The 54,917-nt window shown below is 33.6% G+C and overlaps 5 protein-coding genes, 1 non-coding gene and 2 pseudogenes across 17 annotated transcripts; 4 read left to right on the top strand and 4 right to left on the bottom strand.

Annotated features, from left to right (window-relative positions):
* Window positions 1-2,069: 2,069 nt before the first annotated feature.
* On the top strand, window positions 2,070-6,686 carry LOC146903577 (P-loop containing nucleoside triphosphate hydrolases superfamily protein). 6 transcript variants are annotated; one of them, XR_015023580.1, is made up of 3 exons: window positions 2,070-4,336; window positions 4,609-4,714; window positions 5,004-5,389. XR_015023580.1 is itself a non-coding variant. In XM_085737823.1 (2 exons), the coding sequence occupies exon 1, from the start codon at window positions 2,169-2,171 to the stop codon at window positions 4,293-4,295; it is 2,127 nt and encodes a 708-aa protein (XP_085593949.1). In that variant the 5' UTR covers window positions 2,070-2,168; the 3' UTR covers window positions 4,296-4,336; window positions 6,119-6,686. The 6 variants fall into 6 exon arrangements, 4 of the variants coding, with proteins under 4 accessions (XP_085593949.1, XP_085593948.1, XP_085593947.1 ...); XR_015023579.1 differs by having other exon boundaries at window positions 4,652-4,714; XM_085737823.1 differs by lacking the exons at window positions 4,609-4,714; window positions 5,004-5,389 and adding an exon at window positions 6,119-6,686.
* A 4,997-nt stretch (window positions 6,687-11,683) lies between these two features.
* On the top strand, window positions 11,684-17,010 carry LOC146903578 (C2 and GRAM domain-containing protein At1g03370-like). 3 transcript variants are annotated; one of them, XM_085737827.1, is made up of 9 exons: window positions 11,684-12,451; window positions 12,549-13,790; window positions 13,898-14,080; window positions 14,233-14,516; window positions 14,634-14,750; window positions 14,861-15,123; window positions 15,613-15,781; window positions 15,897-16,170; window positions 16,329-17,010. In XM_085737827.1, the coding sequence occupies exons 1-9, from the start codon at window positions 12,103-12,105 to the stop codon at window positions 16,349-16,351; spliced, it is 2,904 nt and encodes a 967-aa protein (XP_085593953.1). In that variant the 5' UTR covers window positions 11,684-12,102; the 3' UTR covers window positions 16,352-17,010. The 3 variants fall into 3 exon arrangements, with proteins under 3 accessions (XP_085593953.1, XP_085593951.1, XP_085593952.1); XM_085737825.1 differs by having other exon boundaries at window positions 15,897-16,166; XM_085737826.1 differs by having other exon boundaries at window positions 15,613-15,754; window positions 15,897-16,166.
* Window positions 17,011-24,454: 7,444 nt separating this feature from the next.
* LOC146903579 (BTB/POZ domain-containing protein At5g47800-like) lies at window positions 24,455-30,252 on the top strand. 3 transcript variants are annotated; one of them, XM_085737830.1, is made up of 8 exons: window positions 24,455-24,618; window positions 24,721-25,394; window positions 26,554-26,827; window positions 27,190-27,310; window positions 27,390-27,459; window positions 27,548-27,946; window positions 28,035-28,778; window positions 29,448-30,252. In XM_085737830.1, exons 4-8 carry the CDS (start codon window positions 27,252-27,254, stop codon window positions 29,991-29,993), a joined length of 1,818 nt encoding a protein of 605 aa, XP_085593956.1. In that variant the 5' UTR covers window positions 24,455-24,618; window positions 24,721-25,394; window positions 26,554-26,827; window positions 27,190-27,251; the 3' UTR covers window positions 29,994-30,252. The 3 variants fall into 3 exon arrangements, with proteins under 3 accessions (XP_085593956.1, XP_085593954.1, XP_085593955.1); XM_085737828.1 differs by having other exon boundaries at window positions 24,721-24,806; XM_085737829.1 differs by having other exon boundaries at window positions 24,721-24,806; window positions 26,560-26,827.
* Window positions 30,253-31,534: 1,282 nt separating this feature from the next.
* LOC146903580 (protein TUNICAMYCIN INDUCED 1 pseudogene) lies at window positions 31,535-37,943 on the bottom strand (annotated as a pseudogene). The gene is made up of 3 exons (XR_015023256.1): window positions 37,669-37,943; window positions 36,529-36,997; window positions 31,535-32,041 (listed from the first exon to the last, which is right to left on the bottom strand). The product of XR_015023256.1 is annotated as a protein TUNICAMYCIN INDUCED 1 pseudogene (transcript).
* Window positions 37,944-38,128: 185 nt separating this feature from the next.
* Window positions 38,129-38,202, bottom strand: TRNAV-AAC (transfer RNA valine (anticodon AAC)). The gene has a single exon. It is a non-coding gene; the product is annotated as a tRNA-Val (tRNA).
* A 1,643-nt stretch (window positions 38,203-39,845) lies between these two features.
* LOC146903582 (calcineurin B-like protein 3) lies at window positions 39,846-44,749 on the top strand. 2 transcript variants are annotated; one of them, XM_085737832.1, is made up of 8 exons: window positions 39,846-40,176; window positions 40,266-40,509; window positions 40,635-40,694; window positions 40,821-40,929; window positions 41,089-41,141; window positions 42,788-42,868; window positions 43,479-43,591; window positions 44,112-44,749. In XM_085737832.1, the coding sequence occupies exons 2-8, from the start codon at window positions 40,303-40,305 to the stop codon at window positions 44,167-44,169; spliced, it is 681 nt and encodes a 226-aa protein (XP_085593958.1). In that variant the 5' UTR covers window positions 39,846-40,176; window positions 40,266-40,302; the 3' UTR covers window positions 44,170-44,749. The 2 variants fall into 2 exon arrangements, with proteins under 2 accessions (XP_085593958.1, XP_085593957.1); XM_085737831.1 differs by having other exon boundaries at window positions 39,846-40,010.
* A 2,307-nt stretch (window positions 44,750-47,056) lies between these two features.
* On the bottom strand, window positions 47,057-49,503 carry LOC146903583 (serine protease SPPA, chloroplastic pseudogene; annotated as a pseudogene).
* Window positions 49,504-51,974: 2,471 nt separating this feature from the next.
* LOC146903584 (glucan endo-1,3-beta-glucosidase 5-like) lies at window positions 51,975-54,581 on the bottom strand. Its single transcript, XM_085737833.1, has 2 exons — window positions 54,070-54,581; window positions 51,975-53,214 (listed from the first exon to the last, which is right to left on the bottom strand). The coding sequence occupies exons 1-2, from the start codon at window positions 54,429-54,431 to the stop codon at window positions 52,086-52,088; spliced, it is 1,491 nt and encodes a 496-aa protein (XP_085593959.1). The 5' UTR covers window positions 54,432-54,581; the 3' UTR covers window positions 51,975-52,085.
* Between the last annotated feature and the right edge of the window lie 336 nt (window positions 54,582-54,917).

Raw genomic sequence — 54,917 nt, forward strand, 5'->3', positions numbered from 1 at the left:
TTCTCTGTAAGATATTACAGAGAACTTTGAGCAAAGGAAGATTTACTTGATAATTGTCATCTTTCACAAACAGGTTCTTTGTATAGATATTACTGTTCCGAAAGGTTTTTCATCTCAGCTAAGAACTTGCTTGTTTATGGGTTTTAGAGGAAGAAAGTGTGACCTTCAATGTGCAGAGTATGTTATGAAACATGCAAAAGTATCACGTAGCATGACAATTCGCAGTGCCTCTTCCATAAATTTAAATGCAAAGCACGAAATATTACGGAAACCTTATATTTGATTGATGAGGACTAGAATATATTTATAATTCCAAGTTTTATATGTCTAGTTTTTATGTTAGAATTTCAATTATATATATATATTGGCTTTTATGTAATTAAAATCCATTCTATCTCCTCTCAATTTTTATTTTCCTTTTCTTACTGGTTATTTTTATTTTAGTTATCTCAATCACTATCGTTTTTTGGCAATTGGTTATTTCAATCAAACACTGATATTCCTGTCTTTTTCTCAAGTTTACTCTCTTCCACATTAGGGTATATGATGCATGTACACGGCTTGCCTAAAGAATGAACAGATAGTTTTATACTAGAAAAGAAACTTCTTTTAAATCAAATCTTTTGGCTAGGGCAAAAATATGCCCTGTGGACCATGTTTGAATTTTCAATATTACATGGTCTGGTTTCATTCCTACAAGCATTAGGACCGTTTGGATTGGTGCGACTGCTGCAATTTCCAGTTGTTTTGTTCGTGCGGTTAAGGGATTGACAGAGCTTGCAGCAGAATTTTGGGTTCAATATAGTAAGGAAGGAGATCTAATTAAGAAGTGGAACTTTGGAGGTTAATAGCATATTGGTTACACCAAGTCTGTTGGTGTGTTTTGCCTTCCAAATCGAAATTCAGATTCAGATTCATGTTGTTAAAGAAACCTTTCTTCTTCTCAGCCCATCTTTTCCATCTGTGCTTGCATGACATTGCACTGACTTTGTAGTCTGTAAACATCTTCCTTCAGTTTTTTTTATCTCCATTTGTTGTGTGTTCATTTTGCGCTTAGAAAGACACCGTGCTGGTTGGTCAAACACACCATCGTATCCACTTGGACTCCTCAAGCTACTGAAAGAAGCCCTCCGGCTCCAATCAATGTGGCGGTTGAGTTTCGTTTGTTCAGAGTATAGAGAACTTGAATAACAGCTCTCACTGCAGGCAACCGTATGTTTTGAGCTACATGAAGTGAGGCTTCTGGTGTGACTTGTGAGTTTCCTGCTATCAATCAACCTACACAGACTTTTCCTTTCTTGCTTCGACACACTTGGATGTGCCTATAACAAAAATAAATAAGTAGACAGTCTCATTAGATGAGATACTGATTGAATAAATGGATTTAGATTGCATGCTGTTGGAATTCCATGCAGTCAAGACATCGGTAATTATTGGATCAAGATCACACGGTCTATATTTTAAGCTCGGTATTTTTAATATTAAAAAAAAAAATCTGCATGTTTTATGCACCGTCCAACCTTAATCAAATGACCGCCGATGTGCATGAATGCACAACATTCTGACTGGATACAACCCAAATGTTTTATGCATTGTAATCATGAAGTGTATATGATTGATTGCTTTATAATTGATTAACATGTGGGAAGACTAACTACTGAGATGGCCTAGTTATAAATGTATGTTACTTGAATTTAGAAAATTAATGTTCTTTTTGGAATCAAGTAATAAATATACGTATCTATAAGGAAGGAAGTTCTAACTTATAAGCTTTGACATGTATGTATACTATATAGAGTTTTCATATCCTCAAGAATCATTAATTATGATCCATTTCAGTGAGTAAAACAGAGACATCACATTTTGCATGCATCAGTATATATGCGAACTAACTAGAGATGGAATTATTAAAAAATGAGTATCTTTATCTTAGAATAAAAAAATGTTAGGCTCCTAGGGGGGTGTATTAGAAACAGTAGTCTCCTACAACTTGGGCCCTACGCAAATTGAAAGAGAAATAATCCAGATCCAGCCAGGGTTTATAAGAGGAAAAAATGAATTAATAACGTGTCAGTGTTGTTTATCGAATCCCCTCCCCTCCTGCAATTAACCAAGCGATACCGCTAATTCCCAAATTCTCTCAATCCATTCCATTCCATTCAACCACCATGAAACGACCCACTGCTGAATTGGCCCCCGTCCCCGCCACCGCTATTCCCAAACCAGTTTTCCTCACCAAAGCCCAACGTGAACAACAAGCACTCGAACGCCGCCACAATCAAGTCGCCGGTCACAAACGCGACCAAGAAGAACTTCTCCTTTCCACTAATAACAACCGCTCCTCCGATCCCAAACCTTCCGATTCCGACCGCCGCGATCGTGACCGTGACCGTGGTCACGATCGAGACAGTTACAGAGACAGAGAACGAGAAAGAGATAGGGAAAGGGAAAGAGATAGAGATAACAGAGATCGTGAACGAAGAAACCGCGATAAAGAACGTGAAGAAGAGAATAAAGCTCGTGAACGTGCTCGATTGGAGAAGCTTGCGGAACGAGAACGTGAAAAGGAGCTTGAATCGATTAAGGAACAATACCTAGGTTCAAAAAAACCTAAAAAAAGGGTTATTAAACCCAGTGAGAAATTTCGTTTTTCCTTTGATTGGGAAAATACTGAAGATACTTCCCGTGATATGAATGTTCTTTATCAAAACCCTCATGAAGCTCAGCTTCTTTTTGGCCGAGGGTTTAGAGCTGGAATGGATCGCCGTGAGCAGAAGAAGCTTGCTGCCAAGCATGAGAAAGAGATGAGGGATCAGATTAGGAAGAAGGATGGTGTCGAGGAGAAGCCTGAGGAAGCTGATGCTCAGCGGCGTAAGGAGGAGGCTGCTGATGCTTATGATACGTTTGATATGAGGGTTGATCGTCATTGGAGTGAGAAGAAGCTTGAGGAAATGACCGAGAGGGATTGGCGTATATTTAGGGAAGATTATAACATTTCTTATAAGGGTTCCAAGATTCCAAGGCCTATGAGGAGTTGGGTTGAGAGTAAGTTGAGTCAAGAGCTTTTGAAGGCTGTAGAGAAGGCTGGTTATAAAACCCCTTCTCCCATTCAGATGGCTGCTATTCCGCTTGGACTTCAGCAGCGTGATGTTATCGGAGTTGCCGAGACGGGTTCTGGGAAGACTGCTGCGTTTGTTTTGCCTATGTTGAGTTATATCACTAGGCTTCCTCCTATTAGTGAGGAGAATGAAGCTGAGGGTCCTTATGCTGTTGTTATGGCACCGACTCGCGAGCTTGCTCAGCAGATTGAGGATGAGACGGTTAAATTTGCTCAGTATATGGGGATTAAAGTTGTTTCCATTGTTGGTGGTCAGTCCATTGAGGAGCAAGGGTTTAAGATAAGACAGGGTTGTGAAATTGTGATTGCGACTCCTGGTCGTTTGATTGATTGCTTGGAGCGTCGCTATGCGGTTCTTAATCAGTGTAATTATGTTGTTCTTGATGAGGCTGATCGTATGATTGATATGGGGTTTGAGCCGCAGGTCATGGGTGTGTTGGATGCTATGCCTTCTAGTAATCTCAAACCAGAGAATGAAGATGAGGAACTTGATGAGAAGAGGATTTATAGGACTACTTATATGTTCAGTGCTACCATGCCTCCTGCTGTGGAGAGGCTTGCTAGAAAGTATTTGAGGAACCCTGTTGTCGTGACTATAGGTACTGCTGGAAAAGCAACTGACTTGATCAGCCAGCATGTGATCATGATGAAAGAATCTGAGAAAAATTATAAGCTTCAGAGATTGTTGGATGAGCTTAATGACAAGACTGCGATTGTGTTTGTCAACACCAAGAAGAGCGCTGATTTTCTTGCTAAGAATTTGGACAAGGAAGGTTATCGCGTGACCACTTTGCATGGAGGGAAATCACAGGATCAGAGGGAGATTAGTCTTGAAGGATTTAGGACCAAGAGATATAATGTGCTTGTTGCAACTGATGTTGCTGGACGTGGTATTGACATTCCTGATGTGGCTCATGTTATCAACTATGATATGCCTGGGAATATTGAAATGTACACCCATCGTATTGGGCGTACTGGTCGTGCAGGAAAGACGGGTGTGGCTACAACATTCCTGACTCTTCAGGACACTGATGTCTTTTATGAACTTAAGCAGATGCTCATTCAAAGTAACAGTCCTGTTCCACCTGAATTGGCAAGGCATGAAGCTTCCAAATTCAAGCCAGGATCTATTCCCGACAGACCACCTAGGCGAAATGACACTGTTTTTGCCCATTAGAGAATTTTCTTGAGGTTTAAAGGCATATATGTGTATTGCAGGTAATAATATCAATGAACATTTTGCTAGTGATGCTTAGGAGCCTAATATGTGCGGTTATATATAGGATCATGTATAAAGTTCAATTAAGGCATTCCTTTTGTCTTGATATCATTGCCATTGCTATTGTTATGTCTGACTACAGTTGCTACCTGTTTATTATATTTCTAACAAGAATTGATAATTTTAGATGACAGTCTTTTGATTGGTCTTGTTATTTGGCATTAATCTTTGTTTTATGCTTATTATGACATAATGCTTTTTGTCATTTCAGGTTAATGTTTGTCTTTTATGATTTTGTTTATTGATTTCTGTAGGCTGTGCTAAGCTACTTTATGAAAATTTGATGATGTCAAATCATTGAGATGTTCTAAGTGCTTGTATGTATGAATTACTCCTTTGTGTTATAGGCTGCTCTAAGTTGTAGTTACTATGATTCTATCTGTGGTGGCATTATCACATTTTATTTACTAAAAACTGTGGCCGGCACAGTTCTAAAACTTAAACCACCACGATTAGCAATCCTTATCCACTTTGAAGAATGTAAACAGTATTCAGAAGGTTGGAGCTACTGATCTATTCGGTGGCCGCCTAGTTAGTCAATCCTAGATAGTGTCATAGTTGGGCAGCCATCCTAAAAGGGATATGGTTGGGTTTGTGTGTTGCAAGGTGAATGTTACTAAAGGCCAAGAGGAGCTCTCCTTAGGAGGCTTGAAAGATCAGGACAGAATATCCCTTGTGAAGGAATTGAGGATTCTTAGACATCTGCATTGCATGGAACAACTAGTTTTATTGAACTAGCAAGCTTTGCTTTTGCTAAAGACTGTTGTAGATTGAGCACTGCAGGCATGACTAGGTTCTGAAATTGACCATTATAACTTTTAAGAAATGGCTCATTTCCAACTGCAACATACCTGTAATAAATAGAGCTATGGTTTAAAGACCTATAAAAATTCAACTTGTAGTATGTACTTACTACACTAACAAAAACTCTAGCTATAAGGCATGACATCAAAGAAATAAAATGCAAAAGGCATCTCAGTTATTCACTCCAATCAAATGCCCAAGAAGCAATTTATTTGGCCTTATTACTTTACATTGTGTGTATATTTGGAAGTTCAAATTAATATAAAATGCAAAAGAGAATAGTTGGTGCAGTACTTGGTATGACAGTATACATCAACATGATAACAAAGTGCTGCAGGCTAGAAGTTGGAAGTTCGGTAGCACTGACACGGCAGTGACACGAGTGGTTACATTTAATTATATAATATTCTCAAATTATTTTCAGCATCGATGTGTTAGTGTCGTGTCTAATGCCCATGTCGGAGCTGCATAGGTCAGAAGTGGACCAAAAAGACATGAAATTCAGAGCTTCTACTAAACATAACAACTCTAGGTTCTTGGCCATATATATTATCCAGTAATATGATCAACCAAAGCCAGTGTTCAGAGGAAAAAGTTCATTTGCATGAATGCATGATATTTTACTTAAACATGCAAGCCATACTCTTCAAGCTAACTCAATAAATATTCTTATTCTTGAGAGTATATCAGTCTTGTACACTGGCTTTGGTTGATCATATTATCTTAAGATAGTACTATTTACTGTAAAAGGCAAAAGCTATCTAGAAATTTGAAAGGTAAAATCATTTAGATACATACCAGCTTGACTTATAGTTGTTGATTTTGAAAGAGGAAGAAAGTGATAGAAGAATAATACAGTGATAAGGTAGAAACAAAGTTAGATGTTACTAACCTGATATCAGCACCACCTTTCCCAGTGTAAGCAGAGATGTTCTGGCGAAGCCACAAATCAGAAGAAGGGGAGGAACTCAAAAGAGATAACATCTCGTTGGGAATCCCAACCATCACCTGAATTCCACTTCCCATGGGTGCCTTAAGAACATCAGCCTCTGCCTCAAACAGTTTCACTTTTGTGATCTTGTTGTCTTTTAAGAGATCAACCACAGTTGAAGGCTTTAACTTGCGGAATTAAATTGTGCCCCAGTTTACTCCTATGGCTGGTTCTGTCAACGGAGGAATCCAGCATAAACCCAACATCATTATTAATGCCAAATTAGCCATACCAAACCTGTTGCAGGGCTCTGGAAATGTTTTACCTTGCTCTTTGGTTGGGAATTAACAAAGCAAACACTCACTCATCACATCACTCAGATTCTATGGCACATACAAACGTTGTCTTTTTTTTTTTTTTGCCTTCAATGGATGTTCAATTCAAGACAGTTCAGTATCCTTTTGATTTATTTATGGTTATACAGTTTTGAAATATATATTCTCAAATAACCAAGAAAGCATTCAATGAAACCATCACATTTGTATTTTTGTTGCAGCAATAGATTTGATATCGATTTGGACAAGTAATATTTTTATTCTCTTAGCTTGTTCATACAATTGTTATGTTATCAGAAATAGTCAATTGAGTCACGACAATTAATGAACGAAATATCATGCATGGTTTGACCGTAAAAGAAAAGATGATCAAATATAAATTAATAAACTTTACATTTTTATCTTTCAAAAAAAAAAAACTTTACATTTTTAAAATATGTCACTTTGAAATAATATCACTCAATTTTACGATACACAATATTGTGAAACTGAATACAGGCAATACAAACAAAAAAGAAGTAATGTTCTTAGGGAATCTCTCATATTAGAGATGCTTTATATGGAAATGGTAAAACAACATTGGTGCATGTTCTTAGGAAACAAAATATGTGTGCATATTTTATGGCTAAGGAAAGATCACATGCAAGGTGCTCTGCTCGTTGGAACTGTCATCCGGCTGGCATGGAATCTCTCATTCTGAGAGATAAGCTTGGAACTTAGTTTTGCCTCTCCCTCTTTTTTCTTTTTCTTTTTGCCTCGTTACTTTGTAACACCAAAAAAAAAAAAACAAAAAAGAAGTAAATGTTACAAAAATGAGATTCTTACATTGAATTTATAGTTTTTCTTTTAAATAGAATTTTAGCTCATGCAATGTGTTTTTTTTAGGGATGGCAAAGCGGGCCGGCCCGCCCCATTTAGGCATGTCCCGTCTAAGCCCGCTAAAAACGAGACGAGACGAGCCGAGTCAAATTTTGTGACCGAGTCCAAAATCTCACCCCGCCCCGTTTAATGGCGGGTTTGCGAGTTGGCGGGCCGGCCCGCCAAACAAAAACTTTTTTTTTTAATTTTTTTTACAACTTAATTGTTACAAAAAAATTATGTTGCTTTTATCGTAAAAAAAAATATAAAAGAATAGGTAGCAAGTAAATTTGTGAAAAACAAAATAATTATCATAAAAAAATATAAAAGAATAGGTAGCAAGTAAATTTGTGAAAAACAAAATAATTATCAAATTGTCGAATTCAACATCATAACTAATAGCAAAATAAGGCAAATGCGCAACATAAAACAAATCATAAAATAAATCCAACAATCAAATTATAAAATAAGTCTCAAAATAAATAAATTAAACAACCAAAATAAATCCAAAAGCATAAAATAAGTCTCAAAATATATCTAACAACCAAAATAAATCAAAAAACATAAAATAAGACTCAAAATAACAAATTGAAACACGAGTTAAGCGGGCCGTCCCGCCACGCCCCGTGCCCGTCCCATTTCCAACGAGTTAAGCGGGCCGGCCAGCCCCGCCTCGTGCCCGCCCCGTATTTTAACGAGACGAGACGAGCCGAGCCAACTATAGAAAGCGAGTTCAAAACTTTGACTCAGCCCGCCAAAAATAGCGGGTCAAACGGGCCGGGCCGGCGGGTCAGACCAGTTTTGCCACCCCTAGTTTTTTTGTTTTAGTCCATGTAAGTATTCTCGGCGTAGTACTTCGGTGTCTTTGGCTTCGGTGTCTTTGTCTCTGTCTCTCTCTTAAGTCCTAACCAATATTTCTCTCTCATCAAAAGAATTTATTTTAATCATTCAATCATCACTTTCTTTCATTTAAAATACACTAAAGTCACCAAAATCATCCAACACAAAGTCGCTGAAGTACCATCCGTATTCTCTCATCTGGGTTCAACCTAGTCTCTAGCGTCATATTTAGTATAATAAGGCGACAATAGAGACTAAAAACAACTTATTTTGACTTTGCAATGATTGAATCAAAACAATTTTTTTATATAAACTGAAACAAATTACACCCTCCGGTCACTAATATAAGCAAAAGTTTGATTTTTAGATTCATTCATTAAATGACGTATGTAGTCTTTATTATAGGCTACATACGTCATTTAATGAATGAATCTAAAAATCAAACTTTTGCTTATATTAGTGACCAGAGGGTGTATGTTGACTAAAGAACATTTTATTGCTTGACAAAAAAAGAGAGCATTATATTGAATAAATCACCCACATGCACTTATGGCAATATACCACCAATTCACACTAGAGAAAGGTAGTTTTACAACATAAAATTTAAAAGACTTTAAAGGGTTAATAGGTCTTTACCCCCTGTAATATAGGTCATTTTCAGTTTTCCCCCCTGTAATTTTTTTTTTCGATTTACCCCCTGTAAAAAAAATTGTTTTGATTTACCCCCATAATAGGTCAAACAAAAACGAAAATTTCTTGAACAAAAAATAAAATTGGTTTTTGTTTGGCCTATTAGGGGGTAAATCAAAACAAATTTTTTTTATAGGGGGGTAAATCGAAAAAAAAAATTTACAGGGGGAAAACCGGAAATGACCTATATTACAAGGAGTAAGGACCTATTAACCCGACTTTAAACATCAAAGAAGATACACCTTCCTCATCTCAAGGAAAGTGGAAAAAAAGTTATAGTATATCAACGAGACTAATTATATGGTGTATAAGTGACATATATATATATATATATATATATATATATATGTCTTATATAAAATGGTTTTTACAATTAGATCAATAAATCACATCATTAGATCAAATGAGATATAATGTGATTTATTGATTCAATGGTAAAAAAACAAACTTATATATAGTGCAAGCTAATTTATTTTTTTAAGGAAGTGCAAGACAATTTTACTTCAAATTAGACAAGCCTATCTAAAGCGAAGAATATCATCTTAGGTGGTTTATACAAAAAGAAGATTTGTAATCGACTAAAAAAGTATATGACATTAAGATAGTCCAATATTAAGGAATTTTTACATCAATTTAGAAGTCATTTGAGAAAGTAAAATGATATAAAGATAATTAATAAATGTTTATCTACAAATTTATTTTTAAGTGTATTTCCTCTGTTTCATTTTAATTGTTGTTTATTAGCTTTATTCAAAAAAATATATGTTGTTTATTATCTTTTTACACATAACAAGACAACCAATAAAATTTATTACGTTTTGTTATTGATCTTTTTGCTATTAGGGGTGGGCAAAAATAACCAAAAACCAATTCGAACCGGTTAAGCGAACCGAACCATATCAAAATTAACTGAACCATTTAACCAATTCTTGAACCGAACCATTATTTTGATAACAATTCACTAACCGAACTGAACCGTTAGTAACCACAATTATCCGAACCGAACCAAACCGAACCATTAACCATATCAATTTTTAAAACAGCTTATTTTAAAAAAAAATAGCTTATTCAAACCAACTTATTTTTTGCAAAACAACTTATTTTAAAAAACTGCTTATTCAAAACAGCTTATTTTATGAAAACAGCTTATTCGAAAGAAAAAAATTTTATTCAAAAATAGCTTATTTAAAACAGCTCATTTTAAGCAAAACAATTTATTTTAGAAAGCAACTTTTTTTTTGACACAAAAAAACAACTTATTTTAAAAATTGATTCATGCCTTTGAATGTATTGGATCTTAACATTTTCAACTCAGCTTTCAGAGTTAGGAGTTATCACTGTTTCTGTTAAATTTGATTTTTTTATTTTCATGCTTTCAATTTTAATTCATGGGAAAAGTATTCAGTATGCTTTGAAAGTCTTCAATTAAGCTATGGGAAAATTTGAAATCATGTTGTAGTATACAGTTCCATAAGCTTAGTTTACCTGTTGCATTGTAGTGGCTGCATACTTTTCCGACTGCAGGGATCCATATCCGATTTTAAATTGCAATTTTGTCGGGGTAACAGAAAATTTGAAATCATGTTGCAGGAATTATATTAATCTATGATATCATCTATGATGTGGGAGTGCTATAATGAAGTCTTTGTTATCATAAGTGTTTGAAATTATAAGTCAAATACTTGAATATCCTTTGCATTTTTACATTCTTGCTTCTTTAGATTTTTCAATTGATGAGTATAATGCGCACTGAATAACACAGGTTATTTCTACAACAATCCCTGTAACACACTCAAAAGGGAATAAGTTGTTTTTTAGAATAAGTTGTTTTTTAGAATAAGTTGTTTTTTAAAATAAGCTGTTTTGAATAAGCTATATTTTAAAATAAGTTTGTTTGCATAAAATAAGATGTTTTGAATAAATTGTTTTTAAAAAGAGATCGTAATAAGCTGTTTTTCATAAAATAAGCTTTTTTGAATAAGCTGTTTTTTAAAATAAGTTGTTTTGCAAAAATAAGCTGTTTTGAATAAGTTTTTTTTTTAATAAATTGTTTTGCATAAAATAAGTTGTTTTTTTAAAATAAGAAGTTTTGCATAAAATAAGCTGTTTTTTTAAATAAGAGATCGTAATAAGTTGTTTTGCATAAGATAAGTTGTTTTGAAGAAATAAACTATTATATCTTTTAATTTTAATTTGTTATTTTTTTTTTAAATAAAAGTGGTTTTATTCATTGGATAAAAAGTATTTGTTGTGGTTCGGTTCGATTTGGTTAATAAATAAGCAAATGGTTAACCGAACCATAACTTTGGTTCAATTTGGTTACTTCCAAACTTTAAACGGTTCGGTTCAGTTTTTCTGAACCATTTCAGCAATTTGGTTCAGTTCGGTTCGGTTATGATGGTTAACCGAACCATATGCCCACCCCTAATAATACTTACTCTTTAATAATTTAATATACTATTTTACCATGATCTGAGAAAAAACAAATGAATATATCATTTCATTTATTTAACGCCCTAGAATAAATAACTAAAATTATTATTATAACCTAATAATTAATATTGGATTGAACATTCACAACTAAATAGAAACAAAATATTTCTGCAAATACGACAAATAAAAATGAACAAAAGAGTAATATTTATTATTGCTTAAAATAAGTTTTTTTTTGAAATATTTATTATTATTATTATTGTTGTAGAAATGGGTAATAGTTATTTATTTATTTTTTTATAATATTTTTATTAATCAGCTTAAAAAATCCAACATATATTTTTATTTTTAATTTAATTTTCTACTTTTGTAATTACATGTACCAAATGATTTTCATTGATAAAATTGTTATCTGAAAAACACATTAGAAATGAGAAGGAGAGAAAACAAACCCTTTGGATGATTGCATTGCAGAGAGGGAAGAAGGACAAAGACAACCCATTCTTTCCATGTTTCATATTCAAATTTTCCATTTATTATTATTATTGTGATTCTTTTTATTTAATTTCCATTCCTCCTATTGATTTTGATCTTTTTGCATTTTCTGTAGTTTTCTCAATCTTTCAAATTCATCAATGATGATTTTTTAAATCTTTTTTCATACATGCATTGAATCATGTGTTTGATCTGTGTTGACCAATTTGGTTGATTATTTTTAATAATAAAAAAAAATATTTTATGCATTATGATAAGAACGAAAACAAAATAAGTTGATATTTTTTGGCAAAGATTCTAGGTTTTATTATACGATAGGATGAAGCTCGTGGTTCGTGTGATTGAAGCAAAAAACTTGGTAGGTTTGGATTCCAATGGGTTAAGTGAATTGTATGTGCGATTAAAGTTGGGAAAACAAAAGTTCAGGACAAAGGTGATAAAGAAGAATATGAATCCAAATTGGGATGAACAATTTTGCTTTTGGGTTGATGATCTTAAAGAATCACTTGTTATTTCTGTCAAGGATGATGATAAGTTTATTAATAATCATTTGGTTGGAAGACTTAAACTACCAATTTCACTTGTTTTTGAGGAGGACATTAAATCCCTTGGCAATGCTTGGTACATTTTGAAGCCAAAAAAGAAGAAGTCAAAGAATAAGGAATGTGGTATGTTTGCTCATACTTAATTGATTATGTCCGATTTCAGATTTTAGATTGTACAGTATATCTTAAATTATGATATCTAATTTCTTTTCTTGGACAGGTGAGATTCATTTGAGTATATTCCTTTCTCAAAATAATTCATCTTTGGATTTAAATTGTGCTAATGATCAGTCGTCGCTTCATAGAAAATACAGTGATGCAATTACCTGTTCTCCTTCACAATCGTCCAATGGTCGTTCAAACTCATCTTCTCCTGTAAGGGAAGAAACTATATACTCTAAGGATGAGAAAAATTATTCGCAAAAATCATTTACTGGCCGACTTGCTCAAATATTTAATAAAGGTTCTGATCCGTCTTCGATTTCACCTAGTATAAGCATGGAATTAGATACATCCGAAATGGATAAAACTGAAGTTGGTGAGGTCAAAGTTGAGGATCAGTCGTCAAATGAAACTTTTGAAGAAATTGTGAGAAAAATGCAGTCTGCAGATCAAGGAAGTGAAATTCCGAGCAATTTACCAGGAGGGGTTCTTATAGATCAGTTATATGTTATTGCAACCGAAGACTTGAATGCACTACTATTTTCACCCGATTCAAATTTTCCCAAGTCATTAGCAGACATACAAGGTACTACAGAACTGCAAGTGAGTCCTTGGAAGTTAGAGAATGAGAATAAAAGCTTGAAACGTTCGCTTACATATATCAAGGCTGCCACTAAATTATTGAAGGCTATCAAAGGCTATGAGGAACAAACATATTTAAAAGCTGATGGGAAGAACTTTGCTGTTCTGGCTAGTGTTAGCACCCCAGATGTTATGTATGGAAGCACATTCAAGGTGGAATTACTTTATCTGATCACACCTGGACCGGAGTTGTCATCAGAAGAACAATGTTCACGTCTGGTGATATCATGGAGACTGAATTTCTTACAAAGCACCATGATGAAAGGAATGATAGAAAATGGAGCTCGGCAAGGTATGAAGGAATCTTTCGATCAGTATGCCATTTTGTTATCTCAGACTGCTAAGCCTGTTGACTCAAAGGATCTTGGTTCCACCAAGGAACAAGTTTTGGCGTCGTTAAAGGCAGAGCCCCAATCAGATTGGAAGCTGGCAATGCAGTATTTCGCTAATTTTACATTCATCTCAACTTTCTTAATGGGGTTGTATGTTCTTATCCACATGTGGCTAGCTGCTCCCATCATGATTCAAGGGCTTGAGTTTTTTGGACTTGACTTGCCAGACTCAATTAGTGAATTTGTTGTCTGTGCTGTTTTGGTTCTTCAAGGTCAACGCATGTTGGGTTTGATATCGCGTTTCATACGAGCTAGAAGACGAAAAGGTAATGCTTTAATGATATTTTAATTTACGAATTCACATGAATTTAAACTCTCATATTATAGGAAAAATATCAAGGAAAATGAAAATAATTTTTTCTTCTTATGTTAGGTAGTGATCATGGAATTAAAGCACAGGGAGATGGATGGCTGCTAACTGTTGCTTTAATTGAAGGAAGCAATATAGCGGCTGTTGATTCTGTCGGACTCTGTAATCCATATGTTGTTTTTACTTGCAATGGGAAAACAAGATCTAGCTCAATCAAGTTCCAAAAATCTAATCCTTCATGGAACGGTGAGTATCATATTTTTTTATCATTTAATTGCGCCATATTTCAAATATGAACCTCTTATTATCTAACCCATGAGTATGGTTTTTCCCTGCATCTCATCTGGATCATTGCATGATGTATACTTATTTCTTAAGAACATTGTCAATCTTCGCAGAAATATTTGAATTTGATGCTATGGATGACCCTCCTTCTGTGTTGGAAGTAGAAGTTTATGATTTTGATGGACCCTTTGATGAAGATGCATCTGTAGGACACATTGAAATCAATTTCCTTAAAACAAACATATCGGATCTTGCTGAATTATGGGTTTCTCTTGAAGGAAAGTTAGCTCTGGCATGCCAATCTAAGTTGCACTTGAAAGTTTTCTTGGACAACACTAGAGGTGGGAATGTTGTAAAACACTACATAAGTAAAATGGAGAAAGAAGTGGGGAAGAAGGTATGAATCCATCTATGTTACTGAACTGTTTGGTAGTTTTTATTTGCAGCATTGCGCTTAAGTATTATTGAGTTATGACCTTATTTGGATTTTTTTTATCCATGTACAAAATTGTAGATTAATTTGCGATCTCCTCAAACAAATTCAGCTTTTCAAAAACTCTTTGGACTTCCGCCTGAGGAGTTTCTCATCAACGATTTCACCTGTCATTTGAAAAGAAAAATGCCCCTACAGGTTCAGTTATTAAGTTATGTGATTTTGAAAGCGGTCAATTACTATATTTGTTTTAAATGGCACATGTTTCTTAAGTATTATCTCATCGCGTTGCCAATGAATCTTTGCAGGGCCGTCTATTTGTTTCAGCAAGAATACTTGGATTTCATGCAAATTTGTTTGGACACAAGACAAAATTCTTTTTGCTTTGGGAGGACATTGAAGACATCCAAGTCATTCCTCCTACATTTTCATCAATGGGTAGTCCAATAATTGTCGTAACTCTTCGTCAAGGAAGAGGCGTGGATGCAAAGCATGGAGCAAAAAAGCAAGACGAACAGGGAAGACTCAAGTTCCATTTTCAGTCTTTTGTGTCTTACAATGTTGCAAACAGGTAGGCTCAGTTTTTATGATTCTGTATCCGCTCTTTCTTCTATACACTTTTCTTCAATACTACAACTTGTATAAAAACATAATCTGTTCAATATTTTTCTTTACTGTTGTATTTCATAATACTTGTGTGTTCATTTTGGTTGATGCATAAATTTTTTGTTATAAGAACTGTATTGTCAATTCACAATTGCGTTGCTTTTAGTAGAATTATATCTTGAATACTATGTTACATGAAATATCAGATACGCAAGCCCATCTCATATTTTCTTCCAATTATATTTGATTATTGACACGATATAGTTGTTTCTCGAGGGCCACCACTCCCTAACTAGATTTTTTTGTGAAATGTTCTAACCACCTTATATTTAAGGTATACTTTTGTTATCTACTTTTCCTAAGATACCTTTAAGAAACTATCTCAATAGTTAATAGTTTTAAGGATATGCCAATTATATTTGTTGAATCTAAAAATGTTCATATGTTAATATAGGACTATCATGGCTCTTTGGAAGGCCAGATCTCTGAGTATTGAACAAAAGGTCCGATTAGTTGAAGACGATCCTGAAACCAGAAGTGTTGCCAGTGAAGAGAGTGGATCATTCCTTGGCAGTGACGACGTTAGCATGTCTGAGGTTCATTCTTGTGCTCTTCCAGTTCCTGTAATTTCCTTCTCTGTAAATTATTGGTTCCATTTTCTATTTTTTTTTTTTGGGTACAATTTCACCAATATCTGTGTTTGGTTATCATATTATAATTTTTTTTTAACTGAAATAGGTCAGCTTCTTTATGGATCTATTCGGTGGAAGTGAGTTGGACTGTAGGGTCATGGAAAAATCTGGTTGTGTTAGTTATTCTTATACCCCTTGGGTATCTGAGAAGAAGGGTGTCTATGAAAGGGCGATATATTACAAATCTGAGAAGCGTATTTCACGTTATAAAGTTGAAGTAACAAGTACTCAACAAAAAACTATTTTGGATGGAAATGGTTGGCTTGTAGAAGAGGTTATGAACTTCCATGGAGTTCCTCTTGGTGATTATTTTAATGTGAGTAAGTCAATTTATCAAGTTCCTTGTCTTTCTCTTTTCCTTTTTAACAAATCTAACTTATTTGTTATATATCTTTGTTTCTAGAACTGACTTGTTATTGCCACCTTGTTCTTTGATTTCGCCTAACGCATTATTGACTAGTATTTTTGAATTCCACAGTTGCACCTTCGCTATCAAATTGATGATTTACCCCCAAAAGCAAAGGGATGTAAAGTTCAAGTATTATTTGGAATTGAATGGTTGAAAAATACAAAACATCAGAAAAGGATTACAAAGAACATTTTAAAAAATCTACAAGAACGAATAAAGTTGATCTTGAGTTTAGTTGAGAAGGAGTTTTTGGAAAAATAAGGAACGAATCATACTGAATTTGGCCTTTCTACAATAGGAAATGTAGCTAATATTTTAACAGCATCACAATCACTTCACTAAATATCGATGTATCAAACTTGCTAGCGCTGGTGATCTCATGATCTGTTTGTCATCTATGTCACTTCATCTCTTTCAATGATGATAAAATCACAACTATAATGATGCTGAAAATCATTCAGCTAAAAGATGTTCATTTGCTTCCAAAACTTGTTCATCAAGCTAGGTTGGTTATGTTAATGATTGAAGATATTACTAACTGTTATGTTGTAAATGGCAAGTTAGAGTCTAGCATTGTTAAAAATCAAAATTTGTGTATTGCCACAATTTAGATGATAAAGTTGGCATCTTGTTAACGTGAGTCATGTATGTTGTATCATAGGTACTGATTTCTTTTCCTCCAAAGTATAGGTAATTGTGTAAAAGAAGTTTTCATAGGAATGACATGTAAATGATTGTTTGGTTCTCGTTACTCCATCATCATGTATATCCCAATTTCCTAGTAATTTTTTTTTCATCATGTATATCTCAATTTCATAGTAATTTTTTTTTTTTTTAAGACAGTCAGAATTATATGTATATGTAGGTCTACCACATGTAAGATGATTTTGTGGTTGTTTTTTTGTTATATATTTAGATGATGATGATAATAATAACAACAACAACAACAACAAAAATTTAGAATATAATTTTTCTGAGAGGATATATAATATAATTTAATATATAGTATTTTATGAATAATATAGATTTCATAGTATGAACTTTAAATTTTACGAATTCAACCGTAGCATTAAAAAAATTTCATTGAGATATTAAATCTGCAAATTTTAAAATGTGTTTCTCCAAATACAAGACAAATATCGCATGTGTCAAAGTTTTCTAAAATTTGTTTAGGTAATAATTTGATTTCTAGAATAAATTTTTGTTGTTGTTGATTATGTGATAGTAAGACAATATGAAAATATTTAATAGTTGAATTATTAAAATATATTATTTACCATCGAGTCAAATTGCTATGAGAGAATGTGTTGATCCTCATCTATATAAGTCCTCGTGAGCTTAGCTCAGTTGCTATGGACAATGCATAATATATGCAAGGTCTGGGGTTCAAACCCCGGCCACCAAAAAAAAAAAATCCTCATCTATATAAATAAATATTTAGAGTAAATTGTCATTTTGATAAGTGTAATTATAGTCTTTGAATATATTGAAATTAGAAAGAAAAAAAAAACATCTTTTAATGTATCTTTTATTAGTAATTTATGGATTAAACTAACAAATAAAATATAAATTTGAGAACCACACTAAGTAAAACACATTCAAGAATCAAATTAAAGTAACTTAGGAAAGACGCATCCAATGATGTTTTGGTATTTTAATATATTCAAACACTACATTGATATTTATAATCTGGTATTTAGTAAATACTATTAAAAATATAATATATTTTAGATATTTTAAAAGATTCATATACTCCATATGATCCTATTTATAAGAGAAATTTAGGTCATTAAAAGTAGATGTATTTGGTCCAAATTTTAAATCTTATACGTCAACTTTTGTTGACCAAAATGTTTTATAAATTGAATCGGAAGTAGTATTCAAGAGTGCAAGAAGTATATTTCTTCCTCTCTATTTTTTTTTTTTAACGGGACTCTATGATTTAAATATGTTGTCTTTCAAGTTTTTTATTTTAGAAAACTAATATACAAATTAATCATTTTTTTTTTCTTTATACTCTTAAAAAAAATTAAAAGCATATGCATCAATGAATTTACTTTTATAAAATGAATTAAGGGTAAAATATCTAAATTTATTATTTCTTAATACGTGTCTCTGAACCTTAAAGATCAAAGATCAGAGATGAATGAAGTAATATATGTATCTAAATCTTAAAAGAAAAATGTTAAGTAATGTTTTTAAGATACTCCCTCCGGTCTCAAATATAAGAAAAGATTCCTTTTTTAGGTTCATTGAATAATTAAGTATTTGTTCTACAATGTAGATTAGATACATTAACTACTCAATGAACCTAAAAAAGGAATTTTTTTCTTATATTTGAGACCGAATGGAGCATTGTTTAAGCATCTTAAAAAACCTAAGAAGATGGAATATAAAAGAAGAAAGAAAAGATGAGAGATGGAATATTACTTTTGTCCATAAAATGATAAACAATATCTGACAAAATTGTAAACGCAGGATTTGCAATAAGATTCTTAGACAAAGGAACCAAATAGGACCATTACATTCAATGAAGCACATTAGTCAAACAAATAGAACCAAAAACCAAAATGTGGAGAACATTTTGGGACACTCAACTCAACTTGACTGCTCAAATATGGAATGGGATGACCCTTTGCTCTCTAATTGTAGGTCCATAATGATGAAGTGTGAATTGACTATGGCCATTTTGAAGAAAGCCTTTCCAAGCCATACTTATTACCAAGTACTAGATTCATTACATATATATACTCGCATGTCTTTGGCATTATTCATTATGTCCACACCAATTTATGTTTCATGCTTTTATAATTTCACGAAAAATTTCCCAAAAGCGACACGTGAGCATGATTCATACCTGCTGCTTTCTTAGATGTCAAGTTTTCAACTCCCACTTCACTAAGCCAGACATAATCATAACTAATTAACCACTTTTATAAGAAATTTCCCCCGTCTACGATTAAACACATCAATATTTGCATCCTAATCAAAACCAATAATTGCAGTCAAAAAATTAAAGCTACTAACAATTTACGTGTAAAAAACAACCTCTTTTTGATTGATTTTTACCCACTACAGTATAAATATAATATGTTGTGGTTGAAAATTTACAGCATGTGTAACAACAAAAAGTGTATGGGTAGGTAAGAGGGCGTTTATTAGCATGAAAAAGTAGATAAGATACAATGACTCGTTACCTTTTAAATTAGCTGGAGAAAATGGTAGCGAGTCATTTCCTTTGCCCTACTTACATACTAGTACCTTCTTTACATGAGTCACTAAGCAACCTTGAATTTAAGTTTTGTTTCTTCATTAAAATTCCTCGTACCAGGAAACTCCAATATAGATTCTCTATATTGGTTAATTCTATTTGAGGCACCATCCAACGCTGTCTTCACATCACATCTCATATTCGAGTTTCAAACTTGTTTACGGTGTTTGAGAGTTTAACCATTTTCGGTATAAACTCAATCTTGTTGGTGATCTAAAATTGATATTCTAGAATGATAATTATTAATTTGAAATAAAAATAAAATAAAAGTGAAAACTTATATTCTAATGGAGGGGGGAAGTATGGAATGATACATACTCTAAACCACTAAATTTGTTCATGATTTTGCAGAGCTCTAAGATTATCAATATTTTTAAGGTCTTGCTAACAAGTGCCCTAAGGGCATTGTTTAAGGAACCCAAAAAAAGAAACTATGTCTTGAAAATACAAGTCAAACACTTTTTAAAGTCATAACCGTACAATTTTCAATGCAAAAATTGCTACTTTTAGATGCTTAAACAATGCCCTTAGGGCACTTGTTAGCATTTTCCATATTTTTAAAAGAACTTTAACTCCATCAAATTTTTACTCATATCAGTATTTCTAAAAGTACGTTTAAATTTAAGTTGAGTGATTAAATATAGAGACCAAATCGACAATAAGTTATTATCTTTCTTTAAGGAAAATCGACAGTAAGTTATGAAAATACAAAAGTCTAGTTGATATTAAATACAGAGTTCCTTAAAAAAAAGACTTAATTACACTTTTGGCCCCCTAAGTTTCCCAAAGTTGTGATTTTGGTCCCCTAAAAAAAAAAAAACTCTTTCCAGGCCCCCTAAATTTACTTTCTGTTGCAATTTTGGCCCCCTAACCCAATTTTGACCCAGTCAACGCTGACGTGGATGCATTTTTGTATTTTTTAATATTTTTTTTATTTTGTATTTAAAAAATAAATAAAAATTCTGGAAAAATGAAAAATTAATAAAAAAATTGAAAAAAAAATTTTAAAAAATTTTGGAAAATTGAAAAATTAATAAAAATGAAAAATAATTGAAAAAATACGAAAAAAATTTAAAAATTAATAAAAATAAAAAATGATTAAAAAATGAAAAATTGAAAATTCATTAGTATTAAAAAAATTTAAAAATTGAAAAAATTAAAAAAATTTAAAAATTTCGAAAATATCTGGAAAATTTGAAAACGAAATTCTTAAAAAAACGGAATTCTGGAAAATTGAAAAATTGAAAATTCTGGAAAATACGGAAAATATTTAAAAAATTTCGAAATTTTCATTAGTATTTTTTCCGAGAATTTTTGTGTATTTATAAACCGGAATACACATAATTTTTTGTGTATTTACAAACCGGAATACACATACTTTTTTGTAAACCGGAATACACATAATGAAAATTTCCCGGAAAAAATACTAATGAAAATTTCAAAATTTCGAAAAATACACTGAAAAAACCTAAGCTCGACATATATACTAATGAAAATTTCGAAATTTCGAAAAATACTAATGAAAATTTCAAAAATTTCATTTTTTTAAAAATGATTAATCTTTTTAATTTTTTCGAAAATTTCGAATTTTTTTTAAATATTTTCATAATTTTTATTTTTCATTAAAATTTTAATTAGAATTTTTCCAGAATTTTAATTTTTTTCAGAAAATTTCGAAAATTTATTTTTTTTCAGAATTTTTTAGATTATTTTATTTTTTAATCATTTTTTATTAATTTTTCAATTTTCCAGAATTTTTTATATTTTTTATTAATTTTTCAATTTTCCAGAATTTTATAATATTTTTTTTCAATTTTTTTATTAATTTTCAGATTTTTTTTCAATTTTTTTTTGTAATAAAAAACATTTTTTTTAATTACAAAAATATTTTTTATAAATTAAAAAAATAAAAATAAAATAAAAAAATTTACACATGTGGCGCCCACGTGTCTGTTGACTGGGTCAAAATTGACGTGGGGGGCCAAAATTGCAACAGAAAGTAAACTTAAGGGACCAGAAAAGAGTTATTTTTTTTAGGGGGCCAAAATCACAACTTTGAGAAACTTAGGGGGCCAAAAGTGTAATTAAGCCAAAAAAAAAAACATAGGGAGCAATTTGACTGTTAATAGAGTTAATGACCTTTTAAAAATATATTTTCAATGACTTATTTGAGAGTGTCCTGCAAAATCATAAATTAATTTAAGGAAAATGCTAACCGGTGGGCACGGGTTAAGGATACTAAAAAGGGAAATAATATAGTAATTATTGCATTGAAAAATGTGTAATTAATCTATAAATAAGTCAACAAAGTTTTCTTTTATGGTAAGAATTTCCTTTTTTGTACAGTGCCCCGGGGCATCGGTTAGCATGACCCTTTATTTAATGGTTTACGCAATGAAAAATCTTAACTACTGCATCACTTGTCGTCATAAAAAGTTCAAAGTTTCTCATTCTCAAGTCATCAACAAACTCAAAACCTGCGGGAAGGAAGATCTTCTTGGGCACAAATTAAGATATCTAACTATGAATAAAGTGGGGGAATTATGGCATCTATTCGATAAGTTGGACAGTTTCTTTCATCTCCTTTAAATAAATAAATACTAAATGCATATCCATAGCGCAGCATGACCTAATAATTTCAAGTAAAAAGCACATCAATTAACGTACTTCGTACACAATAAACAAATGCATTGGCATTGAACTGTCTTAACTTAACTCTTCATATAAAACGGCACATGGTTGGGATTTTTCTCCCTCCCTTTCATATGTTATTCTTGATAATATACTGCTGAATAATAGTAACAAAGTCTAACTAGAAAACTCAAATGAAATTGATCATGATGATTGTTGAAAAGTGCCTTAAAATCTATTTTTTTGGTGCCATTCTGCGTCCAGACACGGGATTTTGCGCCCAAGTGTAGGAGACCTGATTGAGGCATGCTGCAAGGCTGTTGTTTTGCGCCCTGGCCCCGGCGCAAATGCGTGGACATATTTATACTCCCTCCGTTTCAAAATGAGTGTCGTTTTAGCCAAAAAAAAAAATTTCAAAATGAATGTCACTTTCGGTTTTCAATGCAATAATAACTTTTTCTTTTCAATTGTACCCTTCAATTAATACTATGTTACACTACTTCCAAAGTATTATTTTTTCTTTAATGAAAAACCAATAGTTGATTAGGATAATTTGGTAAAATTGATATGACATTTGACTACTTTATTTCATTCTTTAATCTGTGTGCAATTGGCTAAAACGACACTCATTTTGAAACAGATGAAGTAAAAAAGTAGTTTCAACACAGTTTTAAGAGTGGAAAAAAAACCAAATTTTGGGGTAGATTCTTGGCTTTGGCAAGCCCAGTCAAAAACCTTGGGTTTGAAATCAATGAGTTATTTTGTCACGGAAAGAGATTCGAGAAAATGGTATAATTAAGTTTGAAGAGTGATTCTTGTAATTTCTTTTGGAATCTTTGAGAAAAATTACTCTCTTGATTAGTGGAACGGAGAGAACAACTCTCCCTAAAAGTAGATCATTATTGAACTGAACTAAGTAAATAACATCGTGTGTTTTTCTTCTACTTATTTCTCCTTGATATTGCTCTTTATTTTGTTCGTCATTATTATTATGTTCCATTTGGTTTTTGGTTGCCATCGATTTGCTCCACACATCGAAGTATTGACATGACTTTGTTCGAATTCACAACAATGCTCAAGGCTAGCTATGACTCATTGAAAAAAATTGTTGTCGATTACAAGTTTCACATTTGATGAGATATGACTTGAAAATATGTTTATAAATCATGGATAGTCCTCAATTTGCAAAAACGACTTATAACACGAGGATTACCTCCATTTATTAACATATTTTTACTCCATCTCATTAAATAGGACACACTCCTTTAAGAATAGATATCGAGAGTACAACATGTCCGATAATTATGACCTAATAGTAGGCTGTAATATTATCTTAGAATTTGACTTGAGTAATTAGACTCAACACTTTCACCTATAGATATGTATGTTATGTAAATTTGCTTCTAGGTAGTAGCTGTTTAAAATTGATTGACACCAAATTAAAACCAAACCCGATGTTTTTATTTTTGTATTGTAGGTGCTTACTCTATAATAGAAACCTATTAATTGATGGAGTAGTTAGGACATCTTGTTTTAGGCAAATTAAGGGATTGGTGGTGGGGTTGTTTGTCCATGACACAGAATATCAACTATCTATATGGGTCCCAATTAAGAAAAAACAAGGTGAGCTAAACGATTGACGCACGAGTGTCTGAATGAACAGGAACACACAGAAGAGAATAGAAGTGAACAAACCCACACGCATGAATTTAGAGCGTGATCTCCTCAAGGTTTTAAATTGCACTCTACAATCGCAATTGCGGTCAAAATATAAAAAATTTAATATCTCCGCTATTTCAACCCCGTCAACTACATTTTGTCGTAATAAAAGTTTGCAGCGTAACCTCAACCGCAACTACAATTTAAAACCATAATCTCATCCGTTAAGGTGCTATAATCAACGGCAGAGAGAAAGACACGTGGCCGACATGCACATAAGGAAGTCCAAAACATGACTAATAGAAGAAGAAGAATATCCTAAGGGTGAGAGGTATAGTGGGGGGTAGCATGATGAGGGGTGCACACAGGATCTTTTATCTATGAATAGACTTGGTCCCATGCAACCTTCTTTCACTCCATGCTTTTTCATATTCAATCATACACCACCAATTTTCAACCATTTTTTTACTCATCAATTTTTTCCATTCTAATATATCTACAACTATTGATCAATGAGTTTAATTATGATGGCATGCTTTTGATACATTACTATGTTGACTAATCCAAACGAACCACTCACTCTCTCTCTTCTCTCTAACTTGATTAATTACCAAACATTGTGATTCATATACTCACTTCTCTTTAATTAGTCTCTCTCTCTCTCTCTCTCTCTCTCTCTGTGTTTCTAACACAAGTTACAGATACAGCCTATTCTCCTCTCTTTTTCTCAGTCTGTGAGGATTACTTGCATAAAACTACAAAAGCACTCATATCTATCACCTTCGATCACATGTTCATGTATGTTGCTACTATTAGCAACTAATTACTATATATGTCTCTAGCTTCAATTCAAATACTGATGCTACCTGTTTTATCTAATTTCTTCAATTTGTTGTACAGATTACTTAAAAACTATGCACCTTTTTCAATTCTAAAAATACTTCAATGAGTAGCACCAGACCAGTATTAATTATATAGTTATACAGGTATGTTCTCTTCTCTTGTCTTCTTGCTGAACTCTCTAAAATTCTTGAGACATTTCCATTTTGTTACTTTATAGTACTGTTTTAATGAAGTGCTTTATTTTGTTAATAGTATATTATAGAGAGATAAACATGGGGTGGTAAGTTAATTATAGCCTTCCTTTTTTGACTTCCCACTCCTCAACTCTATTAATTAATAAATTAAAAGCTTAAGGCTTATTTTTCTTTTGCTATAAAGATGAATTATCACTTTTGGCAGAGGATAAGGAAAATTGTGGTCCGCAACCGCAATTGAGGGAAGCTAGATGCAACTCCAGTTGCATTTTCATGTATTTTTCCGCAATATAAAAGTTTGCAGCGTAACGTAATCGTGGCTGACTTATTACCTTACACTTTTTTATGAATTTTCATGTGAGAGTTACATCTTGGATCTAAGAAAAAGGTGACTCAGATGCAATCTATTTGGTAGAGAAACATGAAATTGATGAGTGTCTTGCCACAAACACTGGTTTTTGCTTTACCAATATCTGTCTGTGAAAGGACAGACCATACTCCATGTCAGATTTCAACAACAAATGAATGAACAGTGAAGTGAGCATGGCCTATCACTAACATCATTTCCTCAATAAATTAAATTAACCATTTAGTGCATTTTCTTCTTCAGCTATTTGTTTCTCTTATATAATTATTATTTTTTATTTGTATAAGATTTGAAGCAAACCTCAAACAAACCATGAAGATAGGATGGTTTTATCAAGTAATTAATGATGTAATGTTACACTAATTCTTGATGAATAAAATTGAGAAGAAGAGAGAAACAAAGGTAAAAAGTTAGGTTCCAATTCTTGATTCCTATATACTTAATGGGAAGGAAGAGAAATAATTGAGAGGACCATAGCAGTGGACCACTTCAAGTTTCAACTGAAAAAAAAAAGAAAGAAAAAGCATACACTAGTTTATGTATCAAATTCTTTAGAGACACAACACACCACATTGAAAGTGACTTAACAAAGTAGCCTCACAAAAACATTATCAATAATATTTGCTTTCTGTAAGGTAACACACTACTAGTAGTTTTTTATTGCTTTCTCTCGGATTTTCAGAGTCATTGTCTGAAACATACCAGTGTAGTGTATCCTCATATCTATGGAATTAGTAGAGTACATTCTCGTTTTGGATGTACATGTACAGTTATGTAGACTGTAAAAATTCTATAATGATTGGCTTGCCTATTTAATTCCAAACTCCCAACATGCTTATTCCTTTACCACCCATCAGTGAAAGTAATCATGTGTGTTTATGCATGCACAATGCATTTTCTGCTATGGTCCTCATTTCTTATTATTAAATTAGAGGGGTTGTGTGTGTATTCTTTTTTGGATGAAACACACATGTGTCCTTCTAATGAAAGCAATTATGTTTGAGGCGGACAGAGAAACAATGATAAGAAATTACGACCTGTTTTTGAAAAACTAACATAAAAACTAATATGCTAGCATTTGTTTAGACAAGAAAAAAAATCAACTAGAAAAATTTACAGGCTAGAGATAAAGTTTCTGGAAGGATTTTATGACTAGGGTCAACATTTTAACTCAATTATTACCACTTTCCTGTTTTCCGTGTTTTTTCTTTTTTGAAAAAAAGGAGACACAACATTCAATATGTTTTATTAGTAACGTAAGTTTGTCTCCCAACAGTTATTTCAATTCACATTGTTGTTAGTTCAGTTTGTTGTTACCTATTTCATCAGGAACAGACACATGAGGCAGAAAAAAAATTTGAAGCCTGATGTTACTTCCAAAGTTACTACTACTAGAGAGTAGAGACAAGTGTGCAGTGTGTGACATCTAGCAAAGTTCTCTAAGCAGTGCTGTCATCTGGGAATGATGGCATAAACTGGAATTTCTTGTTTTTTTCTTTGGTCCATTGATGAAGTGACGACATCATCTTCTATGAATTGAAGAGCTTTCATATTTATATACAAATCAATGAAGTTGACTATTGCAAAATAAATCCAACTTCAGGTGTGAAAGTCACTCTTCTTGCAGATTTCTTTTTTTCTTGTTTTGTTTTTTCAGTCCTAACCGACAGTCACAATGGCATGATATCATTCCTTGGACTTCTACTTCTAGCTTCATCTTTTCTAGACTGATTTCTAATTTCCTTTTACTCCATCCCTTTAATTTCTTGAAATGATGGAAAAAATATCTAATAAGTTTGTGTTGCCATGTTATTGCGTTTTATGGTACATTATTTAGCCAATTCTAATTATGTTCATCAATCTCATGGCCTACTAGATAACCCTTTGGATTCACTTTTTCCGTTAACCTTGACTTTATGGAATCTGTGGTGGTTTAATCTAAGGAACAGCCTTCTGAATTTGCAGGCACTGAAGTCGAGTCGAGTTTTTTTTTTTTGTCCGTTCGGTATAAAAAACAACAACCAAAAATGAAGTTCATGAAACTTGGGACAAGGCCAGATACTTTCTACACTGAACAAGCTACCAGGTATTCACAGCAGCGCTTATTTCATTAACAATCACTGTACAATCCTTTCACAAACTAACATGTATTCTCATAAATGCAGGACATTGACATCAGAGATACCCTCAGACCTTGTAATACAAATCAACGATGTTACTTATCTGCTACACAAGGTATTAAGGACTTAGAACTCAAGTGGTTATAAACCAAAATATTTTTATTTTAGTTTAATCTATATAAATATGTTCTTTTTATCTGCAGTTTGCCCTTCTTCCAAAATGTGGCCTCCTACAAAGGCTTTGCTATGATTCTAGTGATTCGGAGAGTTTTACTGTGGAGCTTCATGATATACCTGGAGGGGAAGATGCTTTTGAACTCTGTGCTAAGTTTTGTTATGGAATTTCAATCAACATTAGTGCTCATAACTTTGTATCTGCATTCTGTGCTGCCAAGTTCCTTAGAATGAATGACTCTATTGAGAAGGGAAACTTTGTAGGAAAGCTTGAGTCTTTCTTCAATTCATGCATTCTTGAAAGTTGGAAGGATCCCATTGCAACCCTTCAAACTACTGCTACATTACCAGAGTGGTCTGAGAATCTTGGTATTGTCAGAAAGTGCATTGATTCAATCATTGAGAAAATTCTCACACCCTCGCAACAGGTCAGAAACAAACTCTAACTTCTTCAAATTTCTGTGTATCAATGTTTTTTCTTTCTTTTTGTTACTTATAAATGATGATTCTGTGCAGGTGAAATGGTCCTTCACCTACACCAGACCCGGTTACACAAAAAAACAGCACCATTCTGTCCCAAAGGATTGGTGGACTGAGGATGTTTCTGATCTTGACATAGATCTTTTCAGGTGCATAATAATGGCTATTCGATCAACGTATGTGCTTCCACCACAGCTTATTGGTGAAGCTTTGCATGTCTATGCATGCCGGTGGTTACCGGGAATCACGAAGCTTAATAAAAGCTCAGGCAGTTCAGCATCTCAGACAGAAGAATCTAAGCTGAAAAACAGAAAAATTATTGAAACAATTGTAAGCATGATTCCTGCAGACAGAGGGTCTGTTTCAGTTGGCTTCTTGTTTAGACTTCTCAGCATTTCAATTCATTTGAATGCCTCATCAGTGATAAAGACAGAACTAATAAGGAGAGCAAGCTTACAGTTTGAGGAGGCAACAGTGAGTGACCTTCTTTATCCTTCAAAATCCTCTTCAGACCAGAATTATTATGATATAGAGTTAGTTCTAGCAGTGTTGGAAACTTTCTTGAAGCTTTGGAAAAGAATGTCCCCTGGTGCTGTGGATAACAGCTACTTTTTGAGATCAATCAGAAATGTAGGCAAACTCATAGACTCCTATCTTCAAGTGGTTGCTAGAGATGATAATATGCAAGTTTCAAAGTTTGTTTCTCTTGCTGAAACTGTGCCGAGCATTGCAAGAGTAGACCACAACGATCTATACAAGGCAATTGACATCTATCTTAAGGTGGAGTACTGATACCCTACCTTTTATGATTTTTCCTTCAACTAGAGTCAGATTGGTTTTAAAAAAAACGTTTTTTTCCCCCTTTATTTACTTTAAATTACAAAATTACTTCTATTTTGATTTTGTTTCCTGTTGTCAAAGATTTGCGTAGGAAACAGTGATGCTGAAAACAGCTTGTTTAATTCTCATAGTCTCTTGCTTGAATGCTGGACACTTCAACATATTCTTAAGACCTTGAGACTCTAATAATATAGACTTTGTGCAAATAACATATCAACCTATAATTTGGCCAGTCCAGTCCCATGTTTTTTAGCAAACCAAACACACCCTAAATGAAACTAAACACTTGTTTGGATTGACTTATTCGAGTTTATCTACTAACATAAACACTTGTGAGACTATTCGAGAAAACTTACGGAAACAACAACTTATAACATATTCATAAGTTGTATTAAACTTATTTCCATAAGCTCTCCCGAATAACTTATGAAAATAGCTTATAATTTATGAGAATGCAGTTTGACTTTTTTTACCTTTTGTTATAGAAATATCTTATACATAAACACTTAATTAAGATGTTTATCAGAACAACACCAGAATCAGGATAGGCAATTAAGTGGAAAACTTTGATTATTGGAATGATGTGATTAAAGTTGAATGCATAAACAGGTGCATCCTGATCTGAGTAAGGCAGATAAGAAGAGACTGTGTGGGATTCTAGACTGCCAAAAACTGACACCAGAAGTACGTGGCCATGCCGTCAAAAACGAGCTTCTGCCATTAAGAACTGTAGTGCAGCTTCTCTACTTTGAACAGGAGAAAGGGTCTATGGCAAACACCAGTCACAAACTGCTAAAACAACATGAAATAATTCTAGGAGCAAAACAAAGAACAGCTACAAAAGATAGCCAAAGCAAACAATCTTTAGGACAAGAGTTTAATGGAGATGTCACAAGAACCACTCAAATTCTTGAAAGTAGAGAAAAGGATCACCACAGACATAAAAGATTGGATGCAAATTTAGCATTAGACTTGGAAAAAAAGATAGCAATAAGAGGAAGAGACATTGAAGAGACAGAGTCAGAAAGGGTGAGAGGAGTCAAAGATGGAAGTAGTTCGAGCTACAAGTTGGAAGTTGTTGATCCTAAAAAAATCATAAGAAGGGCAAGAAGTAAATCAGAACATAGCATGAAAAAGGCAGATAGAGATAAATAATTATTAATCTTTGAAGAATTCAAAGAAAATCACAGTTCAAACCACCTCCCTTATATGCAGTTTGTAGCTTCAATTCTTATTTTTTTACCTTTTCACAGATGTAATAACTAAATAATCCCTATACTGTCTCTCCTGTGAAGTTGTAACTAGGGATTTTTTATTTTGAATTAATTTTTTTTTCATTGTTCATGTTTGAGAGGAAGAAAGATAGACAATATGTATTGCTAGAGGACATATCAATTGCATAGGTAATTTCATATTTTCAGGGAGACTCAGATTAAAGTGCGGTCCACAACCCCGCAACCGCAACCACAATTTAAAATCATACATGGTGATTAGCATGCTTCCAAACCAAAATGTCATTGAAGGTATCATTGATGAAAATACTTTACATCACAAGTCTAGTGTCTAGATCATCAAAATACTAAACATATGAATAAAAAATGTTATTAATTTGAAGTTGAGTATCTTGAATATGAACAAAAGGAAGTCTATCACATTATACAATCTACCTTTGTGAAAATCTTTCATATCAGAAGGAGATATTACCACAGCCTATGCGAGTAATGAAAATAGATTGACAGGTGTAGGAGGCGCCTTTGGTATTAGCAGCCTACGCAATAGAAGAGTTGAGAAACGTTATTCTAATTCACCAATGACAACTCTTTGGCATCCTAAATAAACTGCTCCAGGCAGGAGTCAGTCACAAATCCCCCTATGGAATCCAAAGGTCGTGCATGGTATAAATAGGCATAGATCCAAAGATTGAAACATGTGAGTCACTGTTTTTGAGATCAAAGAGGATGTTTGCAGGTAAAAATTGAAGAGAAGGAGAAGAGCAGTAATTCTTTATCATATCAGCCAACAGTTTTATTAGCTGATCATAGTAAGTATTGTACATTAACAGGTCCAACTCCTTTGCAATATTATTCTGTAAAATAGGCCACTAATTTAACTTTTCAAGTAGCTAGGAGTCATTGATATCAGAAATTGATGATGGAACTTGATCATTGATTTTTTAAGTCCCTGATGGCCTGGAGTTTGTAATGTACCCTCCGATGAGGCTAGTAAGCCTGAAATGACTGGGGACGATGGGACACTAATTAAATTAAGTGTGAAGACCTTTTGTTAAGGGGTGTTGGCAGTTGCTGCTCCAAATGCAGTTACCAACTTGATTAGAAAATCCAATGAAATTCACAGTTGCAATTGCTTTAAAGCGACTACTTGGTGTTGCAACCCTTGATGTTGAGAGGGAGTATTTTGTTGCAAGCATTCAACCAGATCATGGTTACCTTCCTATTCTACATAATTGAAACCATTTGCTACAAAAGAAACACAATCTTATGAGCATTGAAACCATTTGCTACAAAAGAAACACAATCTTATGAGCAGAAACTAAAAGACAGTTGAATTCTTGCAGCTATAACTAAAGATTGATAACATCAAATCCTACATTTTTAAGTTGACAATTGTTTGACCATAGTTACTCTGAATAGCTTTGAGAAATATTAAAATTATAAATTATCAGAATCAGAAGCAAATGGGCAAATAAAAACAACTTTCTCATTACTTGGCATTATTTACAGGTATCTTAACTATGACGTGCTATGCTATACATCAAAGGCAAAACAAGAATCCAGTCTACAATTCCTTTACAAAAATCAAACCTTTCCCACTAATTACAAGGCAAAGGGGATGGGTGGAGGCTGAACAAATTGGCATTTTTGACATGGTCCCATTGTTAGTTAGCACACTTAACGCCACATTGTCCTCCACAACAACAGGGTTCACTTGCATGACTCTCTCAGGTATGACTTTATCACCATCCACTTTTGCCAGCACCTCAAATTGCAATCTCACAGTCTCTGGCTTGGTCCTCCATTCAGGGAAACCCTCAAAACTAATACCATCTCCTTCCTTCAACTTCTTCTCAGCTTGAAAGCCTATCTTTACAAAAGTCTGAGCAGAGACATCTGCCTTCAACAACCTAAAGGAACCTTTTTCCTTAGCCTTAGGGCCCAGCACAGAAGATAACAGTTTTTCAAAACCTGTTGTTAATTGAACAAGAAAACAGTTGCAGGAAATGAACAAGACAAAGGAGAAATAACTGCTTTCATTCATATAATTTTTCTGATAAAAAACAAACAGAACACACACTATGTTTTACATAGTTTGACAATACTAAAAACTTCCAATAACTACCACAATACAACACAATTAATTAAAGAAAACTGAACAGCAGTTACTAAAATAAAATAACCAACACATAATACATAAAAGTCTTCACATCAGCAGTCCTAAGCATGATATTTAACACTCCTCCTTGCTTTAGGAGCTGCAAACACCAAGCTTTGATCTCATATCTTCAAACTTGATAGTTGATAAGGGCTTTGTTAAGATATCAGCATTTTGCTCTTCTGTTTTGCAATAAACAAGAGTAATGACACCATCCTTCTGCACTTCCCTCAAGAAAAACAATTTGATGTTGAAATGCTTGGTTTTTCCGTGAAAAACTGGATTATGAGAAATAGCTATTGCAGCTTGATTATCAACAAAGATCTTAGTGGCTTCTTTGTGGTCAAGATGAAGGTCACTCAATATCTTTCTCAGCCACATAGCTTGATTAACAGCAGCCGTTGCAGCAATAAACTCCGCTTCAGCAGTTGATTGAGCCACTGTTTCTTGTTTTTTCGAACTCCAAGAGAAAACACTAGAACCAAGTGTGAAACAATAGCCAGAAGTGCTTTTCATATCATCAGCAGAACCTCCCCAATCGCTGTCTGAAAAACCAATCAGCTTGAATTCATTGCTTTTGGTAAATTTAATGCCAAAATCACATGTTCCTTTCACATATCTAAGCACCCTCTTTGCTGCCTTGAGATGACATTCACTTGCACAATGCATAAACCGAGACAAAATGCTTACCGCATTCAAAATATCAGGCCGTGTGGCTGTCAGATACATCAAACAACCGACCAGACTTCTAAAATATGCTTGATCAATCTTTTCAGTTCCATCTTCTTTGCAAAGCTTCTCTTTTGAATTCATTGGAGTGCTCATTTCTCTGCATTCTTCAAGTTTAAACTTTTTCAAAATTTCTTTTGCGTATTTCTTTTGACAAATGAATATTTCATCCTTGCTTTGCTTGATTTCCATTCCAAGAAAATAAGTCATTAATCCAAGATCTGTCATCTCAAATTCCTTCATCATTTCCAATTTAAATTCATCAATCAATGTTGCATTATTTCCTGTCACCAAAATATCATCAACATAGAGAGAAACAACAAGAATATCAACCTCATTGTGTTTGATGTAAAGGGTAGACTCAGACAAGCTTTTCACAAAGCCCAAAGTCAGCAGATGATTATCAATTCTGCTGTACCAAGCTCTTGGTGCCTGCTTCAATCCATAAAGAGCCTTCTTAAGAAGATAAACCTTGTCTTCTTCCCCTTTCTTCATAAAGCCTTCAGGCTGTTCAACATAAATTTCTTCTTGCAAGAAACCATTTAAAAAGGCTGATTTAACATCCAACTGGTATACTTTCCAACCCTTTTGGGCTGCAACAGCAAGTAGCATCCTGATGGTGTCTAGCCTGGCCACTGGCGCAAATGTATCAGAGTAGTCCACTCCAAAAATCATCTGAGCATAACCTTTAACAACGAGCCTTGCCTTGAACTTGTTGATAGAGCCATCAGCATTGAGCTTAGTTTTGAAAACCCACTTGACGCCAATGACTTTCCTATCTTGAGGTCTGTCAACAAGCTGCCATGTATTATTTTTCTCAATCATGTGCAACTCCTCCTCCATTGCAACCATCCAATTTTTATCAAGTTTTGCTTCTTCAAAACCAGCAGGCTCACAAACAGCAATGTTGCATCTTTGATAAACATCAGAAAGTAATCTTGTTCCCCTGACAGGAACGTCATCTACCATTTCATTTTCCCAATCTTCGATGTTCTCATCAATCTGGAGTTTTGGATTTTTAGAAATTACCTCCATCTCCTTTGTGTCATCCCAGTTCCACTCTTCATCTTCCATAAAATGCACATCTCTACTTACAATAATTTTACCATTTTGTGGCTGGAAAATTTTATAAGCTTTTGCAACGGAACTGTAGCCAATAAAAATGCCTGGTAGAGCTCTTTTGTCTAGTTTATCTCTCTTGATTTGTGGAACATGAGTAAAGCACAAACATCCAAATATTTTAAGGAAATTCAGGGAGGGTTTATAACCATACCAAGCCTCAAATGGCGTCTTATCCTTTACTGCTCTTGTAGGAAGCCTATTTTGCAAATAAACAGCAGTGTTTGCCGATTCCGCCCAAAATTGCTTTGGCAAGTTCTTCTCATGCAGCATACATCGGGTCATCTCCAATATAAATCTGTTTCTTCTTTCACTAACTCCATTTTGTTGTGGAGTGTATGGAACAGTCAACTGATGATGAATGCCAGCGTCATCACAGAATCGATCAAATGCTTCAGAAGTATACTCTTTGCCATTGTCTGATCTGAGAGCTTGAATTTTACAACCACTTTCATTCTCCACTCTTGCTTTGAATTTCCAAAATACTTGTGCTACCTCTGACTTGTGCTTCAGAAAGAAGATCCAACACATACGAGTAAAATCATCAATGAATATAGCATAATAAAGACTACCATTCAAAGAAGATGTTCTTTGTGGGCCTGCAATGTCAGTATGAATTAATTGCAACTTCTTTGTTGCTCTCCAAGTTGTCTTTGGAAATGGTTTCCTGCTTTGCTTTCCAAACTGACAAGCCTTGCAATTTGAAATATGGTCATCAAGTTCTGGAATGTCATTTGCCATCTCCTTGGATTTCAACTGCAGCAGACCTTGATGATGATAATGTCCGAGCCTTTTGTGCCATAAGTCTGTGACATTTTCTTTCATTTGAAAAGCAATTTGCTCCTCCTCCAATGGATTTAGAGCAAAACTTTTTCCTCTCATTTTTACTTTGAAAATGTCTTTGCCATCACTATCTTTAATCAAGCAGCTTTCATTTTCAAACAACACTTTATAACCTCTTTCAATTAATTGCCCAACACTTAACAAATTCTGATCAATTTCAGGGACGTACAACACATCAGAAATTAACTTTGTACCTGAATAGGTTGAGATTGCTATTGTTCCTTTTCCTTTCACAGCAATGTAATTGCCATTTCCAACCCGAACTTTTGTTGAGTTTGCATTGCTTAGTTCCCTGAATAAATCTTTGTTATGTGTCATGTGGTTGGTACAACCACTATCAATCAGCCAATTCTCACTTGATTCGATGCTAGAGAAACATGTTGCAACGAATAAGTGATCCTCCTCTTCCTCTTGATCAACAACCTTTGCCTCATCATTATGTTGTTGATTCCTATTTTTACAAATAACAACTTCATGTCCCATTTGATTACACTTGGTACACTTAGCATCAGGTCTTCTCCAACATCTAAAGGGTGGATGGCCTTTCTTTCCACAATGTTGACATGGAGGATAAGATTTTCTTCGATTTACATTCTTTTCTGTTGCATTGGCTGATGTTGATCCCACATTATCCTGCTTGGCTGTTAATGCTCCTTCAAGTGTTGTTTCCTCTCTCATCAATCTTCTCTGTTCTTGTGCCTTCAATGCATTAAGCAATTCTGCTAAAGAAATTTTTGAGAAATCTTTGGTATTCTCCAAAGTAGTGATGGTTGCTTCATATCTTTCGGGTACCGTTACAAGAATTTTTTCAACAATTCTTGAGTCAGAGAATTCTGATCCCAAAAGTCTCACATTGTTTGCAATGTTGAGAAGTTTGTCAGAGTAATCTTGAATCGTCTCAGAATCCTTCATTCTTTGAAGTTCGAATTCCCGGATCAGGTTCAGGACTTGCATGCCTTTAATTCTTTCATCACCTTCATATTCTTTCTTGAGATAATCCCATATCTCCTTTGCTGATTTCAAGGACATGATTCTTGTGAAAATAGTGGTTGAGACAGCAGCAAACAAGCAGGCCTTTGCCTTTGCCTTCTTTGTCTTTTTTTCCTTTTGCATTTTTATTTGTGCCATGGTGGGATTGTTTGGAAGTACAGGAATTTCATAATCTTCTTCCACTGCTTCCCACAAATCCAAAGCTTCCAAATATGCCTCCATACGCACTGCCCAAAGTTGGTAGTTACTTCCGTCGAACACCGTCGGAGCGATGCCGGAGAGACTTGCTTCGGTTTCCATGACGTTAAACTCACACAGATCCCTTAGAATAGGGCTCTAGATACCAATTGTTGTTAATTGAACAAGAAAACAGTTGCAGGAAATGAACAAGACAAAGGAGAAATAACTGCTTTCATTCATATAATTTTTCTGATAAAAAACAAACAGAACACACACTATGTTTTACATAGTTTGACAATACTAAAAACTTCCAATAACTACCACAATACAACACAATTAATTAAAGAAAACTGAACAGCAGTTACTAAAATAAAATAACCAACACATAATACATAAAAGTCTTCACATCAGCAGTCCTAAGCATGATATTTAACAAAACCCAACAAGTTTGCATTTGATCCATTAAGAGAGGCAAGAGGCCACAATGCAGTAAACTGGGTTGGAGTAAGGAGAGTTGGGGCTTCCTTCTGGAGATCAACGGTAGACAGGGAAGTCTCGCTTGATTTGGCTTTGGGTTTTGATTGAGACGATAACTCCACAAGACCAGGTGCAAGCCGCTTGAGCTTCAACCTGTTATTGGAAGACATTGACGCAGCGAAGGAAGGGGCTTCAAGCGAAGTAGGGCCAACAATGCGGAGTGAGAGAAGAGGAGCACTCTGGCCACGAGAAGCATAACGGAGATGCTCACCCAAGGTGAGAAGCCCAGCAGCAAAACCATTCTGCGTTCGGTTCAAGGGCAGAGGTAAATTAAGGGGATGGCGAAGACTCACTGATCTTGCGCCTTTAACAGTAACCACTGCGCCATCAGCCAAAACAACTTTCTTCAACACCCCAGCATCCACATCATGCTGCATATACCAAACCAACATCAAGTCAATTTCACATTATCCACATTCAACTACACCATCTTACTCTATACACTACTGACTACACACCCTTCAATCTTCAACATAACATATCACAAAAACAAATTACTCTAATAAATAAATTCCAATCATATAGTTAGGAAATGAAATTAAGTGTCACATAAAGTAATATATAATTGCTGTTTCATCCTTCTTCTTTTCTTGTTTTTTTTTTTCAATCTTCACAAATTACTATATCATTTATACAATTAATGTATAGTGAAGACTCAATATGGTCTTTCACAATTTTCTTGGAGGCCAATTTAGTCTTCCACAAAAATGAAACACAAAGTAGTCCCTCACATTTCCCCTTACTCATTAATTACAACAGAGACTAATTTGTCTTGATATGTAAAATGCTAGGGACTAGTTTGAATTTTAGGAACTAAATTGGTCCGTAAGAAAATTTTGAAGGGCCAAATTGGGTCTTCACTCTTAAATGTAATACATATTTTTATCATGATAATTTCCTCGCACTAATATCATACTGCATTATTAAAAAAACAGAAATTTGATTCTCAAAATGGCAATTAAATTAAATTAAATTAAATAGCTTAACTTTATTAATTAAAATCATTAAATAAATAAAGAGAAGTTTAGAGAAAAGGGCATACAGGGAGAGAGATCCTGAATCCAAAGCTCCATAGGTCCAGCAAGCTGAAACGGGTAAACCATTTCCCTCAACCCGGAAAATTGGAAGATCTCAACATAATCCCAACCAACGATTAGAATCTTCAATGGAACAACTTTATCAACATCGATCGAATTGGTATTCTACTGTACTGAATGCCCAACCTTAGCTTCTCGAGGATAGGATCAAACCCCGTTATCTTGTCTGCTCTGCTGAAAAGCCTAATCCTTTCACAATTGATTCCTTCAAATCGGATTGGTTTCATTGTGATTGAGAAGGAAATTCAATTATTTATTTTGAATCAAATTCAAATTGATTCGTGTTTCTCGTGCGATGACGTGGACCAATGAGAATGAAAATGATTGGTGGAGATTCGTAGCGCGTGAAAAGTGACGGTAAATAATATCGGCGAGATTGTTTGTTAAAAATAAAATGAAAGAAACTGGCTTCGCCCGGGTTCGAACCGGAGACCTTCAGTGTGTTAGACTGACGTGATAACCAACTACACCACGAAACAGTTTGTTGTTAGTTTCAATAGAATAATAAATATATTTGTTCTTTTTTATAGTTTCATATAGAGAAGAAAATTTCAATGGATGAAATCTTGAACGTAGAGGTAAGTTATTAGTTGGTGAAGAGATTCAACTTCGCCAAATCAAGAACATAGATAGTTATTAGTAATCTTTTTATGGGAAAAAATAATCTGAATATATTTAATATTTATTATTGTGGTGTTAATATTGTTTTTATTGAAGAAGGTGGTGTATAATGTTGTAAAATTTTCTTTCCAATTTTTTTTTATAAAATTAATTACTTAAAAATATCTAATTTTATTGCTGTTAGTTTTTTAAGGGAATTCATTTCAAATTTTGCGTTAGCCTCCAATTTATAGAGCCATGAGCTTATGAAGAGGCAATGTTTACTCTATTTGCATTTGGGAGGTGGAGCGTCGTGAGTAACAACAAACTAGTGATAACGACGATTAAGTGATTGAAATGCTATATTTTTCACCTAAAACCATAAGATGGATATAAGTCGTATCTGATCACTCATCCACCAAACAAAATTAATCATGATTTCGAACGTTATTAAACACTATTTTTATGAGTGGATTTTTTTTACAGAGTTTTCAAGAGTGGATATGAATACAAACTATGGTTAACAAATTTAATGTAGATTTGACTCCGTTTTCAAAAGTGTATGAAAAAAATTATGTAATTATGACTTTTAGATATGTTTGACTTGTATTTTTAAGATAAAGTTTGATTTGAAGGTTTCCTTAAACAATGTCTTATTCCACTTTGTTAGCATGACCAGTAAGTTTAACGTAGATTTGAACACACTTTTTATTTGGTAATAAGATTTTAATACAATTTGGATAGTTAATAGATATACTTTGTAAACATGAACATACATCTAAATTTAAGGTTAACGACGTTTAAAATTGTTGTTAACTTTGTTTAATAATTGTTAACGAGTTGTGATATATTCAAGTATGGAGCTCAATTAATAAGTTAAAATATTTTTTTTTAGGGAAAATAAGTTAAAATATAAATAGTGAGTTCTGACACATTGTTATATTTCTTAGTCTAAATTAACTAACCAAATATTTAAATCGTAGTAACCATTTGATGTGAATTTTTTTATGGGAATTAAGTATCTCTATTCGCAACTATAAAGATTAATCCGATGAGATAGGTATAACGTTAATAGGTAACAAAATTTTCTCAAAAAAATTAATATTGCACATGTCTAGATTGAAATTCAATGCTAAAAGAGAAGAAAACTTTTATCATCTCATATCCAAACTTTGTGCAAAAATATAATTTCTCTTTATATAGAGATGAATTTATTATTAGGAAAATGCTAACAAGTGCTCTTGGGGCATTGTTTAAGCATCCAAAACTAGTAACTTTTACATTGAAAATTGTGTATTTATGATTTTTATGTGTTTGACTTGTATTTTCAAGATAAGTTTTCTATTTATGGGTTCCTTAAACAATGCCCTTAGGGCACTTGTTAGCAAGACCCTTGTTATTATCTATACTATTTGCTCTAAAATTATTATTTTTAAAATGATTTGGTCTAACTGAAATGGACAAGTATGGAGTGAAGAGGCACGTGTAATAAATAATGATTGGTGAACAGTGAGGAGGTGCTAAGCTAAGCAAGGGGCTACCCTCCATTCCATTCCCATACGGAGGGAGGGAGGGAGGGCATTCGCAGGGTTATTTGGTTGATTGGTTGGTTCCTAATTTGCAATTGCAATTGCAATTTTCAAACATGTCCCACAATATTACCCTCTCTCTTTCTTTCTGATGAAAGGTTGGTTAATAATAAACAAATAAATCCTCCCTTATTTTCATTCATCAAAATCAATCTCTATAGATCCAATTTTAAATCCTGATTGATTATTACTATATTTTCAATTCCAATTCTTCAGTTATTACTGCATTGTTTGTACCTGGACGTATACATTTTTTTTTACATGGTAATAAAGTAGTAGTAATAATAATAATATATCTGAATTAATTAATTAATTAATTAATGTTAATTCTTGAAACATTTGTGGAATTACAGGTATGGAGTGTTTTGACATCTGGAAGAGGAAGAGATAATGGTGCAGTGCCTAGACGGAATAAAGCATCTGTGTGCTTCTGTCGTAAATTGTTGCGATTCTGATTCGTTAAATCAACCTATTGGTTTACAAAATCCACAACTTCTTGCAAGAGAGACCGTGTTTAGTGTAAGTGAGATTGAAGCACTTTATGAACTTTTCAAGAAGATCAGCAGTGCAGTCATTGATGATGGACTAATTAATAAGGTCAGCTATGATAGAACATTATGGCGTCGTTTGATCCATGTAGCCGAACCCAATCAATGGGATAAGGCTTGGTTGTTGTTTGTTGTTGTATACTTGTATGATGGTTTTCTTATTTTACACGACAGGAAGAATTTCAGTTGGCATTGTTCAAGTCAAACAAGAAGGAGAGCTTATTTGCAGATAGGGTGGGTATGCTCAGCAATCATTATATTCTTTTTTTCATTTCCACCTTATGGAAGGAAAAAACAATATGATGTGAACCTTATCAATTTATTTGCCAAGTTTATGATTCATTTTATATACTTATGTAGGTGTTTGACTTGTTTGATACAAAGCACAATGGGATACTTGATTTTGAAGAGTTTGCACGTGCTCTTTCTGTTTTTCATCCCAACGCACCAATTGATGAGAAGATTCAATGTAAGAATGACAAACATTTACTCAACAATTTTATTTGGATATTGAATGGAAAGGGATGTACTAGGTAGAGGATACATGTTGTTTTTTTAATCGTCTATTTATTGTTATGGGTAGTAATGCATAAACTTGTTGGGGATTCCCAATTTTTCCTTCTTGCAGTTTCTTTCCAATTGTATGATCTCAAACAGCAAGGTTTTATTGAAAGACAGGAGGTAATTTTTGTTTGTTTGTATTAACTTGAATAAATATGGAAGTTTTGTCCACACCACATTAGATCACTACTTTATATTGTTTAGGTCACCACATAACCAACATGGGATTGATTCATCTATTGAGAATTTGATTCAGCCTTCACTTGCGTAATTTGTTTTTCTGAAGACCACTGCAACTTCTGCAAGTGTATTTTCAAATTGCTTGTGGTCCAGTCCAAGGCCGTAGATGAAAACCATACTAGCTCTTGAGTTTTAATAGATTGATTGGTTTCTCTTTGTCTAAAGACCGATAGGATACTAGATTTGGGCTTTATCCCTATTGATGTGTTGAATGTGGAGAGTAGTGACACGGCACAATTCAGTTAGGAGGGAAACAATTATAAGAGGGATAGGAGAGAGGACATTTAGAAATATTGTTGAGAGTTTGTTAGGAGAGATGTTCTCTCTGGTCTAGGAGCCTAGCTCTGGTAGGAGTGTTCACATTCTGATTTATCCTTTCTTTTCTGTTATTCCACCATTGTAGAGCCTTTGAGCTCATCACTATCCATGAAATAATATACAGTTTCATTGTTTGATTTTACAGTTTCCATCGAAGGCCAAGGCAAGGGTTTACAGTAGGTCACTGGGAGCAAAAAAATTTTTGAATCATATATGATAACCTGTTCAGGAATTAAACAAAAGCATTACTATATTATAATATTTAGGTATCTGACATTTTTCAAGACAAAATTTGACAACTTACTGATATCAGAACTGTGAACAACCTAGATGAAGTTCATAGTGATTTTGAGATCTTCCGATGATTTAACAGAAAATTTTAAAATCTCTTTCGAACTGTAGTGCAAAATATGTAGTTGTTTCTTTGTTTGTTCTAAATCTATCTGATACTGCAATACAACGTGTTTATGGTATTAGGCTATAGCGACGCTATCGGTCGCTATTGACTACTATGGTATTAGCATGTATTTGATACTAGGTTGTCTATTCCAGATAACATTGAGTAGCGGCTGGCCCCAAAATTGGGATAGTGGTGTACCACATTGCGGGATAGTCGCTATTCGACTACTGTATATATTATATATATGTCCAAATATTTTTATATTAAAGTAATACAAGTAAAAGCCTATGGTACTCAAAGGCCCTACATTTTTCACGACGCCTTTTAAGCTGTATTTTTCTATAGATTGAACTTTAAGGGCCCAAACATTTTCTTCTCTCTTAAACTTGTAGACCTAACAGGAGTGTTGTGTGACGTTGGTCTGTAACAACATTTCCGCACACAACCAGCAGCTAATTGTGCAGCTGCAAAAATCGAGATAGAAGCTTCAAGCCGGAAAACACTTACTTTATGGTCCCTCAGGTTGCTGTAAAACCCAGATTTGGTCACAAATCACGACAGAGTCCTTTCGTTTTTTATTTCTCCTTCCTCTCCTTTGGTTTGACCCTAAAGTGGCACATCATACACAACCTGCTCCACGTTTTTGTCGCAACACCCACCACTTTGGCCGCACCACTATATGTGACACACCGAGTGGCTCTGTGGTGTCCATCACTGCTTTGTGCTGCTCTTCCATGATAACGGATCTATCCACAACTATTGACTACCTAGATTTATATGCATTGATGATCCTTGTTTTTATGTGTAGGTAAAACAAATGGTGGTGGCCACTCTAGCTGAATCTGGTATGAATCTTTCCGATGACGTGGTCGAAAGTATTATCGACAAGGTGCTTCATTTACTTGACAACTTACATTACATGCCAAATCTATATGACCATTATCAGACTAGGGTACATTTGAATCATGTTATAGGTTATTGTATTGCCTTTTTCTGCTTTTTATTTATGTTATTTTAGTTTTTTTGCTGGTTACTTGGCTATGTATGAAATTCATTAAAAAAAAATTCACTCTTATTGAAAGTCTCTAAAAGCAATCTTATGGAAGCATGTAAACAAACTATAGGTACACATGCTGCCTGCATTGTTTGAAATTCAGTAATTTACGTTTCTTTATTGTAATTGATTTTCCTTTGTTTCCAAATTTTAAGTATTTGCCCTTTTGTTGGTGCATGTTTGTCCATATATCATAGTTAATTATTAGTGGAACTCTTACGTGTACTCTAGGTGATGTTTCTCTCAAATTTAGTCATAAGCTTCCGCAAAATCTCTCGGCTAGTTAAAGTAAACCTTTCTCCAGCGTTATTCTTGTGAACTTCATAGGTTGACGTAGTTTTATGTGTATGGAGTTGATAATGACGACATTGGCATATAATATCATTCTTGTGCTATCATAATCTTCTCTGGAGTTTTGTCATCAACATTCTTTATGCTAATACAGACATTTGAGGAAGCTGATACAAAACATGATGGGAAGATTGACAAGGAAGAATGGCGAAACCTTGTCTTGCGGCATCCATCCCTTCTGAAAAATATGACTCTTCAGTATCTGAAGTGAGTTTCTTCCTGTTACTAATTACTAATTTGATTTTGAAATTCTCTCACCAGGGAGTAAATTATTTCCTAACATGTTAGGATTTGTTTGTTAAAATGAACCATAATCTTCAAATTTTAATCTCTACTATTAATAAGGAGAATAAGGTGGGTATTTTCTTCACTTTTTACTGCAGAAGTTTCAAATTTTGCCATTTCAAATGTTTGTTAAAACCCGAAACTGTATTTTTTAATTATTACAACTCAATGCATATCTCCTTTTCCCTTCATATTTATCCCCATTCATTCTCATCACTCCTCATGTAGCTATACATACATGTGTGTGCAAGATCACATACCATTGTGTTCATTCATAGGAGTTTTGTTTAAAACGGTGGCCTTTTAGCACCAATGCAATTACCTTCTGATTGATTTTGTCCTGGATGGTATCTCCAATACATATTTTATTCTATTTCTCACAGACAACTTTGTTTGATAATCTCTATCATCTAAGATCTGATTTGAACTGTTTATCTGGCAGAGATATAACCACCACATTTCCTAGTTTTGTTTTTCACTCGCAAGTTGATGATACCTGAGGCAGCTACATGAGCCTACATCATCCATGTCACTTTTTCTGGTCTTGAATACCAATGGTTTATGTTTCACTTGTGAATACTGGGATTTTGTTGAAGGATGCAGTCCGGGATAGATCTAGATCTTGTTTATATTTTTGTTGAATAGAACTTTGTTTCTTGTTTTGGATCATTGAGGTTTGTAGATTGGACAAATGGGTTTGATTAATGATTTCCTTCATTTGAGAATAAAAGGGAAACCAGATAGAATAGGTGTTTCAGGTTTTCAGCATTAGCACTTTGGATATGTTGGTGAGAAAAATATCTGTCAAAAGTCTAGTGCAATGGCTTGGGCAAGCTGTGAAGGTGTCTTTGAGCCCATGACCTGAGTTGATGGCAGCTTCTGCCTAAAACCCAACATTTCCCTTCCATTTTCTTTTGCTCTTGTAAGTTTTAATTGTCACAATTTTATTCAAGACTATTGACCATAACAAATCAGATATGTTGTATATTTGGTTGTAATTATCATTTTTGCATGGGTGTCTATTGGAGAATTAATTGTAAACATTTTTTTTTATGAATGTCTAAAATCAAGGTGGAAAAAGTGTTCTTTATTTTTATGGCTACGGTCATTAGATTGTTTATATCCTATGCTAAATTGTTTGTAGCATACTTCTAAGTTCTAACCATGCAAAGAAGAAGAAAAAATCTGAATAATCATCAAATATGAAATGATTCAGAAACGATATCAAAATAGGAGATGCATTAAATTAAATATTCTTACTATAGAAAAGGTCAGAAATAAGGGAAAGCTGAGTTATTGGTTGTACGTGATTTAAAAATTCTACCGACTTTGTCTAGTCTATACTGATATTTCTTTCAACATCAATCATTAGACCTTTATTGGTTCATATTATATATATATGAGCTAGGATCCATTGACACCAGGTGTCAACGGATTTGTTGACACCACATCTCAGCCGTCCATTTTTATAAATCAAAGGTTTATAATTGTTTACTAAATCAACTCACGTAGGCCTTTTTCACTGTAACGCACACTCTTATTTTCTTTTTGTTCCTTTTCAATCTTGCTGAACAAAGTATACAGAACAACAAAATGTCGTCTCACATATCTTGGCTACTTCCTTATCCATACCCAAACAAAGAAAACAACTCTTGATTTCTGTACACCGAATATCGGAGACGATTCGATTTAATTTACATAGTTTTTCATTTTACCAAACCCATAATTTTTTATTTTATATATATGCAATTTCTCTTTCTTACCTAAAATTGCACAAATTGAAGCAAATCAATAGATAACGTCCATCGGTATCCTAACTTCATCCAATTGTTATTTATTTCATAAATCTAATCAAAAAAATTGAGGAATTAATCTTCGAGGATCCATTTGAAGAATTAGCGTAGAGGGTTTTAATTCATATCCACCACTAATTGAACAGTGGGTTTTAATTTCGATAGGAGCAACACATAATATAGATGAAGCATTTGTGAAGGTGTGCAAGGGGAGAAGAGATGAACGAAAACTGCAGATAGCAGATGGCGTACGTATAACTTGAGAATGAAGACGACGAAGGTGTGGTTCAGTGCATCACGCATAGGTACAAGGCTAAGTGAATTACTAGGAGCTATTGGATCAAATGAAATCAAGGGATGTGATTTGGTGTCAATATAAAGTTTGACACCTGATGTCAATGGATCCTATATATATATGAGTTAGGATCCGTTGACACCAGGTGTCAACGAATTCGTTGACACCAAATCTCAACCGTCTATCTCATTTAATCAAAAGGCTCATATTTAATTCACATCTCTATATGGTGAGTATCTTTTGCCTCAATCAATACTATTATTTTTTCCAATTATTGAAAACAAGATCCCAGGGACAATTTATTACTCATACCTTCTTTTGGAGTAAAGAATCATACGGGTCTTTCCAATTTATTCCTGGGATACTCCTCCTTATTTTCTTCCGCTACCACACACTCTCTTGGTTTATTACTCATATCGGTTCCATGGACAAATTTATTCCATATTAACGAAGTGGCAAATGGAGAGGAAGGTATTGAATCCAAAATTGACAATTGAGTTCTTGAAATTTTATTCCAATTTCATAATTATCCCTAGGTAATAGAATTCCCAAATTCTTGAAAAAAAAATAGAATTCCCAAATTCAAACCCTAAAATATATTGAGATGGAGAAGAAGACATAATTTTTATTTGGAATATTGATCGATTGTAGAGAGGGGAATCTGAACAACAACAATAAAAAAGAGGAGAGAGATACAAAGATCACTTAAGGAAATGGTGTGATGCCGAAATATGGTAAGCAAAGATTCAAAGAAGTAATGATCATGTAGGATTTCAATTAAATAAATATGAGTCTTTTGATTAAATGAGATAGACGGTTGAGATTTGGTGTCAACAAATTCGTTGACACCTGGTGTCAACGGATCCTAACTCTCTCTCTCTATATATATATATATATATATATTATTTGTTCTTTTAAGGTATTTTTCACGTCCACTATATTTTCTCTCAAAAATTACTAGACAATTTAATGAATTATATGGGAAAGATCTTAAATTTATAAATACTACTTTTTTTTTGGTGTTGGTCGGGGTTTGAACCCTGGACCTTGCATATATTATGCCTTGTCCACACCAACTGAGCTAATTCTTTTAAAAAAAAAAGTGCTGCTGACAAATGTAATTTTTTTTAGGGATACTACTAACAAATGTTAATTTTTTTGAGATACTACTGAGGCGCAGTAAGTTAATTGCATTGTTTATAATCGCAAGATCACTTGGCAACACTTAGTTCGAGAACAAACTTACAAACAAACGTAGTTGGTAAGGAGTTTAGCTCATTTGATAAGGACAATGCATAATAGATGCAAAGTTCGGGTTTAAACCCCTATCACTACCAATAAAAAAAAAATTTACAAACAAACGAAAATATCATGAAATATCCAAAAAAATGTGATTAAAAAAATTATTGTTGCATAAAACTAATATAATTTTCCCTCCTATTTATTTTACCATGAAGAAAACATCCCCCTAAGAAAGTGGTTTCATTCAAATGGATATCCATCCAAATTCTGAAACATGGTTCCATCCATCCGCTCTTGAACTCTATCAGAAAGTGCCAAGTCCAATTCCTTAAGCGTTTGATGTGCTCCAACGAGAGAATAGCCAATATACCTTAAAACATTGGGTAGAGTAGGATCGGGTCTTGAGAGCTCCACAACTGTAACATGTTTGTCTTGAGGTATACCAGCCTTCAATTTTGCTATAGCAATAGCACGAGATAGCCCACCAATAGCATCAACCAAACCAAGAGATAGTGCATCTTTACCGGTCCAAACCCTCCCCTTTGCAACCTCTTCCATCTCATCTATAGTCATTGATCTGGAAAGAGCCGCATTATCTCGAAATTGTTTATAAATATATATGTTGTGCTCTCTTAGCAAATAGCTCTGCTTCATCGGGCCTAAAAGAACGCTGATCAACATCATTAAGCTCGGAATATTTACCCTTGGATATAACTTCTTTGTTGAGACCAATCTTCTCGTAAAGTTTCTCAAAGTTAAATTTTCTTGAGACCACTCCAATTGAACCAGTTAAGGTAAGATTTTCTGCAACAATAACTCCTGCTCCCATTGCCATGTGGTATCCTCCACTTGCTGCCATATCAGACATTGAAGCAATGACTGGTTTTGTGGCAGCGAGACGCTTGATTTCTCTCCACATTAAATCAGAAGCAAGAGCATCACCTCCTGGACTGTTAATTCGGATAATAACAGCCTTGAATTTTTTTGACAGTCTGACCTTACGGATCTTCTTAATGAAGTTCTCTGCAATGATATTACTACCTATGGACCCTGAGGCTCGAATGATGGCTATTAGTTCTTTAGCCTTTGATATTCCAACAGTCCATTTTCTAATTCGAGAGTATTTGCTGAAATGAACGAAAGAAAATTCACTCACCCCAAGTCTCTTCATCAAGTGACTAATAACCTCGTCGTAATAGCGTACCTTTGATATGAAACCCTCTTCTTCCAGTCTATTTGCTTGATAGACACCTTCATTTATGAAATTGTCAATATCTTCTATTTTCTTTCCTCTTGCAGAAGATACTTTATCGAGCCAATTTGAATAGATATTATCCAACAATGCAGTCAGCATCTCACGATGTTCTTTAGACATGGTTTTACGGATGAGTGTATCTCCTGCTCTTTTATATTTGCCAATTCTTTCAACTTGTGGTTCAATTCCAAGATTGTCATAAATACCTTTGTAAAATGTGGCTTGAAGAGTGAATCCAAACAAAGAAACATAAGCACTTGGAGGGGCATAAATTTCTTCACATACACAAGCAATATAATATTCTTTAACTCCAATTCAAGTGACATAAGCCACAACAAGTTTACCCGATTTTCTGAAATTTAAGATTTGCCTTCGAATTTCATGGAGTTTAGCCCAACCACAATTTAAAGTATCAATATGAAGATATACGGCAGAAATACGAGGATCATAAGCTGCTTTCAACATATTATCGCAAAATTGAGGCAGAGAAAACTTGGAATCGGATAATATGCTCTTAGGCTGATCATATATCATACCTTTTAAAGTGATTTTCAAGACACTGCCGTGTTCAACACGTTCCCATGGTAATGCTATTATTGTCTTGAGCTTAACGAGAAATTTTTTGAAGCCGGTATGGGGCACGAAATTGAAGTCACCAGTGGGATAAACATCATCAATGCCTTGTTTTAGATTAGACTTGGAAAATGATGAGTAAGATTGAAAGGGTTTGGGATAATCAGGGTTTCTCTGCTAATGACCTTTTTATAACTAGAAGAAAAGAAAAAAATAAAGTAAAGGCTTAATAGCAGTTTTCGCCCACTAACTTTTATAAAGTTGCGATTTTGGCCCATAAGGAAAAAAAAACTACAAAACCGCCCCCTAAGTTTTGCACTGTAGCAATGTTGGCCCAACAAAAAAAACACATGGCACCTCACTTAGGGTGCCACGTCAGCGTAAACTGAGTCAAAATTGGCCTTGGAGCCAAAGCTGCCACAGATGCAAAACTTAGGGGGCCAAAATCGCAACTTTGGGAAAGTTAGGGGGCTAAAACTGCCATTAAGCCTAAAGTAAAACACTTGGACTATCTTTATCTAATTATGAAAACAAAAATGCTATTCACAAGGAGAGGAATGGATCCCGAACAAAAATACGCCAATAAAAAGCAGTTTTTGAGCGGAAATCATGGGAGGTGGGGGAGAAAATGATGGAAATCTTAAAACAGAGTGGATGGGTGGCATACATGCCACATGTGTCTTGAAACATTCGGGATACTGTTTTTCGATTTAAATATCATTTTCCTTATGAAAATTATTAATACTAGCTTCTAATTATTATAGTACTTCTTAAAAAAAATTATTATTGTACTTTCCTCAATTTTTTTTTATTATTATAGTACTTTTTGTGGTGATCGAGGTTTGAACATGAATCTTGCATATACTATGCAGTTAATTATTATACTTCATTCTAATCATTTGACACCAACATATTTTTTTATCCCTTTTGGGTCTTTTATAACAAAAAAATCGTTCACAATTTCCCTCTCAATGAATTTGGTGATTTAGAAACCGAAATTAAGAACTTATTAAGTAGTAATCCCAACTATGTAGTATCGTTTGTTAGGAGGCAAGCAAATAGGGTAGTTCATAGTATTGCTAGAGCTGCCTTATCCCATCTTTGCCCCCATATTTTTCATGAGGTACCTCATACTTTGTACCCCCTGATTATTAATGATATGAAATAAATTTGCTTTGGTTAAAAAAAAAATCGTTATTAGATGAGAGAGAGAATATAACTGTCAAAAGATTTAGGGCTCGATTGTTACGGATTAGAATAAAAGTAATTTTGACATTGAATAATTTAGAGATTATTTTTTATAGATTCTGAGCCCGTTTGTTATAGCTTTTTTTTTAGGAAAAAATCACTTTTTTAAGAAAATAATCACTTTTAAGAATATTGCATCCGTTTGTTACAAATTTTTAAAAAAAATCAGAATCTAAAAAAAAATCTAAAAACAGCTTCAAATGAGAAGCTGTTGAGAGCAGCTTCTCAAAAAATAGATTTTTTTAGAAGAGAGAAGAAATATGGATCTAAAGATTGAACTAATTTTGTAACAAAAAAATCGCTTTTATATAGCTGTATCCAAACAAACTAAATTATTTTTAAAAAAAGAGTGATTTTTACACCCCTAAACAAACGCAAAATAGATTCTGATTTTTCAAAAAATCTCTAAAAAATAATCTCTAAATTATTTTATGTCAAAATCACTTTTATTTTAATCTGTAACAAACGGACCCTAAATCATATTTTCTCTCTTCTCTAAAAAAAAATATATTTTTTGAGAAGCTGCTCTTAACAGCTTCTCATTTGAAGTTGTTTTAGATTTTTTTTAGATTCTGATTTTTTTAAAAAGTTGTAACAAACAGATGCAACATTCTTAAAAGTGATTATTTTGTTAAAAAAAAGTGATTATTTTCTTAAAAAACCTATAACAAACGGGCTCTAAATTATTTTTTAAAAAAAGTGATTTTTATCGTGGTAAACAAACGCAAAATAAATTCTGATTTTTTTTATAGAATCTATAAAAATATAATCTCTAAATTATTCAATGTCAAAGGGCCCGTTTGTTACGGATAAAGTGATTTTCACATAAAATAATTTAGAGATTATATTTTAGAGATTTTATGAAAAATCAGAATATATTTTGCGTTTGTTTACCACGATAAAAATCACTTTTTTAAAACAAATAATTTAATTTGTTTGGATACAACTATATAAAAGAGATTTTTTGTTAGAAAATTAGTTCAATCTTTTAAATCATATTTTCTCTCTCCTCTAAAAAAATCTATTTTTTGAGAAGCTGCTCTTAACAACTTCTCATTTGAAGCTGTTTTTAGATTTTTTTTAGATTCTGATTTTTTTCAAAAGCTGTAACAAACGGATGGAAAACTTTTAAAAGTGATTATTTTTTTTAAAAAAAGTGATTTTTTTTCCTGAAAAAAGCTATAACAAATGGGCTCAAAATCACTTTTATTCTAACCCGTAACAAACGGGTCCTAAATGTCAAAAGATTGAACTAGTTTTGTAACAAAAAATCCCTTTTATATAGATGTATCCAAACAAACTAAATTATTTATTTAAAAAAAGTTATTTTTACGACGATAAACAAACACAAAATAAATTCTGATTTTTTTATTTGTTGGGTTTTTTTGCCTAGGCTTGTTTGTTTAAAAAAACTAATGTGAAATATTTTATTTTACCTAAATCAAGGGTTTTAGTAATCTTACGCTTGGATCGGTCCATAGGTTAAGTTGTGTATTAATTATTAATGTGTTTTGTTCTATAACTTCGATTTTAATTTGACTTGCTTTTTTATATTTGAAGTATGTCTACATATATTTTATTTTGACAGTGAAACCTCGTATATTAAGCAACTAAATCAGCTGCAGCCAACAAAGCAGGGACAACATTCCTCAGTATGCAATATTGCATACACCCTCCGGTTACTATTATAAGCAAAAAACAACATTTTGGATTCATTCATTTAATGATGTATGTGGTCTATAATAAAGACCAAATACATCATTAAATGAATGAATCTAAAATGTTGTTTTTTGCTTATAATAGTGACCGGAGGGTGTATATTATTAATTAATGTACACACCGACCATCTCTTGTATTATATGATACAATGACTCACTGAACCATATGTTGGGCTAATGCTTTTGAATGTTTCCTAAGATAATATAACGTGACAGCTTAAACATGCTTCTAAGTTCTAAGCTCTAATAACAGTAGGAGACCCTGAAAAAACTCACTTACGTAAACTCTGTATCACATTGAAAGTGAAAAAGTTATTTCTATAATTGAAAATGTTACTAGAAATAGAAACCACCAACTATATCCTATTTGAGATCCACCAGTTGAACGTGTAGCTTTATCTGTAATTCCAACGATAAAACGACAGTCGCCGACTGAAGGGTCTCTGGAAGTAACCATACCAAGTCCATCAAAATTGCAGCTTCTTGAGTCTTGCATTTTTAGTTGATAGTAACTGTTAAAAGCATATGATATATTACCTTTGTCCCCAATTCCATTGCATGAACCTCCATAATCAAGAGTTGTACAATCTGCAACACTGCATGCAGTTCTCATATAGTTTGCCACATTATTAATACTCAAACCACTTGACTTAGAACTTACCACACACCATTTAGACGGAAGATACTGAACATTCTTTGCGTTCTTCAATTCCTTGTTTCCAAGGCCAAGGTTTAATGGATACTTAGCTTTTCCATCAAAGTAAAATATCCCCCAATGTCTTTCAAAACTACCTGGAAGAATACTCTTTGCTCCTTCATCAAGAAGGCTGAACAGATAGATATCCATAGGAGGAGCATTAGGCCTCAAAGGTGTCCCCTTGTTACCAAGAACATGGTTGATAAGACCTTGATTGAAAACTTTAGCTGCAGTGATGTTTGCACCAATTGCTCCATCTGAAGGCCAACCAATTTCTCCAATAACTATAGGAATTTGACCATATCCAATTTTACTGAGTGCTGCGACTAAAGTGTCATAGTTTCCATCAAATGCATTGCTATAAATATTTGAACCATCTGTGACAGGATGAGTAGTTCCCTCAAAGAACGCATAGTCTTGTGGGAAATCAGTATCGTCGTAGAGGCTGAGGAAAGGGTAGATATTAACAATAAATGGGGAACCGTTTGAGTTGAGGAACTGAACTAGCTGAGTCATGATTTGGGTTAGATCAGGACGGAATATCCCTTGTGAAGGAATTGAGGATTCATAGACATCTGCATTGCATGGAACAACTAGTTTTATTGAACTAGCCAGCTTTGCCTTCTCTAAGGATTGTTGTAGGTTGAGTACTGCAGGCATGACCAGGTTCTGAAATTGACCGTTATAACTTTTAAGAAATGGTTCATTTCCAACAGCAACATACCTGTAATTTAAAAAGACCTCTAAGGTTTAAAGACTTGTAGAAAATCAACTTGTACATACTTCCAGAAACTCTAGTTATTTAAGTATTAAGGCACAATAACAACATCCAAAAAATAAAATGCAAAAGGCATCTGAGTTATTCACACCAAGACTTAAAATAATTGACAAGAATATTTAATTATCCAATTAAAAGCCCAAGTAGTCATATATATGGCCTAGTAAATTTGTTAGTTCAAATTACATATAGAATGCAAAAGAGTTCAGTTGGTGCAGTACTTGGTATGACACTATTCATCAGCATGATAACGGAGTACAGCAGGATAGACGTCAAAAGCTTTGTCGAACTAACACTTTTGATTGAAGGCATATGATACACCTAGTTGTATTCAGTTATTCCAGTTTCTCAAATTATTATCAATGTCGATGTGTCATTGCCGTCTCCGGTGTCCATGTTAAGGGTTTCATAGATCAGACATGGACCAAAAAGACATGAAATTTCGAGCTTCCACTAAACATAACAAAAATTAGATTCTTGGTTATAGAGATACTATCCAGTAATAATCAGAAGATCAGCTAAAGCCAGAGTTCAAAAGGAAAAGTTCCTTCACATGAATACTTGATATTTTACTTAAAACATGAAAACAATGTTCTTCAAGCTAACTCAATAAATATCCTTATTATTTGTTGTAAAAGATGTCGAAATTTAAACTTTCAGAACAGTTGCAGGTTATTCAAAATCGTTCAGATGTATGGAAACTAGGCTTATAGTTATTGGTTTTGAAAGAGGATCGAATAAAAAGATAGAAGAATAATACAGTGATAACGTACAAATAAAGTTAGATGACATGTTACTAACCTGATATCAGCACCACCTTTCCCGGTGTAAGCAGAGACGTTCTGGCGAATCCACAAATCAGAAGCAGAAGGGGAGGAACTCAAAAGAAACAACATCTCATTGGGAATCCCAACCATCACCTGAATTCCACTTCCCATGAGTGCCTTAAGAACATCAGCCTCTGCTTCAAACAGTTTCACTTTTGTGATTTTGTTGTCTATTAAGAGATCAACCACAGTCGAAGGCTTCAATTTGCGGAATGAAACCGTGCCCCAGTTTACTCCTATGGCTGATTCTGTCAATACAGGAATCCAGCATAAACCCAACATCATTATTAATGTCAAAATACTAGCCATACCAAACCTGTTGCAAGGCTCTGTCATTATTCTGCCACTGAAAATCTTAAACCTCTTTTTTTGGTTCGGAATTAACAAAACAAACACTCACTTATCACATCACTCAGATTCTATGGCACATGCAAACGTTGTCTTTCTTACTGTTGCCTTCAATTCAAGACAGTTCAACATCCTTTTGATATGTGGTTATACATTTTGGAAATATATATTCGGTCTAATTTTAATTGTCACTTTACCATTTTTTTTTCTTTCTTTGTCTCAAAATAATTATCCTTTTAGAATATCAAAGCACATTTTTTTTTGACGTTCTTATTTATTGAATTTCATTCTACTTTACCACGGTGTTTTAATAAATTATATTAATTTGATTATTAAAATCAACCAAACTAATAGTTTTCTTAAAAAACACACAATCTTGTTCATACAATTGTTATGTCAATTTACCCGGAAAGCATAAACCAATAAAACCATGATATTTGTATTTGTGTTGTTTTGGTTAACGATTTGGAGACG

This window comes from Medicago sativa, chromosome 8, assembly GCF_051527215.1.
Source record: "Medicago sativa cultivar Bolivia chromosome 8, Bolivia_mono, whole genome shotgun sequence".
NCBI lineage: Eukaryota > Viridiplantae > Streptophyta > Magnoliopsida > Fabales > Fabaceae > Medicago > Medicago sativa.

What these genes read in the sequence shown, in the direction of transcription:
- LOC146903577 (XM_085737823.1), top strand. Translation starts at nt 2,169, where the DNA reads ATGAAACGACCCACTGCTGAATTGGCCCCCGTCCCCGCCACCGCTATT.
- LOC146903578 (XM_085737825.1), top strand. Translation starts at nt 12,103, where the DNA reads ATGAAGCTCGTGGTTCGTGTGATTGAAGCAAAAAACTTGGTAGGTTTG. An exon ending in ATCTAATCCTTCATGGAACG is followed by an intron (nt 14,081 to 14,232) that starts GTGAGTATCATA and finishes CAATCTTCGCAG; the next exon opens with AAATATTTGAATTTGATGCT. An exon ending in AAAGAAAAATGCCCCTACAG is followed by an intron (nt 14,751 to 14,860) that starts GTTCAGTTATTA and finishes GAATCTTTGCAG; the next exon opens with GGCCGTCTATTTGTTTCAGC.
- LOC146903579 (XM_085737830.1), top strand. Translation starts at nt 27,252, where the DNA reads ATGAAGTTCATGAAACTTGGGACAAGGCCAGATACTTTCTACACTGAA. An exon ending in TTACTTATCTGCTACACAAG is followed by an intron (nt 27,460 to 27,547) that starts GTATTAAGGACT and finishes TTTTATCTGCAG; the next exon opens with TTTGCCCTTCTTCCAAAATG. An exon ending in TTCTCACACCCTCGCAACAG is followed by an intron (nt 27,947 to 28,034) that starts GTCAGAAACAAA and finishes GATTCTGTGCAG; the next exon opens with GTGAAATGGTCCTTCACCTA.
- LOC146903582 (XM_085737832.1), top strand. Translation starts at nt 40,303, where the DNA reads ATGGTGCAGTGCCTAGACGGAATAAAGCATCTGTGTGCTTCTGTCGTA. An exon ending in AATTGATGAGAAGATTCAAT is followed by an intron (nt 40,930 to 41,088) that starts GTAAGAATGACA and finishes TCCTTCTTGCAG; the next exon opens with TTTCTTTCCAATTGTATGAT. An exon ending in TCGAAAGTATTATCGACAAG is followed by an intron (nt 42,869 to 43,478) that starts GTGCTTCATTTA and finishes ATGCTAATACAG; the next exon opens with ACATTTGAGGAAGCTGATAC.
- LOC146903584 (XM_085737833.1), bottom strand. Translation starts at nt 54,431, where the DNA reads ATGACAGAGCCTTGCAACAGGTTTGGTATGGCTAGTATTTTGACATTA. An exon ending in AAAGGTGGTGCTGATATCAG is followed by an intron (nt 53,215 to 54,069) that starts GTTAGTAACATG and finishes TTTAAATTACAG; the next exon opens with GTATGTTGCTGTTGGAAATG.